Source organism: Sturnus vulgaris, chromosome 30 (genome assembly GCF_052056855.1).
Source record: "Sturnus vulgaris isolate bStuVul1 chromosome 30, bStuVul1.hap1, whole genome shotgun sequence".
Classification (NCBI taxonomy): domain Eukaryota; kingdom Metazoa; phylum Chordata; class Aves; order Passeriformes; family Sturnidae; genus Sturnus; species Sturnus vulgaris.
Window position 1 is genome coordinate 2562598 of NC_142272.1, and position 71358 is coordinate 2633955.

Here is a 71358-nt window from a genome sequence, read left to right on the forward strand (position 1 = left end):
AGCAGGGCAGCGAGACTTCCTGCTGTGCCAGGCATGGTGTGTCCAGATGTGCAGAGAAAGCCCCTGGCTGCTGAGTGTCAGGAGAAGGCTGAGGAAAATGCTCCCACCTTGTCTTCCCTGCCACATTTCCTTCAGCTTTTGCTGCCTGAGTTTGGATAAATCATGAAGTTTCTTGTGTTCTGAAGCTTTGTTCCTTCCTCTTGGAGGACCTTAGAGCAACAAAATTCCATTTCCCAGAAATGGATCCCCCAAAGCAGTGCTCAGCCTGTGGGGTCAGCAGGGACACACAACTCACCCCTGCGATGGGAGCCAGGCTTGTGTGCAGCAACCAGCAGAGTTGGAGAAATCTTCCCTGCAGACACACCTGTAACTCAACAGCCAAGGAGGCTTCTGTCATCTCTGCACTGCTGGCCGATGTCTGGGCTCTGAGCTGGCAGCTGTCACAGAGGGTAATGCCTTGACCTACCCTCACCATCTCCCAGAGGCTCACTCCTGAACGTGGGTTGGGAAGCCACATCACCTTCACCAACACGTTCATCTGCAAAGAAAGGCAGGACAGAACAGCTCCCAGCACTGCAGGAGATCCTCAGGCTGCCTGGGTGTCTGGGTTTGAAAGACAGGTACCTGCCAAAAGAGACAGGGGCCTCTTTTTTTTGATAGGGAGAGTATAATCCCCCTTCTTCACTCTACTATGATTTTGAAATTAAAGGGCTCTCAGGCGAAGATATGGGGGTAGGAATAACAGTTCTTTACTTATATATATATATATATATATATATATATATGTAACAAGGGAAACAAAACACAATAGCTGCGAGATCAACAACAATAGAGCAGAAAACCCAGCAAACAGTTCTCTCGGCTGTGGACACCTTTCCTCTGAGGTCCAGTTACAGTTCTGGTGCTGCCTGCCAGCCCCTGGTGAGCAGGGAGGAGACGTGGTGATCTCACGTGTCTGGAGGGGCGCTGCGGTGAATTGCGTCTGTGTCCCACATGGGAAGAGCGGAGGGGAGACACTACTCACAGGTTCCAGGGCAGTGTCAGTCCTGATGATCCAAAAGGATGTGCTGGAGTCAGTAGGACGTGCTGGAGAGTGTCCAAACAGGGAGGTTGCAAAATCGCACAGCCAAGGAAGGCAGCTCCCGGCATCAGCGTGGCAGAGCCGAGTTTCTAGGGACCGTCCTTCTCCGAGCCAGACCAGCGAGAGAAGCAGAGAGCAGCCCCTACCCCACCTCTCCTTTTCCGCTATTGCCCCTTCTCCTCCCACTTCGAGAGAAACTGTTAACTTAGCTATCCCAGCTTCTGGATGTAGCTCCAAATACTTAGCATAACAGTGGGAAAAATTCCACAGAAAGAAAAGGGGAAAATTCAACCCCCAACACTGGGGCCAGCAAAGGAGCCCAGCAAGGCACAGCTCCGGGGCACAGCCCTGGGTCCTTCCCTTCTGTCCTGGTTTTGGGCAAATTTGGGGGAAAACCTCCAGAAGGAGCCCCCAGACAGCAAACCCCACGACTCCTCCCCCCCACCCCACCGGGTTCGGGAAGAATTTCCTCGGAGAAGAGTGGGAGAAAAAACCTGTTTATTTAACAAGCAAGACACTCCCCAGCACAGGGAAAAAAGACAACACCAGCTGACAAAAAAAAACTCTTTCACCGTTCTGAAGGGATGACAAGTTCAGTCTCTCTGGCGAGTGGTCGCTCAGTTATCAGTCTCTGGCGCTGGGGATGACTGCTGCAGGTGACAAAGTGTAGACTCCCGGTGTTTCTTGGGGTTTCCCAGGTCCCCGTCCGGAACAGGTTCAGATGGTATCCAGGAGAGGGAGGGGACGGGGTGGAAGAGAAAACAGTCCAGGGAAAAAGTTGGACTGCCTAGCTGAACTAACTAATAAGAAAAAAGCAAGGGCAAAGCGAAGGAAAGAAAAAGAGGCAGAAGCGAGCAAGCAGGCAAGCAAGCAGGCAAGCAAGCAAGCAAGCAAGCAAGCAGGCAAGCAAGCAGGCAAGCAAGCAGGCAAGCAAGCAAGCAAGCAAGCAAACCGAGCTAAAACCTCTCCTAAACATAGACCATGGGGGAGGTGAGCCGGCTGATAACAAGACAAAACAAAGCTTCACTCTCAGAGTCAGTCCTGGAAGCACAGGACATAATACCAAACATAATCAGGACACACGATTGGAGATAGAAACACCATAACATCACCCTAGGACACCTTCCCTCTCTGCTCTTCTCTGTGGCTGCACAGAGCACACGGAAGGAGACACTGGCATTGCACATGGGAAGAGGATTGACAGCTAAATGCTCCTTCCTCCCACTGACAGCAATCCGGTGGGATCATCAGGGCTCAAAAAGCGAGCAGGGCAAGGATTCCACTATCCTTCAACCTTGAGGTGATCTTAAGGGAAATGGCACATGAGTGAGCTCTTGCCCCAGTGACACTGCATATTCTATCAGGAAAGGCACATTGAGAACTTGCCTCCAGCATCTCAGAAGATCTTCAAAGCACCATTCACCAGCAATTCCAAATAATTCAAGCCAGGTTCCCAATCTAGAAGGAAGCACAGATCAGAACTATTTCCATGGTGTCCTGGGATCCCCTTCTGCCTTAGGGAACTGGGCACTGCAAGGGGGTCGGGTAAAGCTGTGGGAGCCAGATCAGAATGGATGTGGCCAAAGCTTCAGAGAGGCCTGAGGAGCTCTGGGCTGGCTCCTGATTGTGAAAAACGAGGTCGACTTTCCTGGTAGATTTTAACAAGTTTAATAAAAGACGATAAAGCAAAAGGTTAACAATGGCCCAGTGCTTGGCATTCTGCCAAGAGCACACTTTAACTCAGAGAACATTTCCTTAAATGCATCAACTTGTTGCATATTCGTGAATCTTCATGCATAATTCAAAATCATCCCCCAACCTCTAAACCAACATTTTTACTTTTTTATTTTTTTTCCTTGTGGATTCTTCTTGTCAGCGCACTCTCTTATAATGGAGATCAAAGAATCCTTTCCTTAAAGTTCTGATGTTCATCACCCCGCCTTCATCCAGAAAGGATAATCCAAGAATGTGAAGAATTTCCTGATTATCTTTTTACCAATCTCTGAGTTAGTTACATGAACAGAAGCTTTTCACATCGCCATGTTATAGTCCAAGAAATATATTTATCACACTATTCTTTTCAAGTTCTGTTAATAACAGAACTAAAAGAAACTATATTCATTCAGCAAAGTTTTCCAACATTCTACATAGAGCATTCATTTTAATATTTGTGAAAACCCAATAATATAAGATGTACTTATGACACTCATGTCACCTCAGTGGCATGTAGGGCACCAGCCACCCACTTCCCCATCAGTGACCTCCCTGTCACCTCAGTGGCATGCAGGTGCCTGGCATTCAGAGACCATCATGACACCTCAGTGGCACACGGGACATCCACCTCCCTTGAGTGATGCATGAGGCACTTGTGTCAGGAAAATTAATCCACAAACACCAGAGGTTTATGTCCAAATAGGAGACAGAGGAGTCCTGTTACTTTATCTGAATAAAGGGACAGGCCATGGGACATTCCCCTAGGGAGTTTCAAATTTTTAGAGGATGCAGCCTCCTTTTTGTCCTCATTTCCTGGCCGCATTTCCCTCTCTCTAACCCCATTGGCTAATACAGGTACTAATACAGACCCCTTCTAATGTAGACCTGCACTTTTTCTTTTCCTATGGAATTGATGGTTCCACCCATTGCTTCTTTCATCTCTCATTATCTAGCTTTACCCATAGTTTGTTTGTAAGACAAATCTCTCTCATTCCTTTCACCTGCAACCTGCTCTGGGACCCTAATATCCTCTCAGTGACCAAATGTCCCCTCAGCATCACCTGGGACACCCACCATTTCCTCAGTGACTCTCACGTCCCATCAGCAAACCCAGGGGCAGCAGCCACCCTCTCAGAGACACAGCCCCAGCAGAGTGGGTCATGCTGGCCCTAAGCCAGCAGCAGGCAGAAAGCCGTCAGGGCTGGGGAAAAGGCTCTGCTCTGCTTACAGTCTGGACCATGGGCTGGGACAGCTCCATTTCCCCCTTCAGGATTTGGAGACAGGGGGCTTGCACTCTCCTTATAGGGCTGCTCTTGTCTCCTCGCAGCCAGAGGAGCACAACAGCAAAAGGCCAACGACAGCAAAGCAGAGAGTCAGCTCTGCACACAGGGAGGTCACACAGCCCCAGGCCAGCCATGGCACCCTGAAAGTGCTCACCACACTTTCTGTGTCCCTGCCCTGGCAATGCCACCAATGCCCTTTGCCCACAGGGCCTTTCTGCAGGGCTTTCTCTTGGGCTCGAAGCCGCTGCTCGTCTCACTCAGTCATGCCTAAAGCCAAGGATCTTGGCCTCCCTCATCACAACAGGAACATGACTCAGCACCCAGGCAGTCGAGCTCCTGGCGTGAGGCTGAGGGGACTCCAGTGCCGAGGACAGGGTGGGCACACACCCAGTGCCAAACCTCCTGGGTCCACAGCTCAGAAAAGCTGGCATCGGGGTGACAGTCCTGGTTATAGGGAGCCCCTTAAACAGCCTGCTGTCGGAAATACATTGGGAAAGCACCAGAGTGGGCAGGTTACAGGAACAAGGCAGCTGTCCAGGAGCTACTTATGGCCTCTGACACCCAATTCCTCAGGGCTTCCCACCACAGCCCCTCAGGTGCCTCCTGTCACCTTGTAGCTGAGAGGAATGTTGAATTTGTCTTTACAAATGAGCTGTGGATCTGCTTGTAGATAAGGCTAGCACTGATAGATAAAAGAAACAATGGGAGGAATTCCACTGATTGATGAATGGAAAGAGATATTTGCTTTTACAAACAAACTGTAAGGCTGCTGATAAATGAAACTGGATATCGAAAGATGAAAGAAGCAACGCGGGGGGGGAAACTATGAATTCTGTAAGAATTAAAAATTAAAAGGGAGGGTTATACATTAGAGGGGAATTTCAGGTATCAGGCGTTCCGGGAAGTCTGTGCCTCTCAAGTACCTCAGCCAATGGGGAAAGAGAGAGGGAAATGCGGCCGGGAAAATAGGATAAAAAGGAGGCTGCGTCCTCCGAAAATTTGAGAGATCCCAGGGGAATGTCCCATGGCTTCTCCCTTTATTCGATTAAAGCAAAAAGGACTCCTCTGTCTCCTTTTTGGACATAAACCTCTGATGTTTGTGGATTAATTTTCCTGACAATTTTGGGGGCTCGTCCGGGATCTTTCCACCGTCCGGGGCAGCGGGCGGCGAGCGGAGCTGAAGGCGCCTCACCCAGTTTGGGTGATCAGCTCCCCTTGGTGCCGGCCGGTACCGGGCGATCCATTGGGTTCCCGAGACTGTCCAGGAGACAGACGAGTGGCGGACCAGGGGGGTCCGTGAAGAGTCCGCAGGGAAGGACCACTGAAAATCTCACCGGTGAGTAAAATGGGATCTTCGGGGAGCAAACCTGGGAGGGCACCCATGAAGGGTAGCACAGGTAAACCTGGGAGGGCACCCATGGAGGGTAGCACAGGTACACCTGGGAGGGCACCCACGGTGGGTGGCACAGGTAAAACGGGGCACCCAGAGAGGGTTGGAAGGGTGAAGCCACGAAGGGGCCCCGGCAAAAGGATGACAATCCCATAATACCCCCGGAGAGTCCCTTGGGGAGAATGCTGAGGTCTTGGGACAGATTGTATATTCACCCAGAAGTAACTATGGAAATTATGGCAAAATATTGTTATTTTGTGTGGCCAGAGTATAAACTGGCAAGGGGACTTATATGGCTACCTTGTGGAACAGATAAAATTAATTTGTGTTGAATTTTGTGGAGGTATTTAGACAAATTTATATGTTAAGGAAAAAAAAAAAAAAAGGAGAAGAGGAAAGTGGTGAAGATTGGGATGTTTTTCAGCTCCTTTCCCCGTCTTGTCCTCCAGTGTCGCCAGCTGACCCAGGGCCAGCTGCAGGTCGTCTGTATCCTCAACTTCCAGAGCAAAAGGATCAGGAAAATGTTATTCCTACAGCCCCACCTGAGAAGGATAATGGTGTAGGGGGAGGGGAGCAGCATGTTGTATCACCCCCCAGAGCTAGAAGAGGAACTCAGTTTAGGGCATCAGAAGCCCCCCAAGAGACAGGGGTACACCAGATGCCACTCTGTCAAGTTCCTTTGGGGGGTCAAGGGGGAGGATTTGGGTTTGTAATTGTACCACTCACTACCCAGGATATAAGAGGGTTGAAAAAAAAAAATTTGAATGATCCCATAGGGGTGGGGGAAAAGATAGAGAAATATTTGGGAAATGCGGATTATACGTGAAAGGATTGGGATTTTCTTTTGGGAATTTTGTTTGGGTCATCAAAGAAACGAATGATTTTGCAGAAAGCTCGGCAGCTGTGGGAGAATGAACATCCACAAGCAGCAGGGGGGGCTGGACCCAATGCACCTACGGTGGGTGATGCCATCCCCCAGGCAGACCCCCAGTGGGACCCAAATAACCAGGCCAGTCTGGCTCACTGTGATTGCCGTGCTTATTTGATCAGGGCAATGAAGTCAGCGGCTCCCAGAACTAACAACATAGCTAAGGCTCTGTCGTTAGAACAGGAGAAACAGGAAAGCCCTCATTGGTTGGAGAGGATTAGGGATGCCTTGAGGAAGCACAGGGGGATGGATCCTGAAGGGCCTTCAGCACATTGCTTAAGGTACAATTTGTTACTAAAGCCTGGCCTGATATACGGAAAGGAGTACAGAAAGATGAAGAGTGGCAAAATAAGCCTCTAGAGGAATTGGTTAGAAAAACACAGCAGATATATGTAAGAAGGGATGAGGAAAAGGCAGAAGCTAAAGCAAAGATGATGGCAGAGTTTTTGCAGCCCTGGAGGAATAAACCGCAGGGTCCAAGGGGTCCCCAGGGACAGAGGGGACGGGGTCGGCCACAAGGAAGGGGCAGAGGGATTCCCTCCTCGGCAGGGGACAGCCCACCCAAACAGCGGCTGGGGAAGAACCAGTGTGCTGTCTGCAGGGCAGAAGGGCATTGGAAAAACGAGTGTCCGCAAAAACAACTGGACCCTCAGGAGGAGGAAGTCCAGAGAATAATAGAAATGGATTGTTAGGGGTGTCAGGGGCTCCTATTATACCACCACTCAGGAGCCCTTGATAACTTTTAAGGTGGGTCCGGATCGAGAGGAGGTGTGTTTTCTGGTAGACACAGGGCCTCTCCGTCCACCTTAAATTTTATACCTAAAGGAGGAAAATTGTCAAAAAGATCCTTGGTTATTCAAGGAGTAAGCGGGAAGGATGAGTGAGTGCATTTTATTCAACCGCTGTTAATAGATGTGGGGGACAGATTTGAACTGCATGAATTCTTGTTTGTGTCTTATTGTGATTGTAATTTACTGAGAAGAGATTTGATGGCTAGAATGGGAATGCAAATTAGCATTGTAAAAAAGTGACATGGAGTCCCAAACTGTGATACCTTTGTGTAAAAAGTCTGAGAAGGCTTATGCTGAAATAAATCAGGAAGTATGGGCAGCCCCAGGGACAAATTGGTTAGTCTTAGCTCTTCCAGATGCAGAAAAGGAATTTCAACTATACGTGGATGTCAAACAGGGTCATGCTAAAGGAATTTTGGTGCAAGAGCATGGGGGAACACGGAGGCCTGTTGCCTGTTTTTGTAAGTTGTTAGACCCGGTGGCCAGAGGCTGGCCCCATTGTCTGCAGAACTGTGCAGCCACAGCTCTGATGGTGCCTGAAGCCCGAAAGCTGACAAGGGGAGGGTATCTCATTGTTAAAGTCCCACATCACATTAAAGCTTTGTTAACTGAGAGAGCCTCTAAGTGGATGACGAGTGCTCAATTATTACAGTATGAATCTTGTTTAATGGAACAGGAGGATTTAGAACTTAAAAGTGAAGAAGATTTTAATCCAGCCTCTTATTTAAATGGCCCTAGAGAAAAGGGGGGCCAGGAAGAAATCCATGATTGTATCCAAGTTATAGACCTCCAGACACGGGCTAGGGAAGATTTACGAGATATTCCCTGGCCTGAGGGAAAGAATGTGTTCATTGATGGGTCCTCAAAGGTGGTAGAAGGGAAACGATTTACAGGATACTCTATCGTGAATAGGAAGCAATTAAAGGAAGGGGGGAGGTTACCACACACCTGGTCAGCTCAGACAGCAGAGCTGTACAGGCTTGTGAGAGCCTGTGAATTATACCAGGACAAGACAGTAAATATCTTTACTGATTCTAAATATGCATATGGGGTGATACATGCATTTGGAAAACTATGGAAAAAAAGAGGTTTATTAAGCTGCAGAGGAAAGACGTTAGCTCACGAGAACTTAATCTCTCGCCTATTGGAGACAGTGAATTTACCAAAAAAGGTGGCAATAATCCACATTAAGGGGCATCAGGCAGGATGGTCGGAAGAGGCAATAGGAAACCGACTGGCTGATAAAGAAGCTCGAAAAGCTGCATTGTTGCCAGAAGTCTCTAAGATCTTGCCTTTGCTCCCAGTAACTACACCGATGCCAGAGAAACTCTCTTTTCCACCAGAGGAACTTGAGGTAATTAAAAAGAGTAAGGCAGAGGAAAGAAGAAAATAATTGGTTTACAAGGGATGGTAAGCAGTGGATACCAAAAGCTCTAGCCTTACAATTGTTAAAACAGCTTCATGAAGGGAGTCATTGGGGCTCCCGAGGACTGGCAGAAGCCTTCCTCAAAACGAACACTGCTGTTGGTCTCTTTAACCTGGCAAAGCGAGCCACTGAAGGCTGTTTGACTTGTGCTAAAACCAACAACAAAGTTCCAAAGAAACTGGCCAGAGGAGGGAGGCGTTGTGCAGTACGTCCCTTCCAGAGATGCCAGGTGGATTTTACTGAAATGCCTCGAGTGGCAAGATTTAAATATCTTCTGGTAATACTATGTATTGACATAACCGGGTAGCCAGAAGCATTTCCAACTGTTTCAGCAACTACAGGATCAGTTGTTAAAGTATTTTTGGAAGAAATAATTCCAAAATATGGGATAGTGGAAGCAATAGATTCAGATAAAGGAACTAATTTTACAGGAAAAATTCTTCAAGGAATTATGACTGCTTCAGGAATACAGTGGAACCTCCATACCCCCTGGCACCCACAGAGTTCGGGTCAGGTTGAGAGGATGAATGGAGAAATAAAGAAACACCTCCTGAAGCTGGTGATAGAAACTAAAATGCCCTGGGTACGGCTCCTGCCCCTGGCTTTAGCAAGAATAAAAGCCAGACCCAGGGGAGATATTTAATTATCTCCGTTTGAATTGATGTTTGAAATTCCTTACCCTTGTAATTCTCAGCCTAGTGGGGGGATAGAAATAAGTGATGTGTATTTGAAACAATATGTGGCTCGGATACTGTCTCTTGTGAAATCTCTTGGACAGGAAGCTCAGCTGGCACAGACGCTGCCTTTGGACTTTGCTGTTCACAACATCCAACCGGGACACTGGGTCCTGGTTAAGGAGTGGGAAGAAGCACCACTGGTGGCCAAGTGGCGTGGACCTTTCCAGGTGTTGCTGACCACAGACACAGCCGTCAAGACAGCTGAACACGGCTGGACCCATCACACTCGGGTCAAGGTCTCTGCAGCCCCAGAGATTTGGACATCTCAGCTGGAGGAGAAGGACGGGAAGCCGCGACTGACACTCGGCAGGAGTGGACTGGAGCAGCAGCCAGGGCGTCGACATCGGGGGAAGCCTCGTGTGCCCACCCACAGAGTGCCTGCTGAAATAGTCTGTGTGGGCATCCCTCCTCTCAGATCTCCAGTCACTGGGGGCCAACCCTTGTTGTTTCTCTTAATAATGTTTCCCTTATATTATCAATTAGGTTAGGGCCAAGAATGGGAAAATAATTTTTTGACCTTAGGAGAAGAGGTAGGAAAAACCTTTAACCTTAGCAATTATTGGGTCTGTGGAGAGCCAGGAGAATCTGAAAACTAGCCATGGGTGGCCAGCCCAGTAAAACCTAAATAGTAGATTAGCACCCTGAGTAAGGTCCATAATGGAACAGGATTTTGAGATGAAGAAGGAAGTCCATGGCGGCTTCATTCTTCTGAAAAAGGCACTTATTGTCTAAATAAGCAAATAGATGACAATGGAAAAGTGGTGAAACAAATAGCAAAATGAATAAAAAATTAGCTCATGTGCCAGTCCAAACATGAAAAGGATGGGAATGGGACATGTTTTCTTGGCTACCTGGTGGACTATAGGTTAAACAACTGCCTTTTTCCTCTAATGTGCTGTAGCAACTCTAATCTTTTTTCCAGGCATGATCCCTTGCTTAGTACAACTTACTCAACATGTGATCAGAAGGATGCAAGTAATAGCCACGCCTACTAATCCAGAGATGGTTACAAAAGGACAGAAATTGATGTCACTCCAAATAATTACAAAACCAAAAAAGACTCAAGAACAAGAAATTAAGTCAATGATAGCTAAAGTTTGTAAAGACAATTATTAAAAAATAAAAGAGGAGGGATTGAGAGGAATGTTGAATTTGTCTTTACAAATGAGCTGTGGATCTGCTTGTAGATAAGGCTAGCACTGAGAGATAAAAGAAACAATGGGAGGGATTCCACTGATTGATGAATGGAAAGAGATATTTGCTTTTACAAACAAACTGTAGGGCTGCTGATTGATAAATGAAATTGGATATCGAAAGATGAAAGAAGCAACGGGGGGAAAACTATGAATTCTATAAGAATTAAAAATTAAAAGGGAGGGTTATACATTAGAGGGGAATTTCAGGTATCAGGCGTTCCGGGAAGTCTGTGCCTCTCAAGTACCTCAGCCAATGGGGAAAGAGAGAGGGAAATGCGGCCGGGAAAATAGGATAAAAAGGAGGCTGCGTCCTCCGAAAATTTGAGAGATCCCAGGGGAATGTCCCATGGCCTCTCCCTTTATTCGAATAAAGCAAAAAGGACTCCTCTGTCTCCTTTTTGGACATAAACCTCTGGTGTTTGTGGATTAATTTTCCTGACATAGCCTCCTGGCACGCACTCCCTTACATGCACCCCTCGTGCCTTCCCACTGCCTTGTCCCATCAGAACCTCCATAGCCACTCATCCCTTCATGGCCGCCCAGTGCCTGTCCCCCCAGGGTCTCCCCCAGCCCGACCAACCTGCCCGGCAGCAGCACTGCAGCTCCAGAGGAGCCAAATCAAGAGACACCACAGGAGCTCCCAGCAATCCAGCCAGCAACACCCGGGCAGGAGGACACTGATGGTGGTTCCCAGCTGGAACAGGGGTCGTGGCCATCTCCACGCATCGGTCTCGCAGGGATTCCCGCAGCTCTAGCCCCTGCCCACCCGCTCTGTCACCAGCACAAAGGCTTCAGCAGAACCACCAAAGGCCAAGGGGCATCTGGCCATTTTCCCTACAACATTACATGCCTGGGCAGCTTGCTGAGCACAAGCACCCTTCTCCCCCTCTTCCCCAGTGCCCTGCAGACCCTTGGCAGCAAAAGAAATCTCCTGGGAATCTGTCTATTCTAACATATCCTATATTTCTATCCTAAAACTAAAGAAAAAGAAGAAATGAACAGTCTTGAAGAAAAAGAAAATCCAACTGGCTCGGGTGGCCACAGCAGACAGAGCCTCCCAGATCAGCTCAATGCAGATCTCCAGCAGGACAGATGGCCGAGGCCTGACAGACGAGGCCGTGTATTCCATGCCCGGCGGAGCTGATCTCGCAGCCTCTGGAACACGGAGATGCGAGGCCGCTCCACTGCCCGGAGCATGCACCAGGTTTGAATTGCCAGGCTTCCGACGGCATGGCTGGTGTTATCTGCCATCTCTTCAACGGCTGGAAGAGAGAAGAACAGGGCCACAGTGAGAGCCTGGATCTGTGGGGACACAACGAGAACCCCATGCCAGGGACATTCCAGCCTGCTCCAGCCATGGCCAGCAGGGAGCAGGGACCACTGGGATCAGCCCAAAGCTGCTGGCCACGAATCCCCCACGTGCCCCTGAAATGTCTGTGTGCTCTGCCCACGCCGTGTGGACCACCGTCCGCACAGGGAAGAGCCCTCCACCGCCGGGACAGGGATTGCAGCTCCTCCTGCCAGCCCCCGCTGCCAGCCCGCTGTCCTCGCTCACCTTCATTGAGCACCTGGAGCTCTTCCTTCTTCCCCCTCATGAGTGCCCCGGCGAGCGCTGGGAAGACAGAGCGTGTCATGGCTCTGCCCAGCGGCACAGCTGCCTGCCAGCTGCCAGCCCTGTGGCCACACGCCCTCCTGGCCCGGCAGGGCTCAGCCCGGGCCCTTGCCGCATACTGACGCCCAAGGGCACGGCTGTGACAGGGCGGCAGCAGCCCCGAGGGCAGCCGGGGCTCCACGGCGCCGGGCCCGCCTGCCACTGCCGGGGCAGCAGGCGGGGCTGAGGCCGAGCTGCGGCGTGGAGGGGAGGGGAGGGAGCCGGGGCTCACCCATGAACCTGATGGCCGCCTCTCGCAGGGGCTCCTGTGGGCTCCGCAGGTACGGCAGGGCCTGCCGCAGGTGCTCGGCCGCTCGGCTCCTGTCGTCTGCCAGCTAGAGACAGCGGCGGGAGGGAAGGGTCCAGCCGGGCCGGGCTGTGTCCCTTTGCCAGACCCCGGCCTCCGCTGCCCGCACAGCCCTGAGGCGCGGCCAGCAGCCGCTGGTGCCGGGCTCGGCAGGGGGCAGAGGGCCGGGTGCTGCCCGGGGAGCCGCGGTGCTGCCCCGCCCCGCTGGGCCGGGGCTCCGTCGGCACCCGGCTCGGGCCCACAGGAGCCTGGAGAAGAGCCCGTGCGGCCCCCGCGTGCAGCACTGGGCAGGGCCACAGCTGCCAAGCGCACACAGTGAGCACCGCGCTCAGGGGGCTTCTCCAGGCTGAGCCTGGCACTTCCAGGCCCTCCTTACCAGGCACTCGGCGAACTGCAACAGCTGCTCCTGCTTCAGCAGCATCTCGAGATTCCTCCTCTTCAGGAACTTGGCTGCGCAGAGCAGGGTTTCCCGAGAGGCCTGGAGAGCAGCAGAGATGTGTAGATGGCACCGCAGCTCAGGGCACAGGAGCCACATCCCTGTGCCAAGGCCTGCAGGAGGCTGCAGCCCGGGAGGTGCCAGGGCAGGAGAGGCAGCCCAGCCCCTCCCAGGGGGACACCAGCAGCCCACGAGTCCTCACCTCTGCCACATGTGGATTCTTATCCTGGCAGTGGAAGAAGAGAGGGAGCAGGCTCTGCTGCACATGTGTCTTCAGGGCCTTTTTTTCTTTCTTGAGTAGAAGAGTCAGCAGTGTTTGAAACATTAATATGGACACCTGCTGCACCTGGCTATTCTCCTGTATGAAAGGAAGAAAAAAAGACTTCAGCATCGTGTGCTCAGGGCTCATCTGGACGCTGGCCTGCAAATCCACAGGGCACCGCCAAGTGTCCGAGTCACACCCAGTGGCTGTGGCTGGGGGCACAGAACCTTACATGGTCAAAGAGTGGCAGGAGCACCTCAGTCAGCTGCATGGCAATATGGCTGGGTATCAGCATGGTGTTTTCCAAGACTATAAAGCTGAGTGCCATGACTGTCATCCTAACTATCTCGGCGTTTGTGTCCCGCAGCAGCTCCAGAAGACTTTCAGTCAGGCTGCACATTTTTTTGGCCTGTGCGGAACAAAAGTCTGGGAAACACCACCCTGCTGCCTCAGGCCGCAGAGGCCAAAGGCCTGTCCTGAAGCACAGGGGCAGCTGAACAGGGAGGCAGGAGCGCTGGGAGCAGCTGCCTCAGCACCCTAAGCCCAAGGGGCTGCTTTTCCCAGCACAGCTTCAGCAACTGCCCCGTTCTCACCATGGAGGGATCGTCAATGAGATGCAGAAGGGCCCTGAGCCCCAGGCAACGCCTCTCCCTGCACTTGCTCCTCAGGTGCCATGACATGATTTGTAGGACACATTTCCCACTTTGTTCACTCAGGTCCTGGTATTTCAGGATCTGAAAGGCACAGGGCAGTGGCAGGGGACCCGGCCAGCAGGAACCCAGAACTGCACAGTGCTGGGCCCAGACAGCAGCATGGGGCTTGGGCACCATCCCAGGCAGCTGTGGCGATGAGAGGACAAAGAACTGGGAGGGAGCTCAGCGAGGCAGCGCTGGCCATCAGGCTCACCTCCACAAGGAATGCCAGGGCAGGCAGATCCCAGGATGCCTCTTGTGTGCTGAGAAGCCAGAGCAGATAGTGAAAGATCCGGGAACACAAGGGTAGGGAGACACGAGACATCTCCCTGCAGGAGTAAAAGACTGTGAGCCAGGGGGACAAACCTCTCCCAGGATTGACTCCCGGAGTCCTGGTTTTTGCCCACCATCCTGCAAGGGGGCCTGGGCCATTTGAGAGGCAGTTCCTTGTGGGCACCCTCCTCTCCCAGCCTTTTCTGTCTGCTTGGCCATCCCTCGGTAACAAGGGCCTCTGACCCAAGACCACGGGATTGTGTGGGGCACCCTGGGTACAGAGCACATATGCCGTGGGCAGAGGGCAGAGGGGGATCTCACCTGGCCAGCAGACCCATGCCACAGTAGTGGAGGTCAGCACACAGCAGCATGTTCCAGCCATTGTTGTGCTCCATTGCTGTCGCCACATCCTTATACTGCGTTTGGCAGAGCAGGAACTTCAGTGTCCGCACTGCAAACCTGTGTGTAGAGCAAAGCTGAGGCCATGCTGGGAGCACTGGCTCCTTCCCTGGGGACATGGCAGGGACAGAAGGACTGGCCTGGTGAACCTTTTGGGGTTGCTGGCAAGGCCGTGTTCTTCCTGGCATCCCTTCCAGAAGCTATTGACCTCCTCTGGTGTATCCAGAGTGCTGAAGAACACTTGGAAGAGCAGGTGGACAAATAGGCGGGGAAAATACATCTGCACTGTATGTGGGACACAGGGTAGATGGAGGATCTCCCACATCACCAGAGTTGCCTGCAAAGGACAAAGCACCCCGAGACAGCACTCAGTGCTGAGGTGTCGGTGCGGCAGGGCCCGAGCATGGCAAGGAGAGACCGGGGAGACGCAGGGGGAGCACCGGGCCTGGTGCACCTGAAGCTGCCCCTAGGCCAGGATTCAGCCCAGCACCTGAGACAGGGAGATGCAGAGGGGAAAGGAGGGTGGAGAGCTGCTGGAGAGGCGGCCTTGGGGTGAGCAAAGGCCACTTCCAGAAACTCACAGCCAGGGCAAAGACACCCGTTCTGTCCCCGTCAGATGTGCATGTGCTGTGCTCTGGCCAGTTCCGCATCACGTCCAGGAGTCTCAGCTGTGCCAGCTTCACAGTCCTGCTCGAGCACAAGATCGTCTTCCACATGGTCATGGCAGCTCTGTGGGGCCAGAGCTCTGTCTCAGGGCAGTCTCAGACACAGAACTGTTGCCTGGGCAGCAGTGGGGAGCTGAGCTGGCTGCTACCTCTGCCTCTGCCCACTGCCCATCACCAACAGTACTCAGGCAGCCCAGCCCTGTGGGGACAGGCCCCTGAGGGGCAGGGAGGGAGCATAGCAGCAGGCTCAGGGGCTGACATGCCAGGGCTGGGAAAAGGAGCAGCTAGAGGGCCTGGAACTCTCTGTTGTTCAGACACCTGGAACAGTCTGTACAGGGTCTGGGCTGGTGAGCCCTGAGCCCTCTGGGCAGGTGGGCCCCATACGATGGGGCCACACGCAGGAGAGTCATCACCACATCATTGGGCTGTGCCTCAGTGAGATCCATCAGGGTTCTGTCCAGCCTGTGCTCAGCAAACTGATTTGACATGAGCCACTGGTGGATGTACCTAACCATGGCAGGCACCTGAAGGAGGCAGGAGGAGACTTGGAAAGCTGCCAGAGGGAGTAATGTCCCCAGCTTTCCCAGAAAAGTGCTTCCCTTCCCACCACACTGGAATGGCCTCAAAGGCTTACAGGGACCAGGAGGCCCTAGTGGCTTGAGAGGCCAAGGAATTCCTGGGAGGATCAAACCCTGGCCACAGGCTGCTTACTTGCTTTGGACTCGGCAAACCCTCTTCTACAAGCATATCCAGCAGGGCAGCACTGGCCTTGGTTTTGAAGATGTGTGGGTATGCTCTGACCCCAGTGCCCACGGTCTCTTCCTCCCGAATTCTCTTGAGGAATTTGCAAACCAGCTACAGGAGAAGGGCAGGAAGACAGGGATGTTCCATGGAGTTGGGCTGAGCAGTGACAGCAGGCCCAGCCCAGTTGGGGATGGCTGCAGGTACCTGTGCTGTTCTGGGGAAGCGGCCACCAGTGGGTTCCTGCTCTTGTTTTGGGTCCATGGCTGTCCCTGGCAAAGAGTGAGCGCAGCCAGAGCTGAGGGGCTGCGGGAGAGGCCGGAGAACACAGCCCAGCCCTGCCCTCCCTAGGCAGGGCCAGCCCTGGGATGCCCCAGCGGATGGAGCAGCACGGCCGCTGCAGGGTGTCTGCTCAGCCCCTCTTCCGTCCTGTCCCTGGCTATGTCCACAGTGGGTGGGGTGGAATGGGGCCAAGGTGGCAGCAGCCATCAGCGCTGTGGCCCATCTCTGCCACTCACCCTCCTGTGCTGGCTGGAACGGCACCACCTCTTCAGTGTCCTTTGCTGAGGCAGCTCCAGGGCTTTCTTCCTCCTCCTTCTTCACCCTGGACAGCTTGGGCACTCTTGGGGGTCTCTGCTCCATGTCAGAGACTGGATTGATGGCTACTGACAAGAGAGATGCCTCAGCAAAGCTCCGAGTCAGCAAGTCCTGCAGTCATGCCTGGAAGGCACCTGCAAGACTGATCTCCTGGGACGAGTACAGGACAGCAGGTCCTGCACTCTGGTCTAAAACATTCATACCACAATGATGAGAGACTCCTCGTCAGGGATTGTGGTCAGCAAATCCCTCAATGTGGTCTCGAGGGCAGCTGCGGCAGGGATGGGCGATGCTTCGAAGAAGCTGTGGGGCACCAAGTCCCACACTCTGCCCTCAAGGGCACCTGCAGAATAGCAGACTCAGGAAGGCCACAGATCACCAAGCCCTGTGGTCTGCCCTCGAGGTGACTGGCAGGAATAAAGCTTTGGAAAAGCTCCGGGTCAAGCACAAACGAGTGCACTGTGCGGGGGCTCCTCACAGCACTGCTCTGGCCCGTCCTGTCCCGTCGCGTGCTCCGAGCACTCTGGCGTGGCTGTGTCACCACCAGCTCCTATGTCACCACGTGTTACAAGGGGTCCTTGGATACCCTGTTCCGTTCCGTTCCACGGTAACCATGCTGCACTGTGTCACAACGGTCTGTGAAGGGATGAGGGGCTGTGGGGGCCCTGATGGGACAAGGGGAAGGTACGAGGGGTGCATGTGAGGGAGTGGGTGCCAGGAGGCTACAAGGTGACAGGAGGCACCTGAGGGGCTGTGGTGGGGAGCCCTGAGGAATTGGGTGTCAGAGGCCATAAGCTGCCCCCAGGCAGCCGCCTTGTTCCTGACACCCGGCTGCTCTGGCGCTTCCCCAAAGCCTCTCCCAGCCCTGCAGCTGAAGCCCTCGAGGCCGGGACAGCCCCCCAGCAGGAGGGTGGGGACATCCCCAAGGTGCCCAGGCTGGGCTGGCTGAGGACAAGGAGCACAAGGCTTCTCTGCTGGGGCACATGATGAGGTAGTGGGGAGTCAGATGAACTGAGATTTTACCCCCAAAATGTTCCCCATTCCTGCCTCGATGAGCCCAGAACTGCAAATTGGCAATGAGTGAACTTCCTGTGTTTGGAGTTGGCAGGAAATTCCTCAAATGTGGTGGTGGATTTAGCTGGAGGAGTTGAATCATGGTAGGAAAAAAGCTGGAATTGGAGCAGATTTATCTGAGGGGGATGAGAATGCCAGGATGTGCCAGCATCGGAGCACTTGAGGTTCCAAGGAATAAACCATAAAACCCTCTTTTCCAGGAGATACCAACCCTCTTGCATCATTCCTGGGATTTGGATCACCAGAATCACTGGACTGCTGAGGACTGCAACCCTGGCAAATCAACCTGGACTTTCATTAACCTGATGGAAAATGATCCAGGAATTCAGGTTTTTTGGGGGGTGCCATAGCTGCTCCAGGCCTGAGGAGTTCTGTAATCCATCCATCCTGGATTGAGGAACGGATGTTCCTGGGATGAGGCAGGATTAACAAACCTCTCCCTCAGGTATGTGATCAAGGATTTTCCAAGTTTTTTCCAGCCCAGGTGAGCCATGTGCAGCATTCCAAAGGGACTGGTTAAAACTGGGAAGGATTTTATACACCATGGGAATAAAACCTAACTCAAAAATGCTCCTGGAATGGCAAAATCCCAATTTTAGCAGCTTTCTCCACCTCCACATTGCCAGAATTCATGGATCATCTAGATAGTGAATGCTCATCCCGGATATTAGGCCCATTTGTCTAGGAACACTCCAATGACGGTGCTGATGTACCTTGTGCTGATTCCGTCTTCCGAGGGGTTTTTTTGGGATATTTTGTTGTGATTTCATGGGGCTGGGTATGGGCAAGAGAGGCAGGACACAATGTGGATCGTGAAAAATCCTGGATACCACAGGGAATATGGAGATTGCAGTGGAAACAAGCACAAAGGAACTGAAAAAAAAAGAGAATTTTTAAGAAGAAAAAATAAGGGGAAAATAAAATAAAATTGCAAACAAATCCATTGGAAATTAATAACTTGGAGGTGGAATAGAAGAAATTTTAATACAACTGGGCACCAGGGCTTGGGAGGGCCCACATTTTTGGTTTTATTTGGGAATTTTTGGGGGTTTAAAAAATATATTTTTGTCTTTTTTTCCCCAAAATAATCCCACTTTTCCTTTCTGATGGGACTGGAAGTTGCCTCCTGTTTGTAGAGTGCTGCTTTTGCCCATCCTCCTTCTGGAATATTTTTGGAAACTTCTGTAAAATGGTGAAAATGATGATGGACTGTGGCCTTTTTTCATTCTCATTACTTTTGATGCAATTGCTTTGAAAAGAAGAGGTAAAAAAGCAATAAAAAACCTCCCAAAATATTAACTTTACCTTGTCTAAGTGCCTGGCTTTTTGTTATAAAGCTGTGTTGGTTTGAAAGTAAAACCAGTGCGAGACTCCAAGTCAGTAATACAATTTAATAGGAGAAAAGAGAAAAAATAAAATACATGCAATAATATAAAAGAAACAACCACCGACACAGTCAGAAATACAACCTGACACCCTGTCAGTCAGGGTGTTGGTAGCAGTCCGTATAAATGGTGGCTGCAGTCCTCCTGGATGACAGATGTGGTTCAGTTGAAGCAGTGCTCCTGTAGAAGGTGCAGTTTTCCTCCCAAGATCCAGCAATGATGTGGAAAAAGGTCCGACTTTCCTCTGGGATCCAGTAGAAAGGTCTGCCCTCGGGTCCCAAACCCCAGTTTTTTATCTAGGTAGGAAAGGCTTGGCTCCTGCCCCTGGTTGGGGCATCTCCCAATGGGATGATGTAATCTTATCAGTCACACAATAGGACTTAATGGCCCATTAATGGAATATATCTTCTGGAGGAAGGATGGGTTGTGAATAGATAACGATGATCATCCCCGATCTTATCAGATGGCACATCAGCAGAGGATATCTCCCACAGAGATAAGGATCTCCACCCCTCCTACATTTTAACAGAGGGTGATAGAATACACATTTTTGCATTGTACCCCAGGACAAAAGCTTTCTTTGTCTAGTGCTCATTTTGCTCTAAATCAGAATCGTAGGACACCATGGGTAGGTAAAAAGAGAAAAAATTGAAATAAAAAAAAATCGACAAGAATCTCAATATTTCTTCTTTGCAGTATTTTTGGGGAGTAAATTTTGGTACATTATTTGTTTTGGTGGGAAGTGGGGAGGAGAGCTGCAGGATTCCAAATTGCCAAAGCTTGGAATGCCGTAATTCCATGGGAATATGGGAGGGGAATTGGAGGAGTCCAAATTCCCAGTGCCCAGAAGGCCATGATTCCATAGGAGTCTCTAAGGGGAACTGGAGAATTCTAAATTCCCAATGCCCGGACTGCTCTAATTCCATAGTCTTGGTGGGAATCTGGGAATGGAACTGGAGGGTTCTAAATTCTCACTGCCCATAATGCCATTATTCCATGGGATTTTGAGGGGGAAATTAGAGGGTTTGAAATTCCCAATACCCTGAATGCTGTAATTCCATGAGAATTTGGGAGAGCATATGGATGATTTGAGATTCCTGACGCCTGGAATGCCAGCATTTCATCGGAAATTGAGAGGGGAGCTGGAGGTTTCTAAATTACTAATACCTGGAATGATGTTTTTCCATGGGAATTCGGAAGTAATTTGAAAGGGTGTATGGGGAATTAGAAATTCCTGATACCCGGAATGTTGTTATTCCTTGGGAATTTAATGGGAATTTAGGACAGCTTATGGGGGATTCCAAATTCCCGACACTCGGAATGCCATTATTCCATGGGATTTTGGGTGGGGAACTGGAGTATTTGAAATTCCCAACACCCAAAATGAGGTTATTTCCATGGGAATTTGGGAGAGGAATTGGAGGATTCTAAATTTCAAGGGCCCAAAATGCTGTAATTTCATGGTTGTGGTGGGAACTTTGAAGGGGAACTGGAGGATACTAAATTCTGAACACCCGAATTGTCATTATTCCATGGCATAATGGCAGTTTGGAGGGAAATTGGGAGTGGAACTGGAGTATTCGAAATCCCCAACACCTGAAATTTGGTTATTCCATGGGAACTTGAAGGGAGAACTGGAGAATTCTAAATTCCCAAAGACTAGAATGCTATCCTTCCAAGGTTTTGGTGGGAATTTGGGAGGGAAGCAGGAGGACTCTAAATTCTCAACACCTGGAATGCCGTTTTTGCATGGGAATTTGTGAGGGGAACTGGAGGGTTCAAAATTCCCCAAACCGGGAATGCTGTAATCACATGGGAATTAGTGTGGGGAATGAGAGTATCCTAAATTCTTGACACCTGGAATGCCATTATTCCTTGGGAAATTGGGAAGAGGACTGGAGGATTTCAAATTCCCAAGACTTTGAATGCCATTATTTCCAGTGAATTTGTTGAGGGCAGCTCAGGGATTCTAAATTCCTGATACCTGGAAGGAATACCTTTATTACATGGGAATTTGGGTCCGGAAAAGGAATATGCTAAATTCTTGACTCCAGGAATGATGCTATTCCATGGGAATTTGGTGGGATTTTGGGACGGCTTATGGGGGATTCTAAATTTTTGACACCCGGAATGGCAGTATTCCATGAGAGTATGGGAGGGGAACTGGAGGGTTCAAGATTCCCAACACCCAGATAAACCATTATTCGATGGCAATTTGGGTGCGGAACTGGAGTATTCGAAATTCCAGGCACCTGGAATGCTCTTATTCCATGGGAATAATGTGGAATTTTGGGACTGCTTCTGGAGGATTCTAAATTCCCAACACTCAGAATGCCATTATTCCACAGAAAATTGGGAGGGGAAATGGAGGATTCTCAATTCTTGACACCTGGAATTCTGTTATTCCTTGGGGATTTGGGTGCGGAGCTGGAGGAGTCCAAATTCCTAATGCCCAGAATTCTGTTATTCCCTGGGAATTTGGGAATGGAAGTGGCAAATTCTAAATTCCCAATGCCCAGAATCACGGAATTCTATGGGATTTTGGGAGGGGAACAAGACGATTCCAAATTCCCCATGCCTGGATGGTTGTTATTCCATGGGAATTTGGGAGGGCATAAGGACGATTTGAAATTCCTGTTGTCTAGAATGCCATTATTCCAGTGGAATTTGGGAAGGGAACTGGAGGATTCAAAATTCCCAGCACCCTGAATGCCATTATTCCAAGGGTTTTGTGGGAATTTAACAGGGCATATGGAGGATTCAAAAATCCCGACACCAGGAATGCAGCTATTCTATGGAAATTTGGGAGGAGAGCTGGAAAGTTCGAAACACCCAATGCCTGGAATGCTCTTATTCCCTGGTTGTGGTGGGAATTTGGAAGGGGAACTGGAAAATTCTACATTCTCAACACCCAAAATGTCATGATTCCGTGGCAGTGTGGTGGGAATTTGGAAGAGGAACTGGAGTATTCAAAATTCAAAACACCTTAGATGTGATTATTGCATGGGAATTTCAGGGAGGATGTTGAGGGTTCAATTTTTGCCAATTTTTTTTTTTTGTGTAATTTTTCCCATTGTTATGCTAAGTGTTTCAGGCTACACCCAAGCTCAGATAGCTAAGGTGACAGTTCCTCTGGCAGGCGGTGGGGAGACGGGGAACATCGAGAAGGAGAGGTAGGGTAGGGGCCTGCCATCTCTGGCTCTGGCTCTCTCTCGCTGGTCTGGCTCGGAAAAGGACAGTCACTAGAAACTCTGCTCTGACTTCCTGACGAGGGGGAGGTGCCTACCTGGCTGTGGGATCCCACAACCTCCCTGCTCGGATGCTCTCTCTCTCCCCTGAACATCCTTTTGGAGCATTGGGATCCGTGACCAGAGTCTCCCCTCTGCTCTTCCCGTGTGGGACGCAGACGCAATTCACAACAGCACCCCTCCAGACATGTGAGATCACTACATCTCCTACATGCTCACCAGGGGCTGGCAGGCAGCACCAGAACTGTAACTGGACCTCAGAGGAAATTGTCCACACCCGAGACAACTCTTTGCTGGGTTTTCTGCTCTGGTGTAGTGGATCTCACAGTTATTGTTGTTGTGTTTCCTTTCCCTTCTAACATATATATCTACATATCACTAAAGAACTGTTATTCCTACCCATATATCTCCGTCTGAGAGCCCTTTAATTTCAAAATCATAGTAAAGTGAAGGAGCGAGAAGTGTCCCTGCAATGCGGTGCTAAGAACAGCTTCCTCGCGGCGGGGGCGAGCTCCGGCCACAAGACATTCTCGTCCTGGCAACGGATCTCTGCGAAGGGCGTAGGCGAAAAGCTTTCGTTTTCCATTCGAACTGCGAGAGAGGCAGACTGTTGCACGGAGCTCTAAGAACAAAGGTGCACGCCCTAGGCGGGCTTGGGCAGAAGCAGCGTTCTCGAGCTCTTGGCTGCCGGCACACTGCCGGCTGCGTGGTTCCCCTGCAGCGGCTTCTGGCAGCCGGGAAGTGAAAGCGGCGGCAGGCGAGGGCGACGGCGAGGGCGGTGAACTAAGCGGCACAAGCGCCATGCTTGTGTGCACCACGTTACAGGCTACTAGGAGAGGAAAGAGGTTGACTCTCGCTTGCCTTCCCAAGTGCCATTAGCAGTCGCAAGGAGCAAGCTGAAGCACTGCTGCTTGTGCTGCTCCTTGGTTCCCTTGCAACCCGCTGTGAAAGCATTGGCGGTCACTTCCAGGCGCCGAGTAGCACACAGCACCACGATAAGTGCCGCGGAGAAGGGAAATCCAGAGTGCAGCGAGGAGCTGGACGTGGCTTACGTGCAGTAAGGAGATGGTGTACCAAGGCACTGCCTCTTCAATCTGGCCGCCTCTGCTCTGGTAGCAACTTTTGCAAGTCGGCAAAGGGAGCCGCGAGTATGTAGAACGGAGGGCAGCGAGACGCCGTGTGTTATGCGCCCTTTCAGGGCTGCTGCTAGGGGTCTTCTTTAAGAACGTCGTCTTCATCTTCCTCGCGTCCTTGTCGCTTCGCTCTAGCTGCATGGAGTACAGCACAGCGAAGGAGTGAGGACGGGCGCTGCCCGAGATTTTGCCCTGGCGTGCAACGGCTGTGTGCTGCTTTTCCAAGCAGCAAGAGCAATGAGAAGTGAAAGCGATTGTGAAGGAGCTCTTTGGCTGCTCGTGTGCTCTTCGCTACACTGCGCCGCTCGCAAGCGACTTCGTTCTTCGCTTCCTGGCGTCCGGAGGGAGCTGAACTCCAGCGGTCAATTTCAGCTCTGCCCAACAGCGTGCTCTCAGTTCTGCGGACAAGCACGCCCTGTTGCCTCGGCTCCGAGTGCAAAGTCCTTAGCGAGCACTCACTCAGTGCAATGCACCCAGAAAGACGCTCTCGCTCGTATTTCAAGGAGCGATTCTTAACAGCAGAACCAGCAGAGGCACAAACTGGATGACGAGAAATGACCATGTAGAACACGTCTCTCTCCTGCCGCAGTTTCGTGTGCGATAAGTCCCTCCGGGTCTTCGGTCCTTGCCAAGCTCTATGTACTGCGAACGCTGCTACTTGCAGCTGAGAAGGACCGTGGAGCTAGCGGCGAATTTGGAGAGCGTTAAGCACGAAGTCAAGAAGCGAGACGTGCCTCTGCAATGCGGTGCTAAGAGCAGCTTCCTCTCGGCAGAGTTGAGCTCCGGCCACAAGACATTCTTTTCTGACAACGTATCTCTGCGAAGGGCGTAGGCGAAAAGCTTTCGTTTTCCATTCGAACTGCGAGAGAGGCAGGCTGTTGCACGGAGCTCTGAGAACAAAGGTGCACGCCCTAGGCGGGCTTGGGCAGAAGTAGCGTTCTCGAGCTCCTGGCTGCCGGCACACTGCCGGCTGCGTGGTTCCCCTGCAGCGGCTTCTGGCAGCCGGGAATTGAAAGCGGCGGCAGGCGAGGGCGACGGCGAGGGCGGTGAACTAAGCGGCACAAGCGCCGTGCTTGTGTGCACCACGTTAGAGGCTACTAGGAGAGGAAGGTGGTTGACGGTCGCTTGCCTTCCCAAGTGCCCTTAGCAGTCGCAAGGAGCAAGCTGAAGCACTGCTGCTTGTGCTGCTCCTTGCTTCCCTTGCAGCCCGCTGTGAAAACATTGGCGGTCTCTTCTATGCGCCGAGGTGCCCCGACAGAGCACCACGGTGAGTGCCGCGGAGAAGGGAAATCCAGAGTGCAGCGAGGAGCTGGACGTGGCTTACGTGCAGTAAGGAGAAGGTGAACCTAGGCACTGCCTCTTCAATCTGGCCCCCTCTGCTCTGGTAGCAACTTTTGCAAGTCGGCAGAGGGAGCCGCGAGTATGTAGAACGGAGGGCAGCCAGACGCCGTGTGTGATGCGCTCTTTCAGGACTGCTGACAGTGGGCTACTTTAAGAAAGCCTTCTTCTTCCTCGCGTCCTTGTCGCTTCGCTCTAGCTGCATGGAGTACAGCACAGCGAAGGAGTGAGGACGGGCGCTGCCCGAGATTTTGCCCTGGCGTGCAACGGCTGTGTGCTGCTTTTCCAAGCAGCAAGAGCAATGAGAAGTGAAAGCGATTGTGAAGGAGCTCTTTGGCTGCTCGTGTGCTCTTCGCTGCACTGCGCCGCTCGCAAGCGACTTCGTTCTTCGCTTCCTGGCGTCCGGAGGGAGCTGAACTCCAGCGGTCAGTTTCAGCTCTGCCCAAAAGCGTGTTCTCAGTTCTGCGAGCAAGCACGCCCTCTTGCCTTGGCTCCGAGTGCAAAGACCCTAGCGAGCACTCACTCAGTGCAGTGCACCCAGAAAGACGCTCTCGCTTGTCTTTCAAGGAGCGATTCCTAACAGCAAAGGAAGCAGATGTACAAACTGGATGACGAGAAAGGATAATGTAGAACACGTCTCTGTCCTCGTACATTTTCGTGTGAGATATGTCCCTCCGGGTCTTCGGTCCTTGCGAAGCTCTATGTACTGCGAGCGCTGCTACTTGCAGCTGAGAAGGACCGTGGGGCTAGCAGCGAATTCGGAGAGCGCTAAGCACGTAGTCAAGAAGCGAGACGTGTCCCTGCAATGCGGTGCTAAGAGCAGCTTCCTCGCGGCGGAGGCGAGCTCCGGCTACAAGTCATTCTCGTCCTGGCAACGGATCTCTGTGAAGGGCGTAGGCGAAAAGCTTTCGTTTTCCATTCGAAGTGCGAGAGAGGCAGACTGTTGCACGGAGCTCTGAGAACAAAGGTGCACGCCCTAGGCGGGCTTGGGCAGAAGCAGCGTTCTCGAGCTCTTGGCTGCCAGCACACTGCTGGCTATGTGGCGCCCCTGCAGGGGCTTCTGGCCGCCGGGAAGTGAAAGCGGCGCCAGGCGAGGGCGAGGGAGAGGGCGGTGAACGAAGCGGCACAAGAGCCGTGCTTGTGTGCACCACGTTACAGGCTACTAGGAGAGGAAGGTGGTTGACTCTCGCTTTCCTTCGCAAGTGCCCTTAGCAGTAGGAAGGAGCTGAACTCCAGCGGTCAGTTTCAGCTCTGCCCAACAGCGTGTTCTCAGTTCAGCTGGCAAGCACGCCCTGTTGCCTTGGCTCCGAGTGCATAGTCACTAGCGAGCACTCACTCGTGTGCTCTTCGCTGCACAGCGCCGCTCGCAAGCGGCTTCGTTCTTCGCCTTCTGCCGTCCGGAGAGAGCTGAACTCCAGCGGTCAGTTTCAGCTCTGCCCAAAAGCGTGTTCTCAGTTCTGCGAGCAAGCACGCCCTCTTGCCTTGGCTCCGAGTGCAAAGTCCTTAGCGAGCACTCACTCAGTGCAATGCACCCAGAAAGACGCTCTCGCTCGTCTTTCAAGGAGTGATTCCTAACAGCAGAAGCAGCAGAAACACAAAGTGGATGACGAGAAGGGAAAATGTAGAACACGTCTCTGTCCTCGTACATTTTCGTGTGCGATACTTCCCTCCGGGTCTTCGGTCCTTGCGAAGCTCTATGTACTGCGAGCGCTGCTACTTGCAGCTGAGAAGGACCGTGGGGCTAGCAGCGAATTCGGAGAGCGCTAAGCACGTAGTCAAGAAGCGAGACGTGTCCCTGCAACGCGGTGCTAAGAGCAGCTTCCTCGCGGCGGGGGTGAGCTCCGGCTACAAGTCATTCTCGTTCTGGCAACGGATCTCTGTGAAGGGCGTAGGCGAAAATCTTTCGTTTTCCGTTCGAAGTGCGAGAGAGGCAGACTGTTGCACGGAGCTCTGAGAACAAAGGTGCACGCCCTAGGCGGGCTTGGGCAGAAGCAGCGTTCTCGAGCTCTTGGCCGCCGGCACACTGCTGGCTATGTGGCGCCCCTGCAGGGGCTTCTGGCCGCCGGGAAGTGAAAGCGGCGCCAGGCGAGGGCGAGGGAGAGAGCGGTGAACGAAGCGGCACAAGAGCCGTGCTTGTGTGCACCACGTTACAGGCTACTAGGAGAGGAAGGTGGTTGACTCTCGCTTGCCTTCCCAAGTGCCCTTAGCAGTAGGAAGGAGCAAGCTGAAGCACTGCTGCTTGTGCTGCTCCTTGGTTCCCTTGCAGCCTGCTGGGAAAGCATTGGCGGTCGCTTCTAGGCGCCGAGTTGCACACAGCACCACGGTAAGTGCCGCGGAGAGGGGAAATCCAGAGTGCAGCGAGGACCTGGACGTGGCTTACGTGCAGTTACTAAGGAGAAGGTGAACCTAGGCACTGCCTCTTCAATCTGGCCGCCTCTGCTCTGGTAGCAACTTTTGCAAGTCGGCAGAGGGAGCCGCGAGTATGTAGAACGGAGGGCAGCGAGACGCCGTGTGTTATGCGCCCTTTCAGGGCTGCTGCCAGGGGGCTACTTTAAGAACGGCTTCTTCTTCCTCGCGTCCTTCTCGCTTCGCTCTAGCTGCGCGGAGTACAGCACAGCGAAGGAGTGAGTACGGGCACTTGCCCAGCTTTTGCCCTGGCCTCCCTGTGCTGCGCCTTTAGCTGCACACCTGAACAATGGCATTTCTTACCCACAAGGGAAAATACTTTAGTGCAGCTTTAGGCATGGCATGTGCCTAGGCATTAAGTTGAGGGTCCAGGTATGAGGGAGTCTTTAGCGGTTTCCTCCCCCATGGCGCAGGTGCATTCTCATTCTCGTGCTGAACTGAAAAGTCTGGGCATGGCAAGTCTGGCCTGCCTTGTGCAGGGACGAACACAAATGTGGGGCTATGATCCTCTGTGTTGGGAGCTCTGCTTCTGGGTGTGTGGGCCTCCATGAGCCCGCAGCAGCTGCCGAGGACACTGTGGATTGTGGATGAGGCTGGGCTGGCCCCCCGCCCCCCCGCTGGTCTGACAGCGGCAGGAGCTGCGTCGGAGCGGCATTGCCTGAGGGCCCCATGGGGGGCGGGGAGAGAGCCGGGAGTGACCCCGAGTGACACCGGAAGCGATATCCGTAGGGCCCGGAAGGCCAGCGTTGCCATCGAGTTTGGCCGGTAGGAGGCTTCTAAGGTGCTTTGAAAGGTGGAGCTTCTTTGCTCTAGGACAGTCTGGGAGAGCTGAGGGTGTCCAATCTGGAGAACAGAAGGCTCCAGGGAGACCTTCGAGCCCCTTGCAGTGCCTGCTGGGGCTCCTAGATAGCTGTGGAGGGACTTTGGAAAAGGGTCTGGACTCGCAGGACGAGGGGGAATAGCTTCAAACTGCCAGAGGGCTGCGGTAGCTGGGATATTGGAAAGGAATTCTTCCTTGTGTGGGTGCTGAGGCCTGGCACATGTTGCTCAAAGAGGCTGTGTGGGAGCCCCATGGCAGGAAGTGTCCAGGGCCAGGCTGGAGCGGACATGGAGCAACCTGGACTAGTGGAAAAGTGTCCCTGCCCATGTCAGGATGTGGGAAGAAGATAATCTGTCTCTAAGGTCTCTTCTAGTCCAAACCATTCTGGGATTCTAGGATTCATGGAAGGCCCTTTTCCAAGTGAAGTGTTGTATCTCTTGGCTCCCAGCTTGTAGTTGCCAGTTCTTCTGGAAGCAGGCGTGGCGAAGCAGCTGTGATGAGCCATGGGTTCTCAATAGGACGAGTGTGATATATTTGCAGAGAGGAAGGCTGCAGACAGATCTTCAAGGCCCAGGTAAAACAAGCAAAGGATTGAATAAAAGCAAAAAGTTGGTTGTGTTAGTCAGTTTGCTGGCTGTTGAAATGGCCCCAGGTCATTTTCAACATTTCTAATTTGGATTTGTTTGAGTAAAAAATGAATGTGTTACCTCCAGCGTAGGCTCTCCAATGCATCTCCATGTGCTCCCATCTCTTTGTTGTATATCAGGTTCTATTAACTGAAGACAGAATCATAACACAGTAGTAAAACATTTAGAGGTGTAGTTAGCCAGCTTCAGGAGTTTTCAACACTGCTGTTAACTCTTCTGGTAACTGTAAGCAAGGCAACACAATCCAGTTACTCCACTTTTCCTCTCTGAGGAAAAGATGATCTTTTTTTTTTTTTCTCATTTGGAAAATAGCCTTGAATGAAGAGAGTTATGTATGTGGCATGTAGGATTCATTATTTTACCTTTCTCTTCTGCTGTCTTTCACGTACTAGTCTTTTTAAAATTTTTTTGTCGCTGTTCTCCATTCAGTAGGTTTGAAAGAATTCTAATTGTTGAGATGATGGTTCTTTGAAGGCTCACTTAGCCCACCTTTTGGGTGAAGGAAAGAAGAAGACAAGGTCCTCTAGGAAGAGTAAAAAGCATACTTTCAAGAGACATTCAGAGATGTCTGCTGATGCCATGCAATTAGCGTGTAATCAGCAGAAATGTGTTGGAAAAACACCCATCAGTGACTTCACAAGAAAGCCACACTCAAGACAGGTAAAGAACAGAAGCATAAAACCCCAAAGGTATGAAATGGACAGATTTTCATTGGGAATGAACAACTCCTGAATTCTTGGTTCTAGAACTAGGGGCTTGTAATAAATAGACTGTCTCCTTGCCAAACGTAAATTTGGTGTCATGAACTGCTCACTGCCCGTTGAAGTGCAGTGTAGACTAATATTTGCCATGGCAGGCATATTGTATGGCTTTCCTGTTAAAAAGAAATTGGTTTTGCTCATAGCAATCTAGATATGTACCCAGTCTGACACCTATTTTTTAGGCTATATTTCCAAGTAAATGGCTTCCATGATGATGCAGTAAGTTTATGTCATGAACAGGAATGAAGTGATTGCATGCATCCTTTTTTACCCTAAGCCAGCTGCTGAATAATGAGACAGAGACTCTCACTGACGCCAAGGAGTGCCCGTGCTTTTGGGAAAAGCACTGGGCAGATAAAGCCTATTTCCACATTTCTTGCTAGCGTCTCCTTCAAAGTTCATGGGTTTGTTCATCTTTTAGAGCTGTTCTAGATGTCTTTGTAGTTTACATGTACTAAATGTAGCAGGTATTGCTTTCATGGCGTCCTACTAGATTTGAAGTTGGGATCTACTCAGGCTTCAATGTCTCAGAAGAAGCAACGTTGATTCTTTTAATTCTATTCTTGAACGTGAGAATGCTACTTATGTAGTTAATGAATTAATTAAATCGAATTCACTTGAATGGAAAAATTGTCTTGTTCATGTAGATTTTAACTTGGGAAATTGATATTTGAGTTCTACTTTTCATTGTTGTTGCTTTTCTGTATTGTTTGATTGCACAGATAGCAGATGTACTGACCAAGTATTGTGTGAAACTGGAGGAAAATATCCTTCCTCTTGGCAGCTGATGTTCACAAGCTGATTAACGCTAAGGCCATGGTAAATGTTTTACCTGGGGCAAGATAGCAGTCTGAATTTTCCTAGAATGTCTTTCTTTCCCCAGATGAAATTAATTTTTTCTGCTTATCAATCACTGAAATACAGAAGAAATTTCTACTTGGCAGGGTATTGGTTCTCATTTGTGTTCTTTTCTCCCCTCATTTTCTGTAGAAGAGACAATTTTTGGTTTGTTTTTGCATGTTGAAGCAGAGGAAGAAGAAGATGAGGAGAGGATTCCTTGTAAAAGTGAAGAAAATGAGCATGCAGAACAGGGACTAAGCATTATGCAGGTAAGTGAGCAAGAGAATAAGTTTGAAAGTGAAGGCAGTTTTGTCCAAAAGAAGGAGGAATAAGAAGTCTTTTTGCTGAGAGTGAATAGAAAGGTTTTTTGTCGGAGAAGGGAGACACGGACACCAATTCGGTCATCTGCGAAGTCTCGTTTATTGATAATTAGAGTGGCGATTAAATACAGTGCTTAATTAACTCATGCATATTGCAAAAGCTAAGCTCATCATTGGTTGCCTTGCCATATGCGTCACTATGCTGATCGGCTAAGTTTATAGCTACACTTTTGCAATTTCATGGCTAGCAGAGTTCTTCTAGTTCTTCTTTTACAGTCTGTCTTTGTTCATCTTATCACAAGTCTACGTGCTTTCCCTCTTGTTATGCCCTTGAGGCTGAGGCCTGCTTTGTCAGCCTGACTAAATTGATCTGACTATGGCCTCTCTCTTCTAGCCATTCCTGCACCAGGCTCTCTACACTTCCCCCGTTTTCTTTTTGAGCGAGAAGATTAGTGTGCCAAGCCTTGCTAACAGTTTTTTGAATGAAATTCTGTAAGCAAGTTATCAAGCAAGGAAGCAACAAAGCTAAGCATAAGAATACGCCTAAGATCATGATAGCATACTTAATGATGGTTCGAATCCATCCTCCAAGGCCCAGGCTTTTTAGCCATTCATCAATGTCCCAACCATCTTGCTTCTTTAGGTCATGTAGTTTGTTTTGTATGTCTCGTATCTTTTTGTGAATGGATTCAGAGTGGTCAGACAAATTCATGCAGCACATTCCTTCAAATTCCTCACAACCGTGTCCTTGCGCTAGAAGTAGGAAATCAATGGCTGCTCTGTTTTGCAGTACTGCATGGTTAACACTTGAGACATCCCTGGCCATCATGTCTAACACCTGAGAGGTGGTGTTAAATTCATCTTTTGCCCAGCACCCTAACTGTTCGGCTAGGGCCATAGCTTTCCTGGCTGCTGCGTGAGGGAGGAGTACAGCAGTTGCTACCTGTCTAAAGTCACTCCAAAAATGTGGTTGCCCTATGCCGGTGCAGTCAAGATCATGTAAACTGCGTTTTGTTCTATTTGCCTTGCTTGCAAGTTGCATGAGAGTAGTTACATTGGGGTGAAACATGGCTAGTTTCCCTAGATAGCAGGGTCCCCCTTGTGGCCTCACTGGAATACCATTCCAGGCACGATCCCCACAAATTAAAAATATTCCTGGGGGTAGTGCTCTTGCCTTTGTGATGTACCTGCCGTTACATTTGGGATAGAGTTGAGTATGAATTGTTGGTAGATTAGTAAGGGCCGAATTAAGGGTTGCAAAGTTTTTGTCTTTTAAGGGCATAAAACTAAACCATCCTCCTGCGTTTCTTCCCATTGATGCGTTAGTGCTTCCGAAGAGGTCAATCTCTTCTGGAGGGGAGGCTAAGGTTTTGCCTAAAGCTAGGACAAATTCACATTGCCAGCATCCATCGTGTTGTGAGGGATTACTACTAAGGAAAGTACAACCCTGCAACAAATCGTCATCCCTTTTTGTAGGTAGGTTGCTATTATTAAGATACCCTGCAAACTCTCTTGGTTTCCAAATTGGCAATCCTACAAGACAAGTTTTGAAAGGATTCTGCGCTCCCCCCAAGCTCAAGCAGATTGATTCTTGCTTTGTTATGTTAGCAAATGTTACCCATACATTTTCTCTAGGTGTGTACTCCATTGGAAAAGCATTTGTGTAAGCAAAGTTAGTAAGCGTAAGCAGTGTGATGAGTATCATTTTCGTTGCTTACGTGGCTTCTCCCTCCTATATTTTGGATTGTCTGCTGCTATGTGCCACTGCTTTACCTTTTCTATGCACTGGTCTAATACTTCTTCAGGGTCGGTACCTGGCTTAACTGGTCCTACCCGAGGGAAAGGTAGATATGGCACTTTAGTCATGCACCTGGCAGCAACAATGCAAGATTTTGCAGTGATTTTCTGCCTCCAGAGCCAATTAGTTACTTCCCACCGGGCCCAAGCTAACATAAGCTGTTCTGGTGCTTCATATACACTCCGGACTTGTACAAACGGTACTCCTGCTTCCCCCTCTAATGCTGCACCCCAGCTTGAGCGTCTTTGGTCTTTCCTTTGACACTCTTGGCACCACAATTTATATACTGCTCTTTGTCTTACCCATGAGCAGTCCCCACAGCCCCCACACTTTAGAGCCACCCAAGCTTCACACCACGCTTTCCCACACGCGCAACAAGGGCGACCGTTAAGGCGTTGTTCCTCCCGGTAGGCGTGGTAGGCGTGATACTCGATCCACTCCACCCAGTTCGGTGGCGGCCGTTGTAGTGCCTTGCGGACAGCGTGTTTATATGGTGCTAGTTTCTGTAAATAGGGCCGTAAGGTCACCGTCAACTTCTGTTGTATCCGCTCTCGGTCGTCTGGAGCTAATGGTGTCCTCAGGAATCTTTCCACCAACTCGCTCATTTAGGATAGGTTTCACCCACCTAGCAGGGACCCAAACTGTTCCTGTGGGAGTAGAAACACAAACATAACCTCTGCCCCAGTATATTACCTCAGCGGGGCCATTCCATATCCCTGTTTTTGGATCCCGATATTTTACCCATGCTTTTGTGCTTTCTTCCTTGCTACCTTCCCTTTTTCCTCTATGCCTAATTGCAGGCGGCTCCACCTCTTCCCCAAACACACACAAAAAATTCATGACATAAAGAACCTTAGCTAACCTTTCTTGTGGATCTTCTATGGATTTGTGCTTGAGTAAGTACTGTTTGAGTGTCCCATTGGCTCTTTCTACTATGGCTTGTCCTGTGGGTGAGTGTGGTACTCCTGTGATGTGTTTAATTCCCCAGAGTCTCATGAACTGGCTTACTCTCTTGCCGACATAGGCTGGTCCATTGTCGGTCTTTATTTCCCTAGGCATTCCCATGACTGCAAAGCAACTTGTTAGGTGCCTTATTACATGGATTGCCTTTTCTCCTGTTTGTGCGGTAGCCCAAATGTACTTGCTGTAGGTGTCTATTGTGACGTGTACATATTTGAGCCTACCAAATTCTGCTACGTGTGTAACGTCCATTTGCCAAATTTCATTACTTTCTAGACCCCGAGGATTTACCCCACACCCAAGACCCACCCCGCTATTGTGATGACTGCAGGTGGGACAAGCTCTCACTATTGCTTTAGCTTCTTGTATGCCTATTTTGAACTCACGCACCAATCCCTTAGCATTCTGGTGAAATCGTGTGTGTGACTCTCTTGCCTCAATCCCCCTATCATCTGCTACATTCATAACCAATCTATCTGCCCTGGCATTGCCTTCACCCAAGCCTACATCCCACTTGTGGCTTCTGATGTGTATGATACAATAAGGCTTAAACCTTGCTCCTACTGCTCGCTTTAGCTGCAGCAAGAGTTCATAGAGTCTTTTGTTTTGCACCTCTTTCACAGAGGCGTCCTCAATTCTCTGTGCTACTCCTGCAACATAAAATGAATCAGTGACCACATTCAAAGGCCCTTGCAGTTCACTTAATGCCCACACAACAGCAAGCAATTCCAATGTTTGTAAACTGTCCTCTGGAGCAGCGTCTATTATCTGCTTTTTCCATCGAGGGCCTTCTTTCCAGGTGATGGCTGCCCTCCTCGATTTCTTTCCGGCATCCGTGAATGCTGTGATGGCACCCGCTATTGGCTGTTCCGATCGTGTTGGCTTTAATACCCAGTCCCAATTTCCTAACCACTGAAGATGACGTGGTGTCAGCGGTCCTGTGTTGACTGCTGCTCCAGCTTCCAGCAAAGCCGTTTGTAAGTCCTCAGAGTTGAGGAGGTACCAATCTAAGTCCTCCTTTTTCATGGGTAGGTGGATTGCGGTCGGGCCTGTTCCGGTGATTTCCAGAATCCTTACCCGACCCTTACGAATCAAGGTAGCTACTTGTTCGATTTTTGTACTGATTGTCCTTTTTGTTTGTAAAGGTGGAGTTATCCACTCTAGTACCTGTATCTCCCCCGTTTTCTTTTGTGTCTGTGTAAGTGCTCCAAGTAGATGATCAGGAGTATTCCAAATGGTAAGGTCTATAGGTAATGATACATTCCGGCGGGAGACAAATCCTTCATTGACGCAGCGAATAATGCCATTGAGAGCGTCTTTTTGTTGTGGTGTCATGGTTACAGGTGTGGTTGGATCAGTCCCCTTGAGCAGTGGCCTGAGGGATTCTAGCAGAGAGTTGGGTATTCCAACAATTGGTTTGAGCCACTGTAGATCTCCTAGTAAGCGTTGTGCTTCATTGAGATTGGTGATTTTTGTTGTAATCTGAAGTTTTTGCGGCCGTACGATTTGATTTGTAATAGTCCATCCTAGGTACTTCCATGGTGTAGATTGCTGTATCTTTTCTGGAGCTATCATGAGAGATGCTTTTACTAAGGTGTTTTGAATTTCTTGCATTTGAACATCTGTAAATGCTATTTCCTGGGCGAATAGGATATCGTCCATGTAGTGGTAAATAATTGTGTCGGGCCATTTTAGTCTTAAGGGTTGCAAGGCCGCATCAACATATAATTGGCACAAAGTAGGCGAGTTTTTCATACCTTGTGGGAGAACAGTCCATTCATATCTTTTGTCAGGTTCCCCTCTGTTAATTGCCGGTAGGGTAAATGCAAATCTTTTTGTATCCTGGGGGTGTAAGGCTATGGTAAAAAAGCAGTCTTTTAAATCAATAATTAAAAGAGGCCAATGTTGTGGGAGCATGGCTGGATTGGGAAGTCCCGGTTGTAATGCTCCCATTGCTTCCATTTGATCATTTACTGCTCTTAAATCATGTAGAAGACGATATTTCCCTGATTTCTTTTTAATCACAAAAATTGGTGTGTTCCATGGGCTTGTGGAAAGTTTTAAATGTCCTTGTTGAAATTGTTCTTTCACGAGTTGATGTGCTTGTATTAGACTTTCCCTTTTTAAAGGCCATTGCTTAACCATTACCGGTTCTTTGGTAGTCCAGGTGATTGGGATTGGGAAAGTCCAAGCAATGGCAATTACTCCAAAGGGTGCTCATTGGATAAAACAACTCCAAGTTGAGCTAAAATGTCCCTTCCAATTAGACAATGTACCATGGGCGGTAATGCAACTATTGACAACACAGTTACCAAGTCTTGTCCATCTATAGTAACCTTTATTGGGGGCGTTTTCTTTGCGAGGGTGAACCCTCCGACGCCCGTCACGGTATCCGTGGTTTGTAATGATGGCCAATCACAGGGCCATTTTTCTGGAGAAACAATGCTGGTATCTGCTCCAGTGTCTAAAAGTCCCATCATTTTTATTGTACGTCCTGCATAGGTGAACTTCACCTCCTTTTTGGGTCTAGTATTGAGATCCATTGTGAGCAGAGCAACACCAGAGGACCCAAAACCTTGGTCCTTGCGCGGGATTTGTGTTTGTGGTTGAACACCCCGGCTTAACTGTGGAAGTGGAATAAATTGAGCAATACGTTGATTTGCCTCAATTGTTAGAGGAGGAAAAGGAGTATAAACTATTATTTGTATTTCCCCAGTGTAGTCTGCATCGATGACACCTGGTAGTACAAACAGTCCTAAAATGGAGCTCGATGAGCGTCCCACTATTAGTCCTCCAAAAGCTTGTCCTTTAATAGTTACCGGGCTTTGTACTCCAGTTGGGACTTTAGCGGGGCGTGTTGTTAATAATGATGTTTTTATTGCGGCTGCCAAGTCAAGTCCCAGGCTCCCTGTTGTGGCTGGTTGCAGACAGGAGATGGCGCTGATGCTACGGCGGCTACTTGTGTCTGGGCGCGGCTGCCGGACGCGCTCCGCCTGGAGTTTCCCGATTTGCGGCGACAAGCTGACGTGTTATGGGTGTTGTTTTGGCAGTTCTGGCACCACACTCCTGAGGCTCGGCAGTCTCGTCGAAAATGGCCTCCGTTTCCGCATCTAAAGCATCGCGTTGAAGGAGGTCGGCGGTTGTTCGCTGCGGCCGGTGCTGCTGTGGAAGCACGGAGCGGGGCAAGAGCAGCTAGTACCTGTGACTGTGTGGACTCAGCTTGTTTCTGCAGCCCTAAGCCTATTTCTTTTAGTGCATTAATTAAGAAAACTTGTGACCCTGATGGCTGCAGCGCCATTCTTTCTAATGCCTCTTCTATCGTCCAATTAGCTCCTAGAGTTGACAATACCCTCTTTGTTGCCTCATTGCTATTTTGTAACGCACATTGCTTTAACATCGCCCCTCTCATATACTCTGGAACTCCTGCCTTGTCAATAGCAGCGGTAGCCTTATCTACAAAGTCCCCAAAGGATTCCTCCCTTCCTTGCTTTATTCCCATATACATGGGTATACCTGAGCTATCTTTCACCTGATCAATAGCGGTTCTTACGATACGCATGGCTTCTCTGACCCTGTCAGCTCCCGGGAGTAACTGAGTTTCTGACCTGCGAAATGCGCCCACTCCCATTAACTCATCTGCTGTAATTCCGACTAAGGGATCACCCTGACCCCTTTGTACCGCAACTGCCTCGGCAACAAGAGCTTGCCAGTGAGCATTAAACAGCATTTGCTGATGTGGTGTGAAAATTAATTTTGCTATGCTTTTTAGATCATTTGGCAGTAACAAATATGTGTCAAATAGATAGTCTAGCATTTGCTTGGCTGGCTCGCTGCGAAACCCGAACTGACTCACTGTCTGTCGTAACTGTGCTAGCAACTTCCAATCAAGTGGTTCATACTCTCCCACTTGTACAGCTTGTCCTTGTTGGTTTACTCCCTGTGTATATGTGACAGGAAAGGTCCAGACTTTAACTGCACTCACAGCAGCGTCATCCCCAGTCTCCAGGCCATGTCTAGCTAGCATATTCCATGCCTCCCTCCTCTGCCTTGCCACTTCCCCCCGCAGGTCGCTTTCCGCCCTAGGGACAGGATTTGGCTCACTGGCAGGTTTAGGGATGCTAGGTTCAGGCCGGCAAGGGGATTCTACGCCGCAAGGTTGAGATATTTCGCTCTCTGCAATTACCTCCTCTGCTTTAGCAGCAGTATTTTCCAGTTCTTCTGAGGGGGGTGCAGAGGGCCAAGTGCAACTAGCTCCATCAGCCATTTCTGCCACGTCTCTAAGAATAGGTATTTCAACCCTTCTTGTGCTTGGTGCAAGGGGCTCATTATCACCATACTGAGCATTTCTTTTATATGCCTCTACTGCCTGCTGTGCCGCCCTTTTCTCTGCCTGTTGCTTTAAGAGCGCGTTATGAACTACTTGCCAGATTTTTCCTAACTTTTTTGCTGTCTTATCATCTGCTAATACTGCCTCCCACAGTACATCCCCTAACTTACGCCACTCATTTAACTCATGTACACTATGAGGGTTAGTGAATAAGCCTTTAGCAGAACCCCAGGCTAACAACCCCGGTATGTCCTTCCTGGGATTAAGCTCTTTTAGCCCTAACTTATCTATATGTGCTATAAATAAATCATATGCTGCTTGCCTGTCCATTTTTTACCGTCGGCGCCGTTGCAACTCTCCGGCTTCGGCAGCACGTATGGCCCAGGACCACCTCTGTAGCTCCTGAGGGTGTCTTTCCTACGTCGTTTGACACCGACCCGGTTGCAGCAGGCCCCAAACTCAACTTCACCGACCGTGGCGCGTTCTCCCCCGTTTTTCTTTTTAGGCACGGAGAGACAGCGTCGGGGTCACCATTTGTCGGAGAAGGGAGACACGGACACCAATTCGGTCATCTGCGAAGTCTCGTTTATTGATAATTAGAGTGGCGATTAAATACAGTGCTTAATTAACTCATGCATATTGCAAAAGCTAAGCTCATCATTGGTTGCCTTGCCATATGCGTCACTATGCTGATCGGCTAAGTTTATAGCTACACTTTTGCAATTTCATGGCTAGCAGAGTTCTTCTAGTTCTTCTTTTACAGTCTGTCTTTGTTCATCTTATCACAAGTCTACGTGCTTTCCCTCTTGTTATGCCCTTGAGGCTGAGGCCTGCTTTGTCAGCCTGACTAAATTGATCTGACTATGGCCTCTCTCTTCTAGCCATTCCTGCACCAGGCTCTCTACAGTTTTTTCCATTTAGTTTGTATACGAAGTACACAGGGTTTTAGATCCTTTTGTGGGAAAATGGAGTGTGTAAAGTTGCCAGTCATTTTGGAGCGAATTTGGAGGGTTTTGGGGTCCCAGGTGAATTTTGGGTCGAATTCTGGGGATTTGGGGGTCCCCAGGTGAAGGGGGGGGAGGGGGCGGGGATTTGGGGAGATCCAGGTGAGTTTTGAGGGGTCCCAGGTTGATTTTGGGGGAGAATTTGTGGAATTTTGGGTATCCCGGGTAGCGAGGTTTGGGGTGAATTTGTGGAATGTGGGGAGTCCCAGTTGAATTTTAGGGGGAATTTGTGGAATTCTAGGGATCTCAGGGGAATTTTGGGGTGAATTTGGTGAATTTTAGGGTATACATGTGAATTTTAAGGTTCTCAGGTGAGTTTTGGGGATGCCAGGCGGATTTTGGGGCGAATTCTGTCGATTTTGGGGTATCCAGGTGAGCATTTGGAAGTCTTGGGAGAATTTTGGGATGAATTTGGGGGAATGCAGGTGGATTTTCCGGGGAATTTTGGTGATTTTTGGGAGTCCCAGATGGGTCTTGGAGTGAATTTGGTGGATTTGGGGGTATCTGGGCAGGTTTCGAGGGGGATTGGAGACATTTTGGGGTGAATTTGGGAGGTGTTGGGGGTCTGGGTCTTGGGGGTGATTTGAGGGATTTTGGGGGTTGCAGGTGGGATTGTGGGGTGAAGCCCTGGGATTTGGGGGTCCCCCGTGAATTTTGGGGAGAATTTGTGGAATTTTGGGGATGCTAGGTGAGTGCTGAGCATCCCAGGGGGGACTTCGGGGTGAATTTTGGGGATTTGGGGTTTCCCAGGTGAATTTCTGAGGTGAAAAGGTTCAAAAAAGTTTTTTTTGAAAACAAGTTAAAGCCAGAAGGTTATTGAAAATTAATAGATGTGATGCAAGTAGGTAATATGCAGACGATACACAGCGAGGCAAATCATGGGAAAAATACAGTGGTAACACATGAGTGTGTGAGGATGGGATCAGTATAGCTAAGGCTCAGTTGAAGCTGAATTTGGAAAAGCATGCCAAAACTAAGAATAATAAAGGCACCTACGGGTATTTCAGTGGGAAATGAAAAGAAAGATGAAAAGAAACCTATCACACCTCCCCTATTCCCCCCCCCACCCCCATAAGCCAGACAGGACTAGTGACAACAGACAAGGAGAAGGCTGAGATACTCAACAAGTGTTGGTCTCAATTTTTACTGCCAGTCACTATTTCCACATCTCTCAGGTTATTGGACTGGTGGACTTGACTCTAACCCATAGTAGCAGGTCAGCTTTCAGACCACTTGAGGAACCTGAGCATGCAAGACCATGGCACCCACCCAGAGGCATGTCAGGGCCCTGAGAGAACTGGCAGCTGTAGTTGCTAAGGTGCTTCCTCCATCATATTTGAGAAATCAAGGCAACCAGCTGAAGTCTCCAGACACTGTGTTGTATTGACTCCAATCCTCTTGGTCTTTTTTGTAAATCTTAGAGCTCTGAGTCAATTTCTGCAGAGGATTCCCAATGCAGTTTCAAAAATGGTATCGTTGTTATTGGTCTTCATGTTGATCTTGGATATTTCCATTTTCTGCACTCCTTTATTTTCGAAACATTTGTAATGACTGAAAAGAAAGCTGAGACGAGGCATTATGCTCTTTCCAGTGATAGAAATGGACCAGTATTCTTTTCAGACAAATATATTTTTGCTGTGTCTAAGCACATGTGCATACCTGTGTTTGATTTATGTGTCCAGGTTTTGGCAATGGGGCAGCCACAGGGCCGTCCTGTGACAATGGCCCGGGTGCTGCCCCGTCCCGCTTTCTTCCAACTGGCTCCACTTCAGGATGTCCTCCCTGCTGAGAGAAGAGGCTGGGACAGCACCTTTAGAAATGTGACTTTCTGGGGTTTTTTTTGTTTTGTTTTGTTTTGTTACTTTTAAAGTTACTAAAAACCTTCACCCTGATTTTTTGTGTTGGGTTTGGGGCTTTTTTTCAGTTTTGGGTGGGTTTTTTGGGGGGCTTTTTTTGTCTCTTTGGGGATTATTGGTTGGGGTTTTTTGTGTGTTTGTTTGGTCTGCTTTTTTTGTTTATTTGTTTATTACAGTTTTGTAGAGTTTTTTAAGCAAATTGATTGGAAAACTGAATAGTCCTCCACTATAGTCTCCTGGATTCACCTGAGACTCTTCCTAGGCATCTCCCTGATCCTTTTTGCAATGAGTCTCACATCATTCTCCTGAAGAAACTGTCTGCTTATGGTTTGCATGGGTGGGCTGTTTGCTGGGTGACAAACTGGGTGATGGCCAGGCCCACAGAGTGGTGGGAAATAGAGTTCATCCAGCTGGTCCCCAAGGCTCAGTCTTGGGCCCAGTCCTGTTTAATATCTTGCTCAGTGATCTGGACAAGGGGATAGAGTACACGCCCAGGAAGTTCACAGATGATGCAAAGTTGGCTGGTAGTGTTTTTTTCTTCTGGAGGACAGCAGGCTCTGCTTCTTCTTCCTCCTGTTCTGAGGTCGCTGCTCCCTCTTCATCCCTCATTAAGTGTGCTGATTTTGTCACTTGGATGAGAAAACAAACAATTTTAGCAACAATACTAGTGGCAGGGTACAAGAAAGGAAGAGTTCACATGAATCCCCCCCCCCAACAACAGACAATACCTGATGGCTCCTCTGCCCAGCTTACTGACTACACTGGAACCCATTGTCCCCCAAAGATACTCCCTTCTCCCTGCCCCCAGCCATGATGTGAGATGGAATAGAATAACTAAGATTAAGATTCTCCCTATATAACTCCATCATACTTCGATTCTGGGAAAAAAAATTCTTGAAGTTCTATCATTTCAGATCATTTGAATTTGCATACTAAAAAGTCTAGCCAGAAACTCATGACAATATTAAGAGCTATTCTAGAATGTCCGAGATGATAGACACTTCTTTCAAGAGAATGTGATACCTCACGTGACTTCTCCAGAATTTAAATGAACAGCGGGAGTAGTCTACAAGATTCTTGCTGCCATCTGGATTTCCTGGTATTTGACTGGTCTATGTAAGCCAACCAGTTATTCAGCAGAGGGAATATAAGTGTGATACTTGATGGTATGTGAGATGGAACACAGTAATTTATGGCTTTTTGCATAGTGATGAAGCTGTAAAGAAAGCTCCATAATGCTCAGACAAGGAGGCTGCTGGACTTCAAGCAGCAAAGGCCCAAAACGAACCAGTGAAAAGGTGTCATTGAAAAAAAAAAAAAAAAAAGCCAGGTGGGGAGCAAAGTGATACTTAAGGGCAGTTTACTGAAAGAGGAAATCTAGTGAAAAAAAAGTCCAAGAGTGAAGGAATAACAGGGAAAATGAAACTAAGGAAGGAAATCAATCTCAGCTAATAATTTCAGAAGCTAACAAGTTGTCATTGCAATGATGCATAAAGTGAGAAATTATAAATATGTCTGCACCAAAATCTGAAATATGAACTTTATTGCATTCTGTCTTTCACGGAATCATACAACAGTCTGTGATTAAAGATCATCTAGTCCAACTTCCTTGCTAGGTAGATCTTACAGTAGATCAAATTGCTCAAGACTAGCCAAACTGATAAGGAGAACTCTCAATGATGGGGCATCCACAACTTCTCTGGAACAGCCGTTTGAGTGTCTCACCAGCTTCATTGTAGAAAAGTTTTTCCTTTTAGCCAATCTAAACCTAGTCTCAGTTTGAAAGCATGGCCCCTTGTCCTGTCTCTGCAAACCTTCCTAAAAAGTCTTTCTCCATTTGTCTTATACCCTCTTTACATATTCAAAGGCCACAATACTGTCTCTCCAGAAACCTCTCTTCTCCAGGCTAAAAGATCCTACTTTTCACCAGAACCAGGTCATAAACTGAGATAGAAGACCTCTCAGGAGATCAGATCATCCAACAGCTCAGCGTAAGAATAGCTCTGAAGTCAGATCAACTAGGTTAGGGCTGTGTCTGTTTGAATTTTGAAAATTAGCAGGACTTGAAATGCTTCAAGGAAGAGAACTCTGGGTGGCTCCAGAAACAGCCTGAGAAACTCGAGCAAAATCGAAACCTCAGAAACTACCACTGCTTTCTCTCCCTCAGCCCAAGCAGTCCCAAAGAAGAAGTGTTCCCAGCAGGCTGGGATAGCACACATATACACTACATATACATGACAGGCATCGCCAGCAGCCACATCCTGCTCCTTTCTGTGGCTGGCAAGAGTGAGACTGGATGTTTACATGTGGGCAACCTGGGTCCCTCCAGCACCTCAGACACTCAGCCTGCCCCAGTGACCCCACTGAATTCCAGTATTAGCAGTGTGCCAAGGCCACAGCACTACTCCGCTTGCTGACACAGGCCATCACACGCCTCCTAAATCAGTCAGGACTCCCCTGGTCCCACAGCCAGCACCCCACTTGCTCTCCCCCAGGCCACTGCCATTGTTCACCAACTTCTCCACTTTGATCTTTGCTGGTGCTCTCAACACTGGCACTCCCAGATGTTCTGCAGCTGTTGTCTCCTGGTGGAAAGGACTTGTAAAGCCGTGTTTCCACACAGGACTTCCACAACCTTTCAAAGCAACCTTTTCTGGGGTATGAACAATCTCATTCAAATGTCAACATTTCTTTTCCCATATGTGAAATCAGAATTTCCTTCTTCCGGGCATGCCCAAAACAAGGCACAAACTACATTGTGCCTTCTGTTTCACATGCTGAGTCGTTTGTAAACAATGCTAGGAGATACCTGTTTTGATCCAAGCTAATCTCTGGCCCTTATAGTGCTTCCCGTAGTTAGTTTTGCTTTGCTATTTACTTGATGTCCCATTGAATTGTTGAATCATAAACAGACTGTCTGTATAGCAGCATAGCAGTGATGAATAAATGCAAGAGAAGGAGCAAGGTGATTGTTTGCTAGACTCTTCCTAGAAACTGAGAAATCTGTTACTAAATGCTGACCACAGCAGATGGAGGAAGCATCCTACATGATGTCAAAGCAATGAAGCTGTAATCACTTTTATGATTACAGTCAAGGCACTGCTTTTGCCACCATAAGTGGAGTGCAGGGAATCTTAAAAGACGACACTCTAACTGTTGTCCATGCTCACTGAGAAAATAATGCTTTTACAGCAGAGCAGGCATAATGGAGTCAGGGACACCACTGATACTGAAATCTGCTGGATAACAACTTTTGAACACAGTTTTGAGGATTTGAGAGCAGGTATTCTTTATTACACCATGGTGGTCGCTTGGGCAATCCTTCATCTACTCGAGTGCACTGGCCACCAGGCAATCGGAGCTTTTATCACTCACACTGATGATGTATTCATTAGTTAACCCCACCTGGAATTTATTTGCCATAATTGCACCCCTTCTCACAAGTCCTTCTATGGTTCTTTGGAGTGTGTCTTCAACATGCACTGTCCTTTTTAGGTGACTGCTCTTTGATCCCCGCTTTTGAGGAAGGGCAATATTATTGTTGTGTATAACTTCTGCTTTTGTCAGCCTTGCAGAGCTGAGCTGACATTCTCCTTGCGTTTTGTGCACGCTCCGTTTGCCTCGGCTACATCCTTTGTGCGTTTCTCCAAGACTGTGCTCTTCTGTTCTCTGCCCTTGGTAAGTGTAAATGTTGTTCTGTTCTCCTGTCCTTGTCACAGTGCTCGCCCCACGAGGCGTGTCTGCAAGCCCCTCCAACCCATGGACTTGGGATGGGCAAGTGTTCCTGAGGGAACAGGGATGGGACAGCTGGGCTGGACTGGCCCAAGGGATGTTCCATTCCATGTCACACCACGATCAGCAATCAACTGGGAGAAGCAGGGGCATGGGGGATGGGGGGGGGGTGTGTCACCATCTGCCAACACAGGCCGAGGATTGTTCGATCTCAGAGGTGCAAACAGGTAAATAGCGGGGGACAAATCAGTTTATTCAACAACAGCAATACATTTTTATTGAATGCCAAACAATTCAGTTGCGCTAGAGGGGAGAGATATAGGAAACGGAGTATAGAGAGAGAAAAGGAGGGGAAGGGGGAAGTAGCTACCAACAGACGAGACCAAGGTCATGGTGGGCCAGCCAATGGAAGGGTGGTCATCCGTGGGGAGTACTCAGGGTCTTCTCCAGAGGATCGCTCTTTTATAGTCCTTTTCCAAAGCGAGTGGCTTGTGGCCAAGAGGCGGGGAGATTTATGGAGCATTGTGTGGTGCTCCAAGAGACAGGTGCGGTCGTGCAGTACATGCAGGCTTCAGCTGGTACCATGACAGCACAGTCCAGTGAGCACAACACACCTGCAAAGAGTCCCTTGGCAAGCACCCACCTCAAGCAGGCCAGAAAACCATTGTCCAGAGTCAACCTGGGCGGGGGTCCTTGAGGTCTTCTTGAGAGGGTCATGAGGCAAAAATGAGGGAAACTTCACACCGACCCTTAGAGTGGTAGATGAGAGGCAGCCCTCAGGAAACGGTGGCCACCCAGAGCTGTTACTCCTAGCAGATTTTGGCTGGGAGCAAGCCTTGTATGTAGTGCTTTTTCAGGGGGAATATCAGTTTCAGCCGTGGGAACCTGCAAAAGGGGCTGGTACTTTTCCATAGGAAGGAAAGCACAGAGCCTTAGTGCTCCAGGAGCTGATGAGAGGCAGTCCTCAACATTCCAGGATCAGCCAGTCTTGCCAGGTGGCCCCCGGGAGGCCCAGCCAGCCAGACCTGTTCCATGTTGCCTTGGTTCCATGGGGCCTCACAGTGTCACAATGTTCTCCTTGATTCCAGGAGTCCCTGTAGTGTCCCGATATTCTCCTTGTCACAATATTCTCCCTGCTTCTGTAGTGTAAACAATGGCCCCTTGCTTCCCTAAGGTCCTGCAGAGTCACCACGGCCCCTGGGCTCCATGTGGCCCTGCTGTGTAACAAAGGCTCCTTGGTTCTCTGGGCCGCACAGCTTCATCACTGACCCTTGGTTCCATTGGGGTCCTGAGTCTCACAAAGGTGCCCCCGATTGCATGAGGCACCAGAGTGTCAAAATGGTCTCTTTGGTTCCATGAGGTTCCGCAGTGTCCCCATGGTCGCTGTCAGAGGCTGGATGACATCAATGTCCCCAGACCCGTCGGGATGCTCGGAATGCCCGAGTGGGGCCGGGGCTGGGACAGACCTTGGAATGAGGTGGGACAGAGCCCCGTCCCCAGCCATGGCCTGGCAGATCTGCCAATCACACAGCAGGGGCAGAGCAAACCCAGCTGTGACTGCCTGAGCCGTCAATCAATCACACAGCAGGGGCAGCGCCCAGCCAGCTCTGATTGGCTGAGCCGTCAATCAATCACACAGCAGGGGCAGCGCCCAGCCAGCTCTGATTGGTTGAGCCGTCAATCAATCACACAGCAGGGTCACCGCCCAGCCAGCTCTGATTGGCTGAGCCGTCAATCAAGCACACAGCAGGGGCAGCGCCCACCCAGCTCTGATTGGCTGAGCCGTCAATCAATCCCACACAAAGGCAATGAAACACAGCAGTGCGTGGGAAGAAAGCAGATGTCCCTGAAAAGAGGAGAGCTTAGAAAACGCTAGGGATTTAAAAAAATCGGGCATGACGTCAAGCCCTGGTCTGAATCCTGAAATCTCCTGGGTCTGTGTCTCAGCCACACTGGAAGCCTAGCAGCTGGTAGCTCTCTGCATATCTATCTGGAGATCTTCTGTCTTTCTGTCTCTTTTTTCTCTTTTAACCTTCTTATCCTCTTTTACTGGAATGTTTTTGGGTAGTTTAACATTTTTATGCCTAAAGGTTTCCATCTTACATGGGCCGAGTTAATGATGTTCCTGCTACGCTAAGTGATGCACGTTGAATTGGATGTTGTATGAAATCATTTGCCAAAGGAGCTCGGTTTTCTGTATTTTTCCAGTACACTTTTGTGTCGTTTTGAGCTCTTGAGAATATCTGGCTGGGGTTTCTACTCTGCACCAAACTCGAGGAAAGGAGCCTTTGCTCACCCTCAGCATTTCAGTGTTCTGGGGTGTTACAGGCGCGCAGGCTCAGCACGGCCTCTTGTTTCCATGAGGCCCCGCTGTGTCACACTGGCCCTTGGTTCCATGAGCATCTGGAGTGTCACACAGCTTGATGACATTTGTCCTTGCTGCCTCTCCCATCCCAGTGCTCCAGGAATAGCCCCGAGCCACCTGTGAGGGACAGGCCCTGCTGGCCCAGGCCTGGGCTCAGGCCTTGGCCTTTCTGCTTCCTCCAACCAGCCCAGGCCTTGCTCAGCATTGCAGTTCCCTGCTCACAGCCTCGGGCTCCTGCAATCCTGGCCTCAAGGATCTGCTCTCACCACTCCCTGGGGAGCCTTTGGCAGTCCCTGCCCTCAGTGGGGCCAGTGATGCTCCAAGGGACTTGGAGTTTTGCTTCTGACTCCTTGAGCAGCTTCTTCAACCTTCTCTCAGTGCCTGGGGCTCCTGGACTCAGCCCCAAATCCACCGTTGGGGATCATTAAAATACAGAAAACCCTCAGGAGCTCTTTGTCTTCTTTCCAATGTCTTCCAGTCTCCAGGCCTTGTGCAGCTGCTTGGAGTCACTTTGGAGTTCTCTTAAGGAGGAAGATTTCAAGGTACAGCTCATGATTTTCAGTTTTATAAAAGGGAGTAATTTTTCTTTTTCAGTTCAAAGAAGAAGCAACTTAGGCATTCCCCAGGTGATCTTGATGCTGAATGTCTCCTTAGGAGGTGTGGGCCCACTGAAGAATGAGCCCCTTGCCAGGCTGACCCTGTTTGGACAAGCTGCTCCCCAAGCCCAGCCTGGGGACATGTCTGACATGGCCCAGCTGGGACTGACATGCCTGGCCCTGCACCAGAAGCCCTTCCCCCTGAACTCTGCAGCTGGCTGTCCCTGCCCACTGCACCATGTCCCACGTGCTCTCCTCAGGGCTCTGCCTGCATCCAGGCCCAGGACAAGTATTCCTGTTTGTGAGGAAAGAAGGGAAAAGCCTGAGCAGGTTTTCCTAAACGACAAACCCCCACTGTAGAAGCACATGCTGAGTACAGGCTGCCTGGAACCTGGAATGATGACACCTTTCTACTAGGGACAGTGGGACCAGAAATGATGTCTGGATGCAGAATTCTCGGAGTCTTGCAGCTGAATTCTCTGTCCTTGTCCTTTCCCTGCATCTCTGTTGCAGATGGAAGCTGCTGGTGCCTTTCTCAGCTGTGACCTGTCTTTTGAATGCAGACAGATGTTCCCAGGTGTGTTAAGCAGGTGCTGCTCAATGTTTATGCAAAGCTTTGGTGTGCTCATGGAACCAAGGGGACCCTTGTGACACAGCGGGGGCTGATGGAACCAAGGAGACAGTTGTGACAGTTCAGAGCCTCACAGAAACAAGGCTCCATTGTGACACTGAAGGCAATTACGGAATCCACATCACTGTGACACAGCCAGGCCACATGGAACCAATGGTCCCTGATGACAATGCAGGTCCAAGGAGACCATGGTGACACTATGGGACCGCATGGATCCAAGGGGCCACTGTGACACTGAAGAACTTCATGGAAGCCAGGGTGCAGTGTGACACAGCGGTGCCTGATTGGAACAAAGGAACCACTGTTGACAGCCCAGAAACTCCTGGAACCAAGGGGCTGTGGTGACACAGCAGGGCCACATGGAACCAAGGAGACCTGTGACATTTAGGAACCTCATGGAACCAAGAGTCCACTATGACACTGCAGAAACAAGGAGACCATTGGGACGTTGTGGAAGCTCACAGAACCAAGCAGCCCTCGAGACACTCCAGGGCCTCGTTGAAGCAGGGAGACCACTGTGACAGTCCAGAACCTCATGGAGCTAAGGCTCTCTTGTGACACAGCAGGCTCCCATGCAACCAATTGTCCATTGTGACAATGCAGATCCCAGGAGACCATGGTTCCACTACGGAAGCTCATGGAACCAAGGGTCCATTGTGACAAAGCAAGGCCTTGTGGAACCAAGGAGAGCATTGTGACGTAATGGAACCTCGTGGAACCAAGGGTCCGTTGTTAGAGTCCAGAACCAAGGACACCATTGTGACAGTCCAGAACCTCATGGGACCAAGATTCCCTTGTTACACAGTGGCACTTGATGGAACCAAGGAGCCACTGTAGCACAGCAAAGCTGCATGAAACCTATGGTCCGTAGCGATACTGCGGATCCAGGGAAACCATGGCGATACCACGGAACCTCATGGAACCAAGGGTCCAGTGTGACCCAGCAGAACCTCTTGGAATCAAGGCACCCATGTTACACTATGGAACCTCATGGAGCCAAGGGTCCGGTGTGCCGTTGCGGGGCCTCACTGGAGCAAAGGACATGGTTGATGGGACAGAAGCTCATGGAAACGATGGGATATTGGGACATTGCAGAGCCTCATGGAACCAAGGAGACCACTGTGACACTGAGGAAGAATTATGGAAGCAAGCAGCCACTGTAGAACCAAGGAGAGCACTGTTGACAGTACAAAACCTCCTGGAACTGAGAGGCCATTGTTCTACAGCGAGGCCTCGGGGAACCAAGGGGCCATGGTGACACTGTGGGGCCTCATGAACCAAGTAGTCGTTGTGACACAGCGGGGCTGCTTGTAACCAATTGTCCATCGTGATACTGCAGATGCAAGAGACCGTGCTGACACTATGGCAGTTCATGGAACCGAGAGGCTGTTGTGACACACCAAGGCCTCGTGGCACCAAGGAGAGAGCATTGTGGCAGTGCAGAACTAAGGAGGCCATTTTGACAGTACAGACCCAAATGGAACCAAGGGTCCACTGTTATCCAGCAGGGCCTCGTGGAACCAAGGGGCCCTCGTGAAAGTGTGCAAGGGGCATAATGGAGTCAGGGACACCACTGATACTGAAATCTGCTGGATAGCAACTTTTGAACACAGTTTTGAGGATTTGAGAGCAGGTATTCTTTATTACACCATGGTGGTCACTTGGGCAATCCTTCATCTACTCGAGTGCACTGGCCACCAGGCAATCGGAGCTTTTATCACTCACACTGATGATGTATTCATTAGTTAACCCCACCTGGAATTTATTTGCCATAATTGCACCCCTTCTCACAAGTCCTTCTATGGTTCTTTGGAGTGTGTCTTCAACATGCACTGTCCTTTTTAGGTGACTGCTCTTTGATCCCCGCTTTTGAGGAAGGGCAATATTATTGTTGTGTATAACTTCTGCTTTTGTCAGCCTTGCAGAGCTGAGCTGACATTCTCCTTGCGTTTTGTGCACGCTCCGTTTGCCTCGGCTACATCCTTTGTGCGTTTCTCCAAGACTGTGCTCTTCTGTTCTCTGCCCTTGGTAAGTGTAAATGTTGTTCTGTTCTCCTGTCCTTGTCACAGTGCTCGCCCCACGAGGCGTGTCTGCAAGCCCCTCCAACCCATGGACTTGGGATGGGCAAGTGTTCCTGAGGGAACAGGGATGGGACAGCTGGGCTGGACTGGCCCAAGGGATGTTCCATTCCATGTCACACCACGATCAGCAATCAACTGGGAGAAGCAGGGGCATGGGGGATGGGGGGGGGGGGGGGGGGGGGTGTGTCACCATCTGCCAACACAGGCCGAGGATTGTTCGATCTCAGAGGTGCAAACAGGTAAATAGCGGGGGACAAATCAGTTTATTCAACAACAGCAATGCATTTTTATTGAATGCCAAACAATTCAGTTGCGCTAGAGGGGAGAGATATAGGAAACGGAGTATAGAGAGAGAAAAGGAGGGGAAGGGGGAAGTAGCTACCAACAGACGAGACCAAGGTCATGGTGGGCCAGCCAATGGAAGGGTGGTCATCCGTGGGGAGTACTCAGGGTCTTCTCCAGAGGATCGCTCTTTTATAGTCCTTTTCCAAAGCGAGTGGCTTGTGGCCAAGAGGCGGGGAGATTTATGGAGCATTGTGTGGTGCTCCAAGAGACAGGTGCGGTCGTGCAGTACATGCAGGCTTCAGCTGGTACCATGACAGCACAGTCCAGTGAGCACAACACACCTGCAAAGAGTCCCTTGGCAAGCACCCACCTCAAGCAGGCCAGAAAACCATTGTCCAGAGTCAACCTGGGCGGGGGTCCTTGAGGTCTTCTTGAGAGGGTCATGAGGCAAAAATGAGGGAAACTTCACACCGACCCTTAGAGTGGTAGATGAGAGGCAGCCCTCAGGAAACGGTGGCCACCCAGAGCTGTTACTCCTAGCAGATTTTGGCTGGGAGCAAGCCTTGTATGTAGTGCTTTTTCAGGGGGAATATCAGTTTCAGCCGTGGGAACCTGCAAAAGGGGCTGGTACTTTTCCATAGGAAGGAAAGCACAGAGCCTTAGTGCTCCAGGAGCTGATGAGAGGCAGTCCTCAACATTCCAGGATCAGCCAGTCTTGCCAGGTGGCCCCCGGGAGGCCCAGCCAGCCAGACCTGTTCCATGTTGCCTTGGTTCCATGGGGCCTCACAGTGTCACAATGTTCTCCTTGATTCCAGGAGTCCCTGTAGTGTCCCGATATTCTCCTTGTCACAATATTCTCCCTGCTTCTGTAGTGTAAACAATGGCCCCTTGCTTCCCTAAGGTCCTGCAGAGTCACCACGGCCCCTGGGCTCCATGTGGCCCTGCTGTGTAACAAAGGCTCCTTGGTTCTCTGGGCCGCACAGCTTCATCACTGACCCTTGGTTCCATTGGGGTCCTGAGTCTCACAAAGGTGCCCCTGATTGCATGAGGCACCAGAGTGTCAAAATGGTCTCTTTGGTTCCATGAGGTTCCGCAGTGTCCCCATGGTCGCTGTCAGAGGCTGGATGACATCAATGTCCCCAGACCCGTCGGGATGCTCGGAATGCCCGAGTGGGGCCGGGGCTGGGACAGACCTTGGAATGAGGTGGGACAGAGCCCCGTCCCCAGCCATGGCCTGGCAGATCTGCCAATCACACAGCAGGGGCAGAGCAAACCCAGCTGTGACTGCCTGAGCCGTCAATCAATCACACAGCAGGGGCAGCGCCCAGCCAGCTCTGATTGGCTGAGCCGTCAATCAATCACACAGCAGGGGCAGCGCCCAGCCAGCTCTGATTGGTTGAGCCGTCAATCAATCACACAGCAGGGTCACCGCCCAGCCAGCTCTGATTGGCTGAGCCGTCAATCAAGCACACAGCAGGGGCAGCGCCCACCCAGCTCTGATTGGCTGAGCCGTCAATCAATCCCACACAAAGGCAATGAAACACAGCAGTGCGTGGGAAGAAAGCAGATGTCCCTGAAAAGAGGAGAGCTTAGAAAACGCTAGGGATTTAAAAAAATCGGGCATGACGTCAAGCCCTGGTCTGAATCCTGAAATCTCCTGGGTCTGTGTCTCAGCCACACTGGAAGCCTAGCAGCTGGTAGCTCTCTGCATATCTATCTGGAGATCTTCTGTCTTTCTGTCTCTTTTTTCTCTTTTAACCTTCTTATCCTCTTTTACTGGAATGTTTTTGGGTAGTTTAACATTTTTATGCCTAAAGGTTTCCATCTTACATGGGCCGAGTTAATGATGTTCCTGCTACGCTAAGTGATGCACGTTGAATTGGATGTTGTATGAAATCATTTGCCAAAGGAGCTCGGTTTTCTGTATTTTTCCAGTACACTTTTGTGTCGTTTTGACCTCTTGAGAATATCTGGCTGGGGTTTCTACTCTGCACCAAACTCGAGGAAAGGAGCCTTTGCTCACCCTCAGCATTTCAGTGTTCTGGGGTGTTACAGGCGCGCAGGCTCAGCACGGCCTCTTGTTTCCATGAGGCCCCGCTGTGTCACACTGGCCCTTGGTTCCATGAGCATCTGGAGTGTCACACAGCTTGATGACATTTGTCCTTGCTGCCTCTCCCATCCCAGTGCTCCAGGAATAGCCCCGAGCCACCTGTGAGGGACAGGCCCTGCTGGCCCAGGCCTGGGCTCAGGCCTTGGCCTTTCTGCTTCCTCCAACCAGCCCAGGCCTTGCTCAGCATTGCAGTTCCCTGCTCACAGCCTCGGGCTCCTGCAATCCTGGCCTCAAGGATCTGCTCTCACCACTCCCTGGGGAGCCTTTGGCAGTCCCTGCCCTCAGTGGGGCCAGTGATGCTCCAAGGGACTTGGAGTTTTGCTTCTGACTCCTTGAGCAGCTTCTTCAACCTTCTCTCAGTGCCTGGGGCTCCTGGACTCAGCCCCAAATCCACCGTTGGGGATCATTAAAATACAGAAAACCCTCAGGAGCTCTTTGTCTTCTTTCCAATGTCTTCCAGTCTCCAGGCCTTGTGCAGCTGCTTGGAGTCACTTTGGAGTTCTCTTAAGGAGGAAGATTTCAAGGTACAGCTCATGATTTTCAGTTTTATAAAAGGGAGTAATTTTTCTTTTTCAGTTCAAAGAAGAAGCAACTTAGGCATTCCCCAGGTGATCTTGATGCTGAATGTCTCCTTAGGAGGTGTGGGCCCACTGAAGAATGAGCCCCTTGCCAGGCTGACCCTGTTTGGACAAGCTGCTCCCCAAGCCCAGCCTGGGGACATGTCTGACATGGCCCAGCTGGGACTGACATGCCTGGCCCTGCACCAGAAGCCCTTCCCCCTGAACTCTGCAGCTGGCTGTCCCTGCCCACTGCACCATGTCCCACGTGCTCTCCTCAGGGCTCTGCCTGCATCCAGGCCCAGGACAAGTATTCCTGTTTGTGAGGAAAGAAGGGAAAAGCCTGAGCAGGTTTTCCTAAACGACAAACCCCCACTGTAGAAGCACATGCTGAGTACAGGCTGCCTGGAACCTGGAATGATGACACCTTTCTACTAGGGACAGTGGGACCAGAAATGATGTCTGGATGCAGAATTCTCGGAGTCTTGCAGCTGAATTCTCTGTCCTTGTCCTTTCCCTGCATCTCTGTTGCAGATGGAAGCTGCTGGTGCCTTTCTCAGCTGTGACCTGTCTTTTGAATGCAGACAGATGTTCCCAGGTGTGTTAAGCAGGTGCTGCTCAATGTTTATGCAAAGCTTTGGTGTGCTCATGGAACCAAGGGGACCCTTGTGACACAGCGGGGGCTGATGGAACCAAGGAGACAGTTGTGACAGTTCAGAGCCTCACAGAAACAAGGCTCCATTGTGACACTGAAGGCAATTACGGAATCCACATCACTGTGACACAGCCAGGCCACATGGAACCAATGGTCCCTGATGACAATGCAGGTCCAAGGAGACCATGGTGACACTATGGGACCGCATGGATCCAAGGGGCCACTGTGACACTGAAGAACTTCATGGAAGCCAGGGTGCAGTGTGACACAGCGGTGCCTGATTGGAACAAAGGAACCACTGTTGACAGCCCAGAAACTCCTGGAACCAAGGGGCTGTGGTGACACAGCAGGGCCACATGGAACCAAGGAGACCTGTGACATTTAGGAACCTCATGGAACCAAGAGTCCACTATGACACTGCAGAAACAAGGAGACCATTGGGACGTTGTGGAAGCTCACAGAACCAAGCAGCCCTCGAGACACTCCAGGGCCTCGTTGAAGCAGGGAGACCACTGTGACAGTCCAGAACCTCATGGAGCTAAGGCTCTCTTGTGACACAGCAGGCTCCCATGCAACCAATTGTCCATTGTGACAATGCAGATCCCAGGAGACCATGGTTACACTACGGAAGCTCATGGAACCAAGGGTCCATTGTGACAAAGCAAGGCCTTGTGGAACCAAGGAGAGCATCGTGACGTAATGGAACCTCGTGGAACCAAGGGTCCGTTGTTAGAGTCCAGAACCAAGGACAGCATTGTGACAGTCCAGAACCTCATGGGACCAAGATTCCCTTGTTACACAGTGGCACTTGATGGAACCAAGGAGCCACTGTAGCACAGCAAAGCTGCATGAAACCTATGGTCCGTAGCGATACTGCGGATCCAGGGAAACCATGGCGATACCACGGAACCTCATGGAACCAAGGGTCCAGTGTGACCCAGCAGAACCTCTTGGAATCAAGGCACCCATGTTACACTATGGAACCTCATGGAGCCAAGGGTCCGGTGTGCCGTTGCGGGGCCTCACTGGAGCAAAGGACATGGTTGATGGGACAGAAGCTCATGGAAACGATGGGATATTGGGACATTGCAGAGCCTCATGGAACCAAGGAGACCACTGTGACACTGAGGAAGAATTATGGAAGCAAGCAGCCACTGTAGAACCAAGGAGAGCACTGTTGACAGTACAAAACCTCCTGGAACTGAGAGGCCATTGTTCTACAGCGAGGCCTCGGGGAACCAAGGGGCCATGGTGACACTGTGGGGCCTCATGAACCAAGTAGTCGTTGTGACACAGCGGGGCTGCTTGTAACCAATTGTCCATCGTGATACTGCAGATGCAAGAGACCGTGCTGACACTATGGCAGTTCATGGAACCGAGAGGCTGTTGTGACACACCAAGGCCTCGTGGCACCAAGGAGAGAGCATTGTGGCAGTGCAGAACTAAGGAGGCCATTTTGACAGTACAGACCCAAATGGAACCAAGGGTCCACTGTTATCCAGCAGGGCCTCGTGGAACCAAGGGGCCCTCGTGAAAGTGTGCAAGGGGCATAATGGAGTCAGGGACACCACTGATACTGAAATCTGCTGGATAGCAACTTTTGAACACAGTTTTGAGGATTTGAGAGCAGGTATTCTTTATTACACCATGGTGGTCACTTGGGCAATCCTTCATCTACTCGAGTGCACTGGCCACCAGGCAATCGGAGCTTTTATCACTCACACTGATGATGTATTCATTAGTTAACCCCACCTGGAATTTATTTGCCATAATTGCACCCCTTCTCACAAGTCCTTCTATGGTTCTTTGGAGTGTGTCTTCAACATGCACTGTCCTTTTTAGGTGACTGCTCTTTGATCCCCGCTTTTGAGGAAGGGCAATATTATTGTTGTGTATAACTTCTGCTTTTGTCAGCCTTGCAGAGCTGAGCTGACATTCTCCTTGCGTTTTGTGCACGCTCCGTTTGCCTCGGCTACATCCTTTGTGCGTTTCTCCAAGACTGTGCTCTTCTGTTCTCTGCCCTTGGTAAGTGTAAATGTTGTTCTGTTCTCCTGTCCTTGTCACAGTGCTCGCCCCACGAGGCGTGTCTGCAAGCCCCTCCAACCCATGGACTTGGGATGGGCAAGTGTTCCTGAGGGAACAGGGATGGGACAGCTGGGCTGGACTGGCCCAAGGGATGTTCCATTCCATGTCACACCACGATCAGCAATCAACTGGGAGAAGCAGGGGCATGGGGGATGGGGGGGGGGTGGGGGGGGTGGGGGTGTGTCACCATCTGCCAACACAGGCCGAGGATTGTTCGATCTCAGAGGTGCAAACAGGTAAATAGCGGGGGACAAATCAGTTTATTCAACAACAGCAATGCATTTTTATTGAATGCCAAACAATTCAGTTGCGCTAGAGGGGAGAGATATAGGAAACGGAGTATAGAGAGAGAAAAGGAGGGGAAGGGGGAAGTAGCTACCAACAGACGAGACCAAGGTCATGGTGGGCCAGCCAATGGAAGGGTGGTCATCCGTGGGGAGTACTCAGGGTCTTCTCCAGAGGATCGCTCTTTTATAGTCCTTTTCCAAAGCGAGTGGCTTGTGGCCAAGAGGCGGGGAGATTTATGGAGCATTGTGTGGTGCTCCAAGAGACAGGTGCGGTCGTGCAGTACATGCAGGCTTCAGCTGGTACCATGACAGCACAGTCCAGTGAGCACAACACACCTGCAAAGAGTCCCTTGGCAAGCACCCACCTCAAGCAGGCCAGAAAACCATTGTCCAGAGTCAACCTGGGCGGGGGTCCTTGAGGTCTTCTTGAGAGGGTCATGAGGCAAAAATGAGGGAAACTTCACACCGACCCTTAGAGTGGTAGATGAGAGGCAGCCCTCAGGAAACGGTGGCCACCCAGAGCTGTTACTCCTAGCAGATTTTGGCTGGGAGCAAGCCTTGTATGTAGTGCTTTTTCAGGGGGAATATCAGTTTCAGCCGTGGGAACCTGCAAAAGGGGCTGGTACTTTTCCATAGGAAGGAAAGCACAGAGCCTTAGTGCTCCAGGAGCTGATGAGAGGCAGTCCTCAACATTCCAGGATCAGCCAGTCTTGCCAGGTGGCCCCCGGGAGGCCCAGCCAGCCAGACCTGTTCCATGTTGCCTTGGTTCCATGGGGCCTCACAGTGTCACAATGTTCTCCTTGATTCCAGGAGTCCCTGTAGTGTCCCGATATTCTCCTTGTCACAATATTCTCCCTGCTTCTGTAGTGTAAACAATGGCCCCTTGCTTCCCTAAGGTCCTGCAGAGTCACCACGGCCCCTGGGCTCCATGTGGCCCTGCTGTGTAACAAAGGCTCCTTGGTTCTCTGGGCCGCACAGCTTCATCACTGACCCTTGGTTCCATTGGGGTCCTGAGTCTCACAAAGGTGCCCCTGATTGCATGAGGCACCAGAGTGTCAAAATGGTCTCTTTGGTTCCATGAGGTTCCGCAGTGTCCCCATGGTCGCTGTCAGAGGCTGGATGACATCAATGTCCCCAGACCCGTCGGGATGCTCGGAATGCCCGAGTGGGGCCGGGGCTGGGACAGACCTTGGAATGAGGTGGGACAGAGCCCCGTCCCCAGCCATGGCCTGGCAGATCTGCCAATCACACAGCAGGGGCAGAGCAAACCCAGCTGTGACTGCCTGAGCCGTCAATCAATCACACAGCAGGGGCAGCGCCCAGCCAGCTCTGATTGGCTGAGCCGTCAATCAATCACACAGCAGGGGCAGCGCCCAGCCAGCTCTGATTGGTTGAGCCGTCAATCAATCACACAGCAGGGTCACCGCCCAGCCAGCTCTGATTGGCTGAGCCGTCAATCAAGCACACAGCAGGGGCAGCGCCCACCCAGCTCTGATTGGCTGAGCCGTCAATCAATCCCACACAAAGGCAATGAAACACAGCAGTGCGTGGGAAGAAAGCAGATGTCCCTGAAAAGAGGAGAGCTTAGAAAACGCTAGGGAATTTAAAAAATCGGGCATGACGTCAAGCCCTGGTCTGAATCCTGAAATCTCCTGGGTCTGTGTCTCAGCCACACTGGAAGCCTAGCAGCTGGTAGCTCTCTGCATATCTATCTGGAGATCTTCTGTCTTTCTGTCTCTTTTTTCTCTTTTAACCTTCTTATCCTCTTTTACTGGAATGTTTTTGGGTAGTTTAACATCTTTATGCCTAAAGGTTTCCATCTTACATGGGCCGAGTTAATGATGTTCCTGCTACGCTAAGTGATGCACGTTGAATTGGATGTTGTATGAAATCATTTGCCAAAGGAGCTCGGTTTTCTGTATTTTTCCAGTACACTTTTGTGTCGTTTTGACCTCTTGAGAATATCTGGCTGGGGTTTCTACTCTGCACCAAACTCGAGGAAAGGAGCCTTTGCTCACCCTCAGCATTTCAGTGTTCTGCGGTGTTACAGGCGCGCAGGCTCAGCACGGCCTCTTGTTTCCATGAGGCCCCGCTGTGTCACACTGGCCCTTGGTTCCATGAGCATCTGGAGTGTCACACAGCTTGATGACATTTGTCCTTGCTGCCTCTCCCATCCCAGTGCTCCAGGAATAGCCCCGAGCCACCTGTGAGGGACAGGCCCTGCTGGCCCAGGCCTGGGCTCAGGCCTTGGCCTTTCTGCTTCCTCCAACCAGCCCAGGCCTTGCTCAGCATTGCAGTTCCCTGCTCACAGCCTCGGGCTCCTGCAATCCTGGCCTCAAGGATCTGCTCTCACCACTCCCTGGGGAGCCTTTGGCAGTCCCTGCCCTCAGTGGGGCCAGTGATGCTCCAAGGGACTTGGAGTTTTGCTTCTGACTCCTTGAGCAGCTTCTTCAACGTTCTCTCAGTGCCTGGGGCTCCTGGACTCAGCCCCAAATCCACCGTTGGGGATCATTAAAATACAGAAAACCCTCAGGAGCTCTTTGTCTTCTTTCCAATGTCTTCCAGTCTCCAGGCCTTGTGCAGCTGCTTGGAGTCACTTTGGAGTTCTCTTAAGGAGGAAGATTTCAAGGTACAGCTCATGATTTTCAGTTTTATAAAAGGGAGTAATTTTTCTTTTTCAGTTCCAAGAAGAAGCAACTTAGGCATTCCCCAGGTGATCTTGATGCTGAATGTCTCCTTAGGAGGTGTGGGCCCACTGAAGAATGAGCCCCTTGCCAGGCTGACCCTGTTTGGACAAGCTGCTCCCCAAGCCCAGCCTGGGGACATGTCTGACATGGCCCAGCTGGGACTGACATGCCTGGCCCTGCACCAGAAGCCCTTCCCCCTGAACTCTGCAGCTGGCTGTCCCTGCCCACTGCACCATGTCCCACGTGCTCTCCTCAGGGCTCTGCCTGCATCCAGGCCCAGGACAAGTATTCCTGTTTGTGAGGAAAGAAGGGAAAAGCCTGAGCAGGTTTTCCTAAACGACAAACCCCCACTGTAGAAGCACATGCTGAGTACAGGCTGCCTGGAACCTGGAATGATGACACCTTTCTACTAGGGACAGTGGGACCAGAAATGATGTCTGGATGCAGAATTCTCGGAGTCTTGCAGCTGAATTCTCTGTCCTTGTCCTTTCCCTGCATCTCTGTTGCAGATGGAAGCTGCTGGTGCCTTTCTCAGCTGTGACCTGTCTTTTGAATGCAGACAGATGTTCCCAGGTGTGTTAAGCAGGTGCTGCTCAATGTTTATGCAAAGCTTTGGTGTGCTCATGGAACCAAGGGGACCCTTGTGACACAGCGGGGGCTGATGGAACCAAGGAGACAGTTGTGACAGTTCAGAGCCTCACAGAAACAAGGCTCCATTGTGACACTGAAGGCAATTACGGAATCCACATCACTGTGACACAGCCAGGCCACATGGAACCAATGGTCCCTGATGACAATGCAGGTCCAAGGAGACCATGGTGACACTATGGGACCGCATGGATCCAAGGGGCCACTGTGACACTGAAGAACTTCATGGAAGCCAGGGTGCAGTGTGACACAGCGGTGCCTGATTGGAACAAAGGAACCACTGTTGACAGCCCAGAAACTCCTGGAACCAAGGGGCTGTGGTGACACAGCAGGGCCACATGGAACCAAGGAGACCTGTGACATTTAGGAACCTCATGGAACCAAGAGTCCACTATGACACTGCAGAAACAAGGAGACCATTGGGACGTTGTGGAAGCTCACAGAACCAAGCAGCCCTCGAGACACTCCAGGGCCTCGTTGAAGCAGGGAGACCACTGTGACAGTCCAGAACCTCATGGAGCTAAGGCTCTCTTGTGACACAGCAGGCTCCCATGCAACCAATTGTCCATTGTGACAATGCAGATCCCAGGAGACCATGGTTCCACTACGGAAGCTCATGGAACCAAGGGTCCATTGTGACAAAGCAAGGCCTTGTGGAACCAAGGAGAGCATTGTGACGTAATGGAACCTCGTGGAACCAAGGGTCCGTTGTTAGAGTCCAGAACCAAGGACACCATTGTGACAGTCCAGAACCTCATGGGACCAAGATTCCCTTGTTACACAGTGGCACTTGATGGAACCAAGGAGCCACTGTAGCACAGCAAAGCTGCATGAAACCTATGGTCCGTAGCGATACTGCGGATCCAGGGAAACCATGGCGATACCACGGAACCTCATGGAACCAAGGGTCCAGTGTGACCCAGCAGAACCTCTTGGAATCAAGGCACCCATGTTACACTATGGAACCTCATGGAGCCAAGGGTCCGGTGTGCCGTTGCGGGGCCTCACTGGAGCAAAGGACATGGTTGATGGGACAGAAGCTCATGGAAACGATGGGATATTGGGACATTGCAGAGCCTCATGGAACCAAGGAGACCACTGTGACACTGAGGAAGAATTATGGAAGCAAGCAGCCACTGTAGAACCAAGGAGAGCACTGTTGACAGTACAAAACCTCCTGGAACTGAGAGGCCATTGTTCTACAGCGAGGCCTCGGGGAACCAAGGGGCCATGGTGACACTGTGGGGCCTCATGAACCAAGTAGTCGTTGTGACACAGCGGGGCTGCTTGTAACCAATTGTCCATCGTGATACTGCAGATGCAAGAGACCGTGCTGACACTATGGCAGTTCATGGAACCGAGAGGCTGTTGTGACACACCAAGGCCTCGTGGCACCAAGGAGAGAGCATTGTGGCAGTGCAGAACTAAGGAGGCCATTTTGACAGTACAGACCCAAATGGAACCAAGGGTCCACTGTTATCCAGCAGGGCCTCGTGGAACCAAGGGGCCCTCGTGAAAGTGTGCAAGGGGCATAATGGAGTCAGGGACACCACTGATACTGAAATCTGCTGGATAGCAACTTTTGAACACAGTTTTGAGGATTTGAGAGCAGGTATTCTTTATTACACCATGGTGGTCACTTGGGCAATCCTTCATCTACTCGAGTGCACTGGCCACCAGGCAATCGGAGCTTTTATCACTCACACTGATGATGTATTCATTAGTTAACCCCACCTGGAATTTATTTGCCATAATTGCACCCCTTCTCACAAGTCCTTCTATGGTTCTTTGGAGTGTGTCTTCAACATGCACTGTCCTTTTTAGGTGACTGCTCTTTGATCCCCGCTTTTGAGGAAGGGCAATATTATTGTTGTGTATAACTTCTGCTTTTGTCAGCCTTGCAGAGCTGAGCTGACATTCTCCTTGCGTTTTGTGCACGCTCCGTTTGCCTCGGCTACATCCTTTGTGCGTTTCTCCAAGACTGTGCTCTTCTGTTCTCTGCCCTTGGTAAGTGTAAATGTTGTTCTGTTCTCCTGTCCTTGTCACAGTGCTCGCCCCACGAGGCGTGTCTGCAAGCCCCTCCAACCCATGGACTTGGGATGGGCAAGTGTTCCTGAGGGAACAGGGATGGGACAGCTGGGCTGGACTGGCCCAAGGGATGTTCCATTCCATGTCACACCACGATCAGCAATCAACTGGGAGAAGCAGGGGCATGGGGGATGGGGGGGGGGGGGGGGGGGGGGGTGTGTCACCATCTGCCAACACAGGCCGAGGATTGTTCGATCTCAGAGGTGCAAACAGGTAAATAGCGGGGGACAAATCAGTTTATTCAACAACAGCAATGCATTTTTATTGAATGCCAAACAATTCAGTTGCGCTAGAGGGGAGAGATATAGGAAACGGAGTATAGAGAGAGAAAAGGAGGGGAAGGGGGAAGTAGCTACCAACAGACGAGACCAAGGTCATGGTGGGCCAGCCAATGGAAGGGTGGTCATCCGTGGGGAGTACTCAGGGTCTTCTCCAGAGGATCGCTCTTTTATAGTCCTTTTCCAAAGCGAGTGGCTTGTGGCCAAGAGGCGGGGAGATTTATGGAGCATTGTGTGGTGCTCCAAGAGACAGGTGCGGTCGTGCAGTACATGCAGGCTTCAGCTGGTACCATGACAGCACAGTCCAGTGAGCACAACACACCTGCAAAGAGTCCCTTGGCAAGCACCCACCTCAAGCAGGCCAGAAAACCATTGTCCAGAGTCAACCTGGGCGGGGGTCCTTGAGGTCTTCTTGAGAGGGTCATGAGGCAAAAATGAGGGAAACTTCACACCGACCCTTAGAGTGGTAGATGAGAGGCAGCCCTCAGGAAACGGTGGCCACCCAGAGCTGTTACTCCTAGCAGATTTTGGCTGGGAGCAAGCCTTGTATGTAGTGCTTTTTCAGGGGGAATATCAGTTTCAGCCGTGGGAACCTGCAAAAGGGGCTGGTACTTTTCCATAGGAAGGAAAGCACAGAGCCTTAGTGCTCCAGGAGCTGATGAGAGGCAGTCCTCAACATTCCAGGATCAGCCAGTCTTGCCAGGTGGCCCCCGGGAGGCCCAGCCAGCCAGACCTGTTCCATGTTGCCTTGGTTCCATGGGGCCTCACAGTGTCACAATGTTCTCCTTGATTCCAGGAGTCCCTGTAGTGTCCCGATATTCTCCTTGTCACAATATTCTCCCTGCTTCTGTAGTGTAAACAATGGCCCCTTGCTTCCCTAAGGTCCTGCAGAGTCACCACGGCCCCTGGGCTCCATGTGGCCCTGCTGTGTAACAAAGGCTCCTTGGTTCTCTGGGCCGCACAGCTTCATCACTGACCCTTGGTTCCATTGGGGTCCTGAGTCTCACAAAGGTGCCCCTGATTGCATGAGGCACCAGAGTGTCAAAATGGTCTCTTTGGTTCCATGAGGTTCCGCAGTGTCCCCATGGTCGCTGTCAGAGGCTGGATGACATCAATGTCCCCAGACCCGTCGGGATGCTCGGAATGCCCGAGTGGGGCCGGGGCTGGGACAGACCTTGGAATGAGGTGGGACAGAGCCCCGTCCCCAGCCATGGCCTGGCAGATCTGCCAATCACACAGCAGGGGCAGAGCAAACCCAGCTGTGACTGCCTGAGCCGTCAATCAATCACACAGCAGGGGCAGCGCCCAGCCAGCTCTGATTGGCTGAGCCGTCAATCAATCACACAGCAGGGGCAGCGCCCAGCCAGCTCTGATTGGTTGAGCCGTCAATCAATCACACAGCAGGGGCCGCGCCCACCCAGCTCTGATTGGCTGAGCCGTCAATCAAGCACACAGCAGGGGCAGCGCCCACCCAGCTCTGATTGGCTGAGCCGTCAATCAATCCCACACAAAGGCAATGAAACACAGCAGTGCGTGGGAAGAAAGCAGATGTCCCTGAAAAGAGGAGAGCTTAGAAAACGCTAGGGAATTTAAAAAATCGGGCATGACGTCAAGCCCTGGTCTGAATCCTGAAATCTCCTGGGTCTGTGTCTCAGCCACACTGGAAGCCTAGCAGCTGGTAGCTCTCTGCATATCTATCTGGAGATCTTCTGTCTTTCTGTCTCTTTTTTCTCTTTTAACCTTCTTATCCTCTTTTACTGGAATGTTTTTGGGTAGTTTAACATTTTTATGCCTAAAGGTTTCCATCTTACATGGGCCGAGTTAATGATGTTCCTGCTACGCTAAGTGATGCACGTTGAATTGGATGTTGTATGAAATCATTTGCCAAAGGAGCTCGGTTTTCTGTATTTTTCCAGTACACTTTTGTGTCGTTTTGACCTCTTGAGAATATCTGGCTGGGGTTTCTACTCTGCACCAAACTCGAGGAAAGGAGCCTTTGCTCACCCTCAGCATTTCAGTGTTCTGGGGTGTTACAGGCGCGCAGGCTCAGCACGGCCTCTTGTTTCCATGAGGCCCCGCTGTGTCACACTGGCCCTTGGTTCCATGAGCATCTGGAGTGTCACACAGCTTGATGACATTTGTCCTTGCTGCCTCTCCCATCCCAGTGCTCCAGGAATAGCCCCGAGCCACCTGTGAGGGACAGGCCCTGCTGGCCCAGGCCTGGGCTCAGGCCTTGGCCTTTCTGCTTCCTCCAACCAGCCCAGGCCTTGCTCAGCATTGCAGTTCCCTGCTCACAGCCTCGGGCTCCTGCAATCCTGGCCTCAAGGATCTGCTCTCACCACTCCCTGGGGAGCCTTTGGCAGTCCCTGCCCTCAGTGGGGCCAGTGATGCTCCAAGGGACTTGGAGTTTTGCTTCTGACTCCTTGAGCAGCTTCTTCAACCTTCTCTCAGTGCCTGGGGCTCCTGGACTCAGCCCCAAATCCACCGTTGGGGATCATTAAAATACAGAAAACCCTCAGGAGCTCTTTGTCTTCTTTCCAATGTCTTCCAGTCTCCAGGCCTTGTGCAGCTGCTTGGAGTCACTTTGGAGTTCTCTTAAGGAGGAAGATTTCAAGGTACAGCTCATGATTTTCAGTTTTATAAAAGGGAGTAATTTTTCTTTTTCAGTTCAAAGAAGAAGCAACTTAGGCATTCCCCAGGTGATCTTGATGCTGAATGTCTCCTTAGGAGGTGTGGGCCCACTGAAGAATGAGCCCCTTGCCAGGCTGACCCTGTTTGGACAAGCTGCTCCCCAAGCCCAGCCTGGGGACATGTCTGACATGGCCCAGCTGGGACTGACATGCCTGGCCCTGCACCAGAAGCCCTTCCCCCTGAACTCTGCAGCTGGCTGTCCCTGCCCACTGCACCATGTCCCACGTGCTCTCCTCAGGGCTCTGCCTGCATCCAGGCCCAGGACAAGTATTCCTGTTTGTGAGGAAAGAAGGGAAAAGCCTGAGCAGGTTTTCCTAAACGACAAACCCCCACTGTAGAAGCACATGCTGAGTACAGGCTGCCTGGAACCTGGAATGATGACACCTTTCTACTAGGGACAGTGGGACCAGAAATGATGTCTGGATGCAGAATTCTCGGAGTCTTGCAGCTGAATTCTCTGTCCTTGTCCTTTCCCTGCATCTCTGTTGCAGATGGAAGCTGCTGGTGCCTTTCTCAGCTGTGACCTGTCTTTTGAATGCAGACAGATGTTCCCAGGTGTGTTAAGCAGGTGCTGCTCAATGTTTATGCAAAGCTTTGGTGTGCTCATGGAACCAAGGGGACCCTTGTGACACAGCGGGGGCTGATGGAACCAAGGAGACAGTTGTGACAGTTCAGAGCCTCACAGAAACAAGGCTCCATTGTGACACTGAAGGCAATTACGGAATCCACATCACTGTGACACAGCCAGGCCACATGGAACCAATGGTCCCTGATGACAATGCAGGTCCAAGGAGACCATGGTGACACTATGGGACCGCATGGATCCAAGGGGCCACTGTGACACTGAAGAACTTCATGGAAGCCAGGGTGCAGTGTGACACAGCGGTGCCTGATTGGAACAAAGGAACCACTGTTGACAGCCCAGAAACTCCTGGAACCAAGGGGCTGTGGTGACACAGCAGGGCCACATGGAACCAAGGAGACCTGTGACATTTAGGAACCTCATGGAACCAAGAGTCCACTATGACACTGCAGAAACAAGGAGACCATTGGGACGTTGTGGAAGCTCACAGAACCAAGCAGCCCTCGAGACACTCCAGGGCCTCGTTGAAGCAGGGAGACCACTGTGACAGTCCAGAACCTCATGGAGCTAAGGCTCTCTTGTGACACAGCAGGCTCCCATGCAACCAATTGTCCATTGTGACAATGCAGATCCCAGGAGACCATGGTTCCACTACGGAAGCTCATGGAACCAAGGGTCCATTGTGACAAAGCAAGGCCTTGTGGAACCAAGGAGAGCATTGTGACGTAATGGAACCTCGTGGAACCAAGGGTCCGTTGTTAGAGTCCAGAACCAAGGACACCATTGTGACAGTCCAGAACCTCATGGGACCAAGATTCCCTTGTTACACAGTGGCACTTGATGGAACCAAGGAGCCACTGTAGCACAGCAAAGCTGCATGAAACCTATGGTCCGTAGCGATACTGCGGATCCAGGGAAACCATGGCGATACCACGGAACCTCATGGAACCAAGGGTCCAGTGTGACCCAGCAGAACCTCTTGGAATCAAGGCACCCATGTTACACTATGGAACCTCATGGAGCCAAGGGTCCGGTGTGCCGTTGCGGGGCCTCACTGGAGCAAAGGACATGGTTGATGGGACAGAAGCTCATGGAAACGATGGGATATTGGGACATTGCAGAGCCTCATGGAACCAAGGAGACCACTGTGACACTGAGGAAGAATTATGGAAGCAAGCAGCCACTGTAGAACCAAGGAGAGCACTGTTGACAGTACAAAACCTCCTGGAACTGAGAGGCCATTGTTCTACAGCGAGGCCTCGGGGAACCAAGGGGCCATGGTGACACTGTGGGGCCTCATGAACCAAGTAGTCGTTGTGACACAGCGGGGCTGCTTGTAACCAATTGTCCATCGTGATACTGCAGATGCAAGAGACCGTGCTGACACTATGGCAGTTCATGGAACCGAGAGGCTGTTGTGACACACCAAGGCCTCGTGGCACCAAGGAGAGAGCATTGTGGCAGTGCAGAACTAAGGAGGCCATTTTGACAGTACAGACCCAAATGGAACCAAGGGTCCACTGTTATCCAGCAGGGCCTCGTGGAACCAAGGGGCCCTCGTGAAAGTGTGCAAGGGGCATAATGGAGTCAGGGACACCACTGATACTGAAATCTGCTGGATAGCAACTTTTGAACACAGTTTTGAGGATTTGAGAGCAGGTATTCTTTATTACACCATGGTGGTCACTTGGGCAATCCTTCATCTACTCGAGTGCACTGGCCACCAGGCAATCGGAGCTTTTATCACTCACACTGATGATGTATTCATTAGTTAACCCCACCTGGAATTTATTTGCCATAATTGCACCCCTTCTCACAAGTCCTTCTATGGTTCTTTGGAGTGTGTCTTCAACATGCACTGTCCTTTTTAGGTGACTGCTCTTTGATCCCCGCTTTTGAGGAAGGGCAATATTATTGTTGTGTATAACTTCTGCTTTTGTCAGCCTTGCAGAGCTGAGCTGACATTCTCCTTGCGTTTTGTGCACGCTCCGTTTGCCTCGGCTACATCCTTTGTGCGTTTCTCCAAGACTGTGCTCTTCTGTTCTCTGCCCTTGGTAAGTGTAAATGTTGTTCTGTTCTCCTGTCCTTGTCACAGTGCTCGCCCCACGAGGCGTGTCTGCAAGCCCCTCCAACCCATGGACTTGGGATGGGCAAGTGTTCCTGAGGGAACAGGGATGGGACAGCTGGGCTGGACTGGCCCAAGGGATGTTCCATTCCATGTCACACCACGATCAGCAATCAACTGGGAGAAGCAGGGGCATGGGGGATGGGGGGGGGGGGGGGGGGGGGGGGTGTGTCACCATCTGCCAACACAGGCCGAGGATTGTTCGATCTCAGAGGTGCAAACAGGTAAATAGCGGGGGACAAATCAGTTTATTCAACAACAGCAATGCATTTTTATTGAATGCCAAACAATTCAGTTGCGCTAGAGGGGAGAGATATAGGAAACGGAGTATAGAGAGAGAAAAGGAGGGGAAGGGGGAAGTAGCTACCAACAGACGAGACCAAGGTCATGGTGGGCCAGCCAATGGAAGGGTGGTCATCCGTGGGGAGTACTCAGGGTCTTCTCCAGAGGATCGCTCTTTTATAGTCCTTTTCCAAAGCGAGTGGCTTGTGGCCAAGAGGCGGGGAGATTTATGGAGCATTGTGTGGTGCTCCAAGAGACAGGTGCGGTCGTGCAGTACATGCAGGCTTCAGCTGGTACCATGACAGCACAGTCCAGTGAGCACAACACACCTGCAAAGAGTCCCTTGGCAAGCACCCACCTCAAGCAGGCCAGAAAACCATTGTCCAGAGTCAACCTGGGCGGGGGTCCTTGAGGTCTTCTTGAGAGGGTCATGAGGCAAAAATGAGGGAAACTTCACACCGACCCTTAGAGTGGTAGATGAGAGGCAGCCCTCAGGAAACGGTGGCCACCCAGAGCTGTTACTCCTAGCAGATTTTGGCTGGGAGCAAGCCTTGTATGTAGTGCTTTTTCAGGGGGAATATCAGTTTCAGCCGTGGGAACCTGCAAAAGGGGCTGGTACTTTTCCATAGGAAGGAAAGCACAGAGCCTTAGTGCTCCAGGAGCTGATGAGAGGCAGTCCTCAACATTCCAGGATCAGCCAGTCTTGCCAGGTGGCCCCCGGGAGGCCCAGCCAGCCAGACCTGTTCCATGTTGCCTTGGTTCCATGGGGCCTCACAGTGTCACAATGTTCTCCTTGATTCCAGGAGTCCCTGTAGTGTCCCGATATTCTCCTTGTCACAATATTCTCCCTGCTTCTGTAGTGTAAACAATGGCCCCTTGCTTCCCTAAGGTCCTGCAGAGTCACCACGGCCCCTGGGCTCCATGTGGCCCTGCTGTGTAACAAAGGCTCCTTGGTTCTCTGGGCCGCACAGCTTCATCACTGACCCTTGGTTCCATTGGGGTCCTGAGTCTCACAAAGGTGCCCCTGATTGCATGAGGCACCAGAGTGTCAAAATGGTCTCTTTGGTTCCATGAGGTTCCGCAGTGTCCCCATGGTCGCTGTCAGAGGCTGGATGACATCAATGTCCCCAGACCCGTCGGGATGCTCGGAATGCCCGAGTGGGGCCGGGGCTGGGACAGACCTTGGAATGAGGTGGGACAGAGCCCCGTCCCCAGCCATGGCCTGGCAGATCTGCCAATCACACAGCAGGGGCAGAGCAAACCCAGCTGTGACTGCCTGAGCCGTCAATCAATCACACAGCAGGGGCAGCGCCCAGCCAGCTCTGATTGGCTGAGCCGTCAATCAATCACACAGCAGGGGCAGCGCCCAGCCAGCTCTGATTGGTTGAGCCGTCAATCAATCACACAGCAGGGGCCGCGCCCACCCAGCTCTGATTGGCTGAGCCGTCAATCAAGCACACAGCAGGGGCAGCGCCCACCCAGCTCTGATTGGCTGAGCCGTCAATCAATCCCACACAAAGGCAATGAAACACAGCAGTGCGTGGGAAGAAAGCAGATGTCCCTGAAAAGAGGAGAGCTTAGAAAACGCTAGGGAATTTAAAAAATCGGGCATGACGTCAAGCCCTGGTCTGAATCCTGAAATCTCCTGGGTCTGTGTCTCAGCCACACTGGAAGCCTAGCAGCTGGTAGCTCTCTGCATATCTATCTGGAGATCTTCTGTCTTTCTGTCTCTTTTTTCTCTTTTAACCTTCTTATCCTCTTTTACTGGAATGTTTTTGGGTAGTTTAACATTTTTATGCCTAAAGGTTTCCATCTTACATGGGCCGAGTTAATGATGTTCCTGCTACGCTAAGTGATGCACGTTGAATTGGATGTTGTATGAAATCATTTGCCAAAGGAGCTCGGTTTTCTGTATTTTTCCAGTACACTTTTGTGTCGTTTTGACCTCTTGAGAATATCTGGCTGGGGTTTCTACTCTGCACCAAACTCGAGGAAAGGAGCCTTTGCTCACCCTCAGCATTTCAGTGTTCTGGGGTGTTACAGGCGCGCAGGCTCAGCACGGCCTCTTGTTTCCATGAGGCCCCGCTGTGTCACACTGGCCCTTGGTTCCATGAGCATCTGGAGTGTCACACAGCTTGATGACATTTGTCCTTGCTGCCTCTCCCATCCCAGTGCTCCAGGAATAGCCCCGAGCCACCTGTGAGGGACAGGCCCTGCTGGCCCAGGCCTGGGCTCAGGCCTTGGCCTTTCTGCTTCCTCCAACCAGCCCAGGCCTTGCTCAGCATTGCAGTTCCCTGCTCACAGCCTCGGGCTCCTGCAATCCTGGCCTCAAGGATCTGCTCTCACCACTCCCTGGGGAGCCTTTGGCAGTCCCTGCCCTCAGTGGGGCCAGTGATGCTCCAAGGGACTTGGAGTTTTGCTTCTGACTCCTTGAGCAGCTTCTTCAACCTTCTCTCAGTGCCTGGGGCTCCTGGACTCAGCCCCAAATCCACCGTTGGGGATCATTAAAATACAGAAAACCCTCAGGAGCTCTTTGTCTTCTTTCCAATGTCTTCCAGTCTCCAGGCCTTGTGCAGCTGCTTGGAGTCACTTTGGAGTTCTCTTAAGGAGGAAGATTTCAAGGTACAGCTCATGATTTTCAGTTTTATAAAAGGGAGTAATTTTTCTTTTTCAGTTCAAAGAAGAAGCAACTTAGGCATTCCCCAGGTGATCTTGATGCTGAATGTCTCCTTAGGAGGTGTGGGCCCACTGAAGAATGAGCCCCTTGCCAGGCTGACCCTGTTTGGACAAGCTGCTCCCCAAGCCCAGCCTGGGGACATGTCTGACATGGCCCAGCTGGGACTGACATGCCTGGCCCTGCACCAGAAGCCCTTCCCCCTGAACTCTGCAGCTGGCTGTCCCTGCCCACTGCACCATGTCCCACGTGCTCTCCTCAGGGCTCTGCCTGCATCCAGGCCCAGGACAAGTATTCCTGTTTGTGAGGAAAGAAGGGAAAAGCCTGAGCAGGTTTTCCTAAACGACAAACCCCCACTGTAGAAGCACATGCTGAGTACAGGCTGCCTGGAACCTGGAATGATGACACCTTTCTACTAGGGACAGTGGGACCAGAAATGATGTCTGGATGCAGAATTCTCGGAGTCTTGCAGCTGAATTCTCTGTCCTTGTCCTTTCCCTGCATCTCTGTTGCAGATGGAAGCTGCTGGTGCCTTTCTCAGCTGTGACCTGTCTTTTGAATGCAGACAGATGTTCCCAGGTGTGTTAAGCAGGTGCTGCTCAATGTTTATGCAAAGCTTTGGTGTGCTCATGGAACCAAGGGGACCCTTGTGACACAGCGGGGGCTGATGGAACCAAGGAGACAGTTGTGACAGTTCAGAGCCTCACAGAAACAAGGCTCCATTGTGACACTGAAGGCAATTACGGAATCCACATCACTGTGACACAGCCAGGCCACATGGAACCAATGGTCCCTGATGACAATGCAGGTCCAAGGAGACCATGGTGACACTATGGGACCGCATGGATCCAAGGGGCCACTGTGACACTGAAGAACTTCATGGAAGCCAGGGTGCAGTGTGACACAGCGGTGCCTGATTGGAACAAAGGAACCACTGTTGACAGCCCAGAAACTCCTGGAACCAAGGGGCTGTGGTGACACAGCAGGGCCACATGGAACCAAGGAGACCTGTGACATTTAGGAACCTCATGGAACCAAGAGTCCACTATGACACTGCAGAAACAAGGAGACCATTGGGACGTTGTGGAAGCTCACAGAACCAAGCAGCCCTCGAGACACTCCAGGGCCTCGTTGAAGCAGGGAGACCACTGTGACAGTCCAGAACCTCATGGAGCTAAGGCTCTCTTGTGACACAGCAGGCTCCCATGCAACCAATTGTCCATTGTGACAATGCAGATCCCAGGAGACCATGGTTACACTACGGAAGCTCATGGAACCAAGGGTCCATTGTGACAAAGCAAGGCCTTGTGGAACCAAGGAGAGCATCGTGACGTAATGGAACCTCGTGGAACCAAGGGTCCGTTGTTAGAGTCCAGAACCAAGGACACCATTGTGACAGTCCAGAACCTCATGGGACCAAGATTCCCTTGTTA

At 50.8% G+C, this 71358-nt stretch overlaps 1 long non-coding RNA gene across 1 annotated transcript; it reads right to left on the reverse strand.

The window, feature by feature from the left end:
• Positions 1 to 30616: 30616 nt before the first annotated feature.
• Positions 30617 to 38528, reverse strand: LOC148220854 (uncharacterized). The gene is made up of 2 exons (XR_015808790.1): positions 37948 to 38528; positions 30617 to 32985 (listed from the first exon to the last, which is right to left on the reverse strand). It is a non-coding gene; the product is annotated as an uncharacterized LOC148220854 (long non-coding RNA).
• Between the last annotated feature and the right edge of the window lie 32830 nt (positions 38529 to 71358).